Source organism: Betta splendens, chromosome 8 (assembly GCF_900634795.4).
Source record: "Betta splendens chromosome 8, fBetSpl5.4, whole genome shotgun sequence".
Taxonomy (NCBI): domain Eukaryota; kingdom Metazoa; phylum Chordata; class Actinopteri; order Anabantiformes; family Osphronemidae; genus Betta; species Betta splendens.
The window spans coordinates 14,393,097-14,465,185 of NC_040888.2; the positions used below are offsets into that span (position 1 = coordinate 14,393,097).

Sequence of the window (72,089 nt, forward strand, 5' to 3'; positions counted from 1 at the left end):
AATGTACACACTGTAGTCCACACCAGACACAGACATGTACACTTCATAAAGACACCAACCTGGCAATGCCTTGCCAGCCAACAACTCTTTCAGGAGTTGACTACCAAACTCTAACCACAAAAAGGGGGTATGTTTGGGGACCTCATCTGTATAATCTGTTATTAACAGAATTATTATTAAGGCCCCATATGCTCACACAAAGGAGGCACTGCGGCCTGCATGTAACGTCTTCAGCCTGACAGTAGTGAGTGAGAACAAAGAGATTTCAAATCTCAGCGCCAAAACCAGGCGCCAGGCTGGGGAACCATACCTGGCTCCCTCGCTGACATCAAACTCCCGCTGACACAAGCGACAAACGGATGAGAAACTTGGACGTCAGCCATCCTAATTGGATCACACAATAGGAGGGGCGTGACCAAAAACACGGTTATAAAAGCCGCCGTGACCGAAGACTCGCCCCTTGTTCTCTTCGACCCTCGTCCTCCCTTGTTCTCTTCGACCCTGTCCCTTCTCCTCTAATCTTCAAGACCACTGCAGACCTTTCTTCTCTCCGTCCACCTGGAGCTTCCCTCTGCACGCCTGGAGCCTCCGCCGCAGCCAGCAGCTGAACGGAGACGTCGTCACAGAGAACGGGCCTAATCACCCATCTACTTCCAGCCACCCGGCAGGAAACCGCCAGCTTCACCGCCTCACTCAGTGTTTCATATACCAAACTATAGACTTTGTCATATAGTTATATATATTTAAGCAATAACCAGAATTTGTGAATCTAAATTATAAACATAATTGGTATCTCCACTCAAGAGCTATAAATCCAATTATTATTGTTGGAAAAATACTGCATTTAATCATCCATCCATTTTCTAAACCGCTTATTCCCTAATGCGGGGTCACGGGGGTGCTGGAGCCTAACCCAGCTGACTATGGGCGAGAGGCAGGGTACACCCTGGATGGGTCGCCATTCCATCGCAGGGCAACACATAGACAGACAACCATTCACACACACACTCACACCTACGGGCAATGGAGAGAGTCCAATCAACCTAATGCACGTCTTCATGCATTGGAGGAAGCCGGAGAACCCACGCAAACATGGGGAGAACGTGCAAACTCCACACAGAAAGGCACCAGGGCCGCCTCCGGGAATCTAACCCAGAACCTTCTTGCTGTGAGGCGACAGTGCTACCCACCGCACCACCGTGCCGCCCTTCATTTAATCATTGAAACAGGAAATAGGGAGTACAGGTGTGTAGCATCCTTATCTGATTGCTTTGTGCAGAAAATATTTCCCATGTACTGGGTGTTTATGCACATACATACTATACATATTATGAGCTGAATCCTTGTCTTCTCTTCAGTGAGAGGAAGTTGCCTTTGCTGTAAACCGCTCACTCCTTGCAAGTAAAATCCTGAAGAAGGTCTCAACTGATTGTGGCTGCTTTATTTAAGATTTACAAAGGGAACTAACAATTTCCCTAACATAATTGGGGGCTCGTCCGGGATCCCAAGACCCTCTCTTTGCCGGGACATCGAGTCGGCGACTGAAGTCTGTGCACAGCCAGGTTTGGAACCTGCAGAAAATCCTGGGAGGTGAATTCCTGCCCAGGTCAGACGTCGGTTGGTGGTCCGACGAGGCCAGGTGACGGGATCCTGAACCAGGGCCAGGACACAGATCAGGCAAGTATGAAAAGAGTAAATCCTAAGGTATCTTAAATTCCGTGAGTGGCTCACGAGGTAAAAGAAGACTGGGTCTTCAGCATAGTTTCCGTGACGAAGTCACGAGGTGAGAGGACCGGGTCCTCATAAGAATTCCGTGAGTGGCTCACGAGGTAAAAGAAGACTGGGTCTTCAGAAAAGTTCCGTGACGAGGTCATGAGGTAAAAGAGGACGGGGTCCTCGTAAAATAGATTAATGATAGTTTGTCTGATTGAAGCAGCGGCAGAGTGGAAACCTGACGGTGTTAATGTAAACTCTGTGATCAGTTGAAGTAAAGAAGACTATATAAATAAATGTTATTGTTTGTTGGTCTCTAAGTGAATTTTAACTTCTTAGAGGAAGTCTCAGAGACCTTTTGTGTTGTGTATCTGATTGAGATCAAAATTGAGAGGTTGGTTTGCTCAGACAGCTGTGTCCGCAGGAAACTAGTTCCTGTTGAAGCTTGGCACAGTCGATGCTCTCTGAAACTGTTGATAACTGAAACTGTTTAAAGAAAGAGATGGGGAATATAATAAAGGGACCAGTTAAAAATTCATGCTATATGCATAACAAGATTTTGAATTCAAAATAAACACTAAAGTGGTGTAAAACTATGGAACAAATTAAGTGAAGACATAAAAAATATCAATGGAATGGTAGAAATATAATAGAAAATATATAAAAGATATAATTTAATAATTGTTTTATATTAATATAAAAAATAACAATAATAATATATATTACTATATGTGCTTAAATATAAATATAAGAGCATGCCTCAATTGAAATATAGGAAAGAACAAGCTCATTGATTAATTAGATGGAACGTTGTGGAAGTGGTGCACGAATATTAACATTCTGTTATATATCCTTATTGTTAAAATACTTTATGTGATGTATGAAACTAACAGTCCATGTCTTTGAAAAATGTAAATCAAGCGGGTTTGGTAAAAATTCCCATCTACATGGTCTTAAAAGACTTTACAAAATCAAACGTCCCTGGGTGGGCTTGAACAACCAGTCTTCCGGTTAACAGCTGATCGCGCTGACCTATTGCGCCAAAGAGACATTTCACCCTTTGAATTGGACTTCATTCAGAACACTATTTCTCAACAATATGTATTAGGAGCAGTGAAGTGCTTGTCAGTTGTAGAACTATCTTTACAAGTCCAAATGCTGGTGGTTCAGAAGTATTGAAGACGATGTGGGATGAGGAAATTTCCATTAACTTTTCTTTGAAAAGTGTAAATCAAGCGGGTTTGGTGAAAATTCCCATCTACATGGTCTTAAAAGACTTTACGGATATCAAATGTCCCTGGGTGGGCTTGAACCACCAGCCTTCCGGTTAACAACCGAGCACGCTGACCAAATGCTTCACAGAGACATTTTACCCTTTGATTTGGACTTTATTTAGAACACTATTTCTCAACAATATGTATTAGAAGGAGTCAAGTGCTTGTCAGTTGTAGAACTAATTTTTACAAGTCCGAATGCTGGTGGTTCAGAAGTATTGAAGACGATGTGGGATGAGGAAATTTCCATTAACTTTTCTTTGAAAAATGAAATCAAGCGGGTTTGGTGAAAATTCCCATCTACGTGGTCTTAAAAGACTTTACGGATATCAAACGTCCCTGGGGGGCTTGAACCACCAGCCTTCCGGTTAACAGCGAAATGCGCTGACCTATTGCACCAAAAGACATTTATGCGTCACATTGGCACTTCATTTAGAACACTACTTCCATTAGTAGTAATTTCCATTAACTTTTCTTTGAAAAATGTTAATCAAGCGGGTTTGGTGAAAATTCCCATCTACATGGTCTTAAAAGACTTTAGAGATATCAATTGTCCCTGGGTGTGCTTTAACCACCAGCCTTCCAGTTAACAGGCAAATGCGCTCTACGCGGTCTTAAAAGACTTTACAGATATCAAACGTCCCTGGGTGGGCCTGAACAAGCAGCCTTCCGGTTAACAGCCGAAAACGCTGACCTTTTGCGCCACAGAGACATTAATAACTTTCTTTGGCACTTCATTTAGAACACTGTTTCTCAACAATATATATTAGGTGTGGTCCAGTGCTTGTCAGTTATAGAGCTATTCTTTACAAATCAGAATGCTGGTGGTTCAGAAGTATTGAAGACGATGTGGGATGAGGAAATTTCCAATAACTTTTCTTTGAAAAATGAAAATCAAGCAGGTTTGGTAAAAATTCCCTACATGGTCTTATAAAACTTTACAGATATCAAACGTCCCTGGGTGGGCTTGAACCACCAGCCTTCCAGTTAACAGCCGAATGCGCTGACCTACTGCTTCACAGAGACATTTCACCCTTTGATTTGGACTTCATTTAGAACACTATTTCTCAACAATATGTATTAGGAGTAGTCAAGTGCTTGTCAGTTGTAGAACTATTCTATACAAGTACGAATGCTGGTGTTTCAGAAGCATTGAAGAAGATGTGGGATGAGGAAATTTCCATTAACTTTTCTTTGAAAAATGTAAATCAAGCGGGTTTGGTGAAAATTCCCATCTACACGGTCCTAAAAAACATTAGAGATATCAAATGTCCCTGGGTGGGCTTGAACCACCAGCCTTCCGGATACCAGCCAAACGCGCTGACCTATGGCGTCACTGTGGTGGAAATTTCCCATAAAGAGGCAGATGAGAGAATTGTCTTGTGTGTGATTTATTATAAAAATAAAGGAAAATAAAAATAATGGGGAAAGCAAATCAAAAGCATGGATGTTGATCGTGCACATCAACAAACCAAAAACCAGCTGGGGAGATCAGTGCACACACCACGAAGGTGTGATGCAAAGAGCCCACGATCCTCAAGTTGCTTCTGCCTTTTAGCTTCCCTGTCCGACTAGGGTGGAATGTCTTTCTAACCCAATCAAATTACATACACCATCTCCTCCCTGTCTCAATGTGTGTGAAGATATTCACATTCTCACACCTGCATTGCTGACGTCCAACTATCTGTGAGAAAGGAGCACAGAGTCTCAACAGACAGAGACACAACTCCCTGACATTGGGTTTGGGAGCTAGAGTTGAGAGTCTATCAGGCAGAGACAACCATTGAACAATCTAGGTTAAATGTCAAATGCATACAGTAAGACAAACAATAAGATATTAATTGCAGAACATAAGGCATAAATCGTATAATAACTGCATAGAAGTAAAGAAGACACAATTTTTCCCATAACAGCCACAGAGACATTTATACGTCACATTGGCACTTCATTTAGAACACTACTTGTCAACAACAGGTATATGGTGCAGTCAAGTGCTTATCAGTTGTAGAGCTATTCTTTACAAATCAGAATGCTGGTGGTTCAGAAGTATTGAAGACGATGTGGGATGAGGAAATTTCCATTACCTTTTCTTTGAAAAATAGCAGGTTTGGTGAAAATTCCCATCTACAGGGTCTTAAAAACATTAGAGATATCAAACGTCCCTGGGTGGGCTTGAACCACCAGCCTTCCGGTTAACAGCCAAATGCGCTGACCTATTGTGCCACTAAGAGAGTTATAATTTGCATTGGCACTTCCTTTAGAACATTACTTCTCAACAACAGGTATATGGTGCAGTCAAGTGCTTGTCAGTTGTAGAGCTATTCTTTACAAATCAGAATACTGGTGGTTCAGAAGTATTGAAGACGATGTGGGATGAGGAAATTTCCATTAACTTTTCTTTGAAAAATAGCAGGTTTGGTGAAAATTCCCATCTACAGGGTCTTAAAAACATTAGAAATATCAAACGTCCCTGGGTGGGCTTGAGCCACCAGCCTTCCGGTTAGAAGCCAAATGCGCTGACCTATTGTGCCACAGAGAGATTTATAATTTGCATTGGCACTTCCTTTAGAACATTACTTCTCAACAACAGGTATAAGGTGCAGTCAAGTGCTTGTCAGTTGTAGAGCTATTCTTTACAAATCAGAATGCTGGTGGTTCAGAAGTATTGAAGACGATGTGGAATGAGGAAATTTCCATTAACTTTTCTTTGAAAAATTTAAATCAAGCGGGTTTGGTAAAAATTCCCATCTACATGGTCTTAAAAGACTTAGATATCAAATGTCTGTTTGCATTTGCAGCACGGTATTTTTAGCGCGTCGGAGCTGTGTTACGTCTTTTTGGTCTATAGGTGGCGATCAGCCCTTACACTGGCCTTTATGACGCTATCCTATACTCATGTTATATAGGCCTATATAGTGTTATCTATCAACTCCTCTGGGTATAATGGTTTGTTTATTGTTTAACAGCCTTGAGGTGTCAATTTTTTACCCCGGGTTTGAATCCTGGTGGAAGCAGAAGTTGTAATTACTGAACATTTTTATATTTTGGCATACAAGATAATAACAAATGATTAATAGGGCTGGCTGCCTGTATTATTTAGCAGAGCTACAGCCATGTTCCCAAGAGGTTCACCAGCCGCTTTCGGCAGTGAGTCATAGACGGACGTGGTTCTGCCTGCTTTCATGTAGACACGGAACTCTTCACAGTTTTTTCAAACATAGATTTTGTTAATTTCGTTATTCATATACAACAACATTGCAAATGCTAAAAATTACAGAAAAGATGACAGTACACCCATCAAGTTTGGGTGAACAGAAAGCACTTGAAAGAAAGGTTAACTTTGTAGGAACACGGCTGTAGCTCTGCAATGACTTTATGTAGTACAGGTGAAAGGAGTAATAACGAAATAAACGGAATATAAAACGGAAACGCTCTCAAGCGTTTTCTGTTTACATTCTTTATTGCACATTTGTTAAATGATGGGTGTCTCTCTTTTGAGTTTTGTCTTTGGCTAAATAAGTGTAAAACAGTCATTATTACTCATGCAGGAACAATATATGCAGAACAAACAACTTGCTGCATTAATGAGTTGGAGATCTGCTGAGTCCTGGCATTCTGGCATACCACAGAGAGAGTTTATTAAAATTTATTTATTTTTGTTATATGATATTATCTACAAGTTAGCAGTGGTAGTCTGCCAGACTTGTGTTAAATACCATAAGAAGAGCGTGTAAACAAAGTGAAGTGAAAGGTTTTGGCGTCCCACAGCCTATGTAGGTGCAGCTGATCACGCTAGCCGATCTCCCATGGAGCTTTTTCTTTGTCTCGGAGCTAAAGTATTTTACACCTATTGACCGAGTGGAGACAATATGTTAATGTCTCTGTGCCAATATGTAGTAGGGGATGGGATGTGAAGTTTGCTTTTGCATCTGAATCAATATCATACGCAGTAACTCGCGCAAAGCGAGTTCCAAATCTACTGTATTGCCTGTATAATAAAACGTTTTTCTGCAGATATTGTGGTAAATGTCATTACGGTAAATTATAATAATGCAGCTTCCGTTTGAAGGATACATTGACTATGTCTTACTGTTTTAACTGTTTAACTTGACCACCTTAAAAGTGGTCAAAGTGGTTTATGCTGCAGAGCAAGAGTTATTTTCGTGCTCATTCAGTAAAAAACGTTTACATTTATCGTGCATAATAAGCACACGTAAAACAAACATGCTGTTGCATTAATGCGTTGTTGATCTGCTGAGTCCTGACGTTCTGACGCGCCATGGAGAAAGATTTAAAACATCCATCCATCCATCCATCCATTTTCTAAACCGCTTATTCCCTAATGCGGGGTCACGGGGGTGCTGGAGCCTAACCCAGCTGACTATGGGCGAGAGGCAGGGTACACCCTGGACGGGTCGCCAGTCTATCGCAGAGATTTAAAACAATGTATTTATTTATATTACATACATAACTATACATTGTCCTGGAAAAAAACGATGCCGTGTTTCAATATACTTTCTAATATATGGCCCCACTGTGCGTTTGATTATGGACTCCTCGAAAAACTGTCTATCCATTATCCCCTCGAAAATAATCATCGGTCCCTGTCCCCACCTAGAAATCATTCCCCAAACGTGGAGTTTAAGGGGATGTTTAGGTCGCGGTTTGGAAACCAAGTGTCCTTTCTTTGCGAAGCTCATTCTGGCAAAATGCTCCAATGCCACAGTCGATTTGTTTTTCCCCGAAACGAGAAAACGGGAAACGGCTTTAAATCCATTAATGTGACTGGTTTTGAAAACACCGTTTTCAGCTTGTTTATTCTTTTTTAACACGCTGCTTTGAATAGATGCCGTTTGTCCTTTTTAAACGAGATGGTGGGGATTTCTCGTTACAATACGAAGTTACTGGACTTACTGGGAGCGTGTCCAAACACATTAACAGGTCCACCGGGTTTAAAACATTCTAAAACGCTGTGTTTTCTCGTCTTCCCAGCTTTTATTCTGGAGGGGGAAATCAAACTGTTAAAACGTACACGGACCCGACACTTAAACACGAGGACATACTGTATAAAGACAGCAGCGACTCCAGCAACTGACAACAAACACCAAGTGATCTGCCTATGAATAAGTGGCTCCTCAGCACCATCGTTGGAACGTCACATCACTGTCTGCTTCAGACGGTGACGCCACTTCCCCGATTCTCTTGTTGCCTGCATTTAACAAGCATACATTTCCGGTTAAGCTCTACCTGGACACATCATCTGTGATTCGGGCTCTTACGTTTCATTCAGAATCAGAGCAAACTATAGGTCATTGCGGCCAGAGTAAGTTTTAGGAGTTTGGTTAAACCTAAAAGCTGCTATAACAAGACAACAACTTAGTTTCTCGTTCTCTGCTTTTTTCTCAAAACGAAAAATCAGCTTTAAATCCAACTCCGTGGGTTGTGTCGAAAAAACAACAACACTTGAATTCCGTTAATTAAAATTACGAGTTGAAACGAAAACCAAGTTTGTTTTGTATTTTTTCCTCATGATCAACAAACCAGAAGACGAGTACAGATATACACATAAATTACATTTATAACACAGATGCATAATAATCTATAATATTTAAAATGAACTACTCTACATTTAATGATACAATACCATGACATCGTTTTTTGTGCTTAATGTGCAGACACAGATAGAAATGAACAGCCGGACCTCACATCTTTGCGTCACCTGGTGGTTAACACGAGACTAGCACCCTGATTTTTTTCAGCTTTCTGCAGGATTAAAAATCCTTAGTCGGGGATGCACCCGTGGACACACTATAATTAAGTCGCTTTCAGATGCGTCCCAGACTGATGCAGAAGAAACAAAACCTTTACGGACAAAGAAGCCAGTTCACCCTGTAGCTGATCTAGAAGGGATAGACAGGGCAGTAAAAAGGGATGAGTTGTTAGAACTGCCCGACATTTATTTAAAAACAGAAAATTTCAATTGGAAATTCCTGCAGTGAAAGTGATATGCGTGACAGAGCAGTTAGATCACTGTGGGCTGAGTCAGATGAGGAATCAGTGTGTGTGGGTGACGGACGGGTAAATGAGGTTTCTAATTCTTTTACATTATACATTAAACAAATCTCCAGAACCGCCTACTTCCATCTTAGAAATATAGCTAAAATCAGAAGCATCCTCTCTCAGAGTGATGCAGAGAAACTGATCATTTGTTACCTCTAGGCTGGACTACTGTAACTCCTTACTCATAGGATGTCCTAACAGCTCCTTAAAAAGCCTAGAGCTTATTCAATGGACAGTTATCTGTCTTATTCTGCAGCCAGAGTCCTGACAGGACTTAGAAAGAGAGATCACATTTCTCCTACATTAGCTTCTCTGCACTGGCTGCCTGTAAAATGTAAGATAGAATTTAAAATTCTCCTACTCACCTACAAAGTCCTCAATGATATAGCTCCTTCTTATCTTAAAGACCTCATAGTTCCTTATGATCACAGCAGAACACTTCGTTCTCAGAGCGCTGGGGTACTTGTGGTTCCTAGAGTGTCTAAATGTAGAATGGGGGGCAGAGCTTTTAGGTACCAAGCTCCTCTCCTCTGGAACCAGCTCCCTCTTCAGGTTCGAGAAGCTGACACACTCTCCACCTTTAAGATTAGGCTTAAAACCTTCCTTTTTGATAAAGCTTATAGTTAGAGATGGTTCAGGTCACTGGCAATGATTGTTAGTCACAGGAACCATCTCTTAGTTAAGCTGCAATAGACATAGACTGCTGGGGGACTTAATTTATACACTGAGCTCCTCTGTTTCCTTCTACCTCTTCTGTCCAATAACCTCCCATCATTGTCCCATGTTTAACTAACAAGTTTGGCGTCTGTGATGGGCAGCTGCGGATCCAACCATGCTGCCTGTATCCAGTCCCTGGTCCTGGTCCTCTCTCTCTCTCTCTCTCCTCTACTCTATCCTCACCTACAGGTATCATTGGACTCTAGGTTTGGTGTCTGTGATGGTCAGCTGCGGATTCAACCATCCTGCCTATATCCAGTCCCTGGTCCTACCATCCTGCCTGTGCTCTGTTGTTGCTTGTTGTTGTTGCTGTGCTTTTCTCTCTCTCTATCCTCTCACCCCAACCGGTCGAGGCAGATGGCCGCCCACATCCGGCCTGGTTCAGCTGGAGGTTTCTTCCTCGTTAGAGAGGGAGTTTTTCCTCTCCACTTTTGCTGTCAAATTAAATGCTTGCTGTATGTGGGATTTGTTGGGTTTAGTTGTGAGGTTTTAAACCTTACTTTGTAAAGTGCCTTGAGATAACTTTGTTGTAATTTGGAGCTATATAAATAAAATTGAATTAAAAATTGAATTGAATTAATGGACTTCCTCTGCTGGTCAAATGAGAAAAGTGTCCAAATCTGCCCTGGCCTTCAAGACCGGAACAGAATGATGTGACTGACACTGTGGAACTGTGCATTTTGTCACTAGAACAAATAAATGACCATGTGATTCATGCTGTTGAGCTGCGTCAGAAGCAGGCAAAGGAGGCGGTGAAAGAAGCAACACGCCAGCAGCATCGAAAAGAGGGGGAGAAAAGAGAGCCGAGGATGGTGTCTGCTCAACCAGCCAGTGTGCCTCAGACCCCACCTACACCACCAGGCATGGCCACACCTCAGGTGATGTACATTCTACCAGGAGGGTGGACAAGACCACCTTCTATGAGGAGAGGAGGGTTCCCTGCAGGCAAAGGCAGAGGATCAGGAGGCAGACACAGAGGAAGCATGAGATGCTATGCTGTGGGAAGACTGGTCACGTAAGAAGCCATTGCTTTGATTGGCTCCGAGGCAGGTTCAGCCTGAACTCACGAGGAGTGCCTAGGCCGAAGGGGTCTGCTGATCAATGTGGAGGCCCCTCAGCTGGTTACTAGAGAGGACCAGACACCTGCAGGATTCATGAACTTTGTTGATGGGCTCCATCAAAAGCCAAAAAGCCTGAGGCCTCTGAATCTGTGACTTCCCCTTGCTGCACACTTTAGTACTTTGAGACTCAGACAAATATCTAAAATTTGGAAATAAAATAAACAAGTCGGGTTGGGGAGAATGACTTAGTCCTTAAACCTGCCAAAAGATTCAAAAATTAAAAATATGCCAATTTTACCAGGCAAGGGAAAGACAAAGGTATAGAGAATATTTCAAGATAAAGTTCCCAATTCAATCACTCTGCTGACAAATGCTCCACCTGATGCTGAGTGGTTGACTGTGTTAAAAACAAGGTGAATGTGAAGTATGTGGATGAAGAGACTGTGTGCACCAGACTTCGAGACATGCCTCATTTCATCTCTCTAACTAACACTAAGTTGTCTCATGATATTGGTAATGACTCATTCACAATTTTGAGGTAAGAAAGTTTCACTAGACAAGCCTCAACACTGTAGGAAGTGCCTCCCACATACCATAAAGTGAGTGAAGTATCTGAGGAGGTCAACCAGCTAAAAAGGGAATTTGAGGAGAATGTAAATGTTTCCCTCATACAGTAAACAGCAGTTTGATCCCTACAATATTTAAGCTAGTATAACGCATCATGCTCTCATGTGTTACAGAAAACATCAAACTTTAAGGTGACTAAAACCAGGTGTGCCTTTCACTGTTACTGTGCCAGTTCTCCAATAAATAGAAAAAACAAACCATTCAGAACCTGCAAGGTGTAACTGTTGCAGCAATGCTTAGCCTTCTATAGTACTGTATTGTAATGCTACGGATTGTGGTGCTGCAAGCAGCTACAGTTCACTACACTACATTTAGGATTTGCACACTACGTCTACTGTTTAAGTGGGGCTGCAGTTTTAATGATCACTGTTAGGGAAATTGTTAGTTCCCTTCGTAAATCTTGAATAAAGCAGACACAATCAGTTGAGACCTTCTTCAGGATTTTACTTGCAAGGAGTGAGCAGTTTACAGCAAAGGCAACTTCCTCTCACTGAAGAGAAGACAGGGATTCAGCTCATAATATGTATTGCATTCTGGGAGGTGCATAGTCACACAGTACGTAGGAAATATTCTCTGCACAAAGCAAGCATTGGGCAAATCAGATAAGGATGCTACACACTGGTACTCCCTATTTCTTGCAGAGCAGAAGGGAGAAAACTTCAAGGCTATAGCACAGCTAACAAGGCTTGAGCAGATCAGCAAAATAAATTCCAACAATGTTTCAATGATTAAATGCAGTATTTCTCCAACATTTCCCTCCTGTTTAACATTGAAACATATATTAGACAATCATGCATACATCAGAACAGCACAACTTTTTTCGATTTTCAGTGCAGTCATCATAAAACATGAAATAAATGTTGCAACGTCGTAGGCAGGGTCAAAAGCACAGAAGCACAATATGTACAGCTTAGCGTCCATTTCTGTCGACATCGTGGAGATCCTCTTCACAGTTATCGAGCTTTCAAAGGTGTATAGAGTATTTGCCGAGAGTGCATGACTGCGCACACACCTCTGAGAAGGCCTTGATTTCACCATCCTGATGATCAATGGCCCTCAAACAGGGAATTACGCACAACACAATCAGCAATCAGAACCAAAAGAATCAGTAGTAATCGGTCCAAAAATCTTCATCAGAATGTCAGTCCATGTGCCAGACCTAAACCAATCAAACCAGGATTTGTCTTTCACTACATCAGCCGCCTGCACATTGGATATGTGCTGTAGGTCACAGAGTGCCTGTTGGGTGACCTTTGCGTCTTGGTCGTCTCCTGGAATGTAAAGAGACATAAGAGACACACTGAACCAGTAAAGTTAAGAGTGCTCTGTCTTCATTTAACAATACCACGTGTTAGTGTGATACTGGTCAGAGGAGGTTTCTCCTCATCCTCATTGAGGTTTTGGGAGTGGCCTAGCATCAATCAACAGTACAGGGCAGTTAGTACAACTCCCGTGGCTGGACAGTGTCCCCTCATAGTATCTCCTTATGAGAATGTCCACCATAAGTGAGAGAAGGTACCGCTGGTTTCTTCACTGCCGTTGAGACGACCAGTGCTCTAAATGCTGGCTGACCCCCCCTTGGTAGGCAGACTTTTCCTCTCCCTCGGTTGGGTTTTTTCTCACGGACAATACTACTTCGGTTGCCTGTACCTGTTGTCTTTTACAGTGTGTGTTGTGTAATCCACCGGGAGATGCCTCGACTTTGCAGGCTGTAGGTGTTGTTCAGCGTCACTCTATACGGGCCTTCCCACCGGGGTGAGGTCCAGTTCTTGCGCTTTATGACTCTGGTGAACACCCAGTCACCAACCTGCAGTGGTCCCTCCTGTGGGAAAGGCACATCTTGAAAAGCATTTTCAGAAAAACATTTCTTGTGATGTTTTAACACCTTTGACATATGGAAGGCATTGGAAGGGTTGGGTTGTTAAATTTAAATATTGTTCTGATTTGCATAAATGGTGCATAGAGGACATTATTACATAAATCACTGATGCAGTAGGTGAGTTAATGTAGCAATAGTAAGTTAACGGTTCTGGTTATATAGTCTGATAGCAGCAGGTAGGAAAAATCTGTGTTGTCCGTGATCTGGTAACCCAAATCGTATTATATCTTTTACTAGAGTTTTTGCTACAGCTGGTGAATCATTAGTAGTTGTGAGGAACACCTTTACCCATTTGGAAAAACGGTTAATAATTGTCAAACGATACTTTTTACATTGACACCTAGTTAATTCACAAAAATCCAATATGCAAATAATGAAATGGATATTCTGCTATAGGGAATGTTCTTCTTCTTCTTCTTGTCGAATAATTCCTTTAGGGGTTATATTTAGAGCAAGTGATGCATCGGGAACAACATTTTTTTAGAATAATTTGTAAATGCATAAGCAGTATAGTAGTTTGTTTTTTATCCATACCACCCCCCCCCCCCCCCCCCCCCCCCCCGTTGAGACATGGCAAGGCCCACGTCTCAATATTGCTGCTCCTTTATAGAGGGATGTTGGTAGGACAGGTTCCCCTTGTCAAACATAGTAATAACTTTTCAGCAGTTTGTCCTTTGAGTCCATTTATTTATTTATTTTTATTTTTTTCACTTTTGAGAGTGCAGTGCATCAAATGGCTATTTTTGCTGGTAGTTGTACCGCTTTTAACAAATTTTTCATTAAATCACCTTCATTATAGTCTTTCCCGTTGATGTCATCATGCCTCTATTTTCCCACTGACTGGTAAATATATGAATAGTTCATTGTGCGTATCTGCTATCAGTATAGATGGTAACTATCTGACCTGAGTTTGCATGTCTCCGTCAGTGCGATTATTTCCTGCTGCTTGTGCTCTGTAGTGTGGGGGTAGCGGTTCTGCTTTCAAGGTCTCACTATCAGTCAGAACCACACAGCCACTTTGTGTTTTTCTAGTTTCAGACTTTGTGCTTGGTCCATTCACAAAGACAAATACAGAACCAGGTATTGGGTTGTCCTGTAAATCTGGTCTAGGTTCTCTACTTTTAAAAACTCTATTTTGGTCAATTTTTTGTCCACTTTGTTCTAAATATTTAAGTTCTTTCTTCAACAGTTGCAGTTTGTTTTTACTGACCTTGTGACTGTTCTCTGGCCGAAATGAAAGAAGTGCTACAGTATCTTTACTGCATAATTCTTTAGTCTGTGACGCCACCAGAACATCATCTACGTACAGTAATATCTGACTACTGTGTGGGGGTGTATATTTAGCAAGATTTGCTGGCATACACTGAGAAACTAGTCGGGCTTTTACAATAACCTTATTGTAGCCTGGTGTACGTGCATTGCTGACCTTTGTAAGTAAGCGCAAACAAAATTGTGAACTGGGATGCTACAAAAGGCATTACTAATATCTATAACTGAGAAGATCTGCTTATCTGGGTGTAAATTATTCAACAGAATGTAGGGATCTGGTACCACGACTGCTCTTGGTTGTACAGCCTTATTTGTAGCTTGAAGGTCTTGTACCATCCTCCAGCCAGCGGAAGTAGGAGCTTTCTTTACTGGGAATATGGGAGTATCGCAAGGAGAGTCATCACACTTTTATTTTGGATTCCAATCATAAACTCTGTTAACAACCTCATGTGCAGGTTTTCCTTTTTGACAAATATGGTTAGGCTAATTTGTGGGTAATCATGCAGTCTTTCACATAAGTACACTTTTACTTGAGGTTCTTCCTCATCAACGCCACTCTCACTTTTCTCACCCTAAATGGTCGTCCACCATGTCCTCTAAACCTTTTTCTGTCACGTCCTCTCTGTCCACTGTTATCTTGCCAATAGCATTCTTCACTGTCTACAACAAACATTGTTGCTTTTGCTTCATTTAATTGATTTGTATTCAATATCTGAACATAGACTGTTAGTTTCATACACCACATAAAGTATTTTAACAATAAGGAATTATAACAGAATGTTAATATTCGTGCACCACTTCCAAATCCATCTAATTAATCAATAAGCTTGTTCTTTCCTTTATTTTAATTGACGCATGCCCTTATATTTATATTTAACCACATCAATTATAGTATTTTTGTTCTATTATAGGTTATTTTTTATATTAATATAAAACATTTATTAAATTATGTCTATTATATAGTTTCTATTATATTTCTATCATTTCATTAATATATTTTATGTCTTCACTTAATTTATTCCATAGTTTTACACCACTTTAGTGTTTATTTTTAATTCAAATCTTGTTGTGCATATTGCATGGGTTTTTAACTGGCCCCTTTATTATATTCCCCATCTCGTTCTTTTAACTGTTTCAGTTATCACAGTTATTTTATCCATCAAATTTTTTACACAATTCTACTTTTTTAAATTTCCATCAAATCCAAATTTCTTTTTCCACTATGATAAGTTATGTATATATTATTATAGTCGACTGAGAATGTCTTTTAGACATGTATTTGGAATCACCTTCAAGGTTTTCACCCTTAGTGTTCTTTAATTTGCTTCACTACGAGGATTGAGATCAACGATCAGTCACAGTGTTCACAGAGATCATCGACTGTGCCAAGCTTCTACAGGAACTAGTTTCCTGCGGACACAGCTGTCTCAGTAAACCAACCTCTCAATTTTGATCTCAATCAGACACACAACACAAAAGGTCTCTGAGACTTCCTCTAAGAAGTTAAAATTCACTTAGAGACTGACAAACAATAACACTTATTTATAGTCTGATGTACTCCAGCTGATCAGAGTTTACGTTGACACCGTCAGGTTTCCACTCTGCCGCTGCTTCAATCAGACAAACTATCATTAATCTATTTTATGAGGACCCCGTCCTCTTTTACCTCGTGACCTTGTCATGGAACTTTTCTGAAGACCCAGTCTTCTTTTACCTCGTGAGCCACTCACGGAATTTAAGATACCTTAGGATTTACTCTTTTCATACTCGCCTGATCTGTGTCCTGGCCCTGGTTCAGGATCCCGTCACCTCGCCTCGTCGGACCACCAGCCGACGTCTGACCTGGGCAGGAATTCACCTCCCAGGATTTTCTGCAGGTTCCAAACCTGGCTGTGCACAGACTTCAGTCGCCGACTCGATGTCCCGGCAAAGAGAGGATCTTGGGATCCCGGACGAGCCCCCAATTATGTTAGGGAAATTGTTAGTTCCCTTCGTAAATCTTAAATAAAGCAGACACAATCAGTTGAGACCTTCTTTAGGGTTTTACTTGCAAGGAGTGAGCAGTTTACAGCAAAGGCAACTTCCTCTCACTGAAGAGAAGACAGGGATTCAGCTCATAATATGTATTGCATTCTGGGAGGTGCATAGTCACACAGTACGTAGGAAATATTCTCTGCACAAAGCAAGCATTGGGCAAATCAGATAAGGATGCTACACACTGGTACTCCCTATTTCTTGCAGAGCAGAAGGGAGAAAACTTCAAGGCTATAGCACAGCTAACAAGGCTTGAGCAGATCAGCAAAATAAATTCCAACAATGTTTCAATGATTAAATGCAGTATTTCTCCAACAATCACCTTGACATGTTTTGATGAGGTTCCACTTAGTTCTTAACATCAATATCATTAAAATATTCCATATATAACAGAGCAGAAGACACATTTAGCAAATGGGTAAACCAGGTCTCAGTTCATTTTTTCTTTCCATCCTTTTCCTAAACAGTTAACATAGATGTCATCAGTCTGCAGGCCTTAAACAAATGTGACAGGGTTGTGGTATTCTTTACGTCATGGAAGAAGGAGGTCTGGGGAAAAGACTGAGTAGCAACAGTGACGGTGCTTTATCCTCCAAGAGGTTTGACCGTATGTGGGTTTATATGGACTTTCTTTAATAGCTTACAATACTTCAGGTATATCGTCCACAGCTGTTTTGTTATCACTACAAACTCTGACAGTCACAGGGGAATTATAATTAGATGTAGCAATAATTGTGGGGTTGTTTGTGTTTCTGGGGTATAGCTTTGCGCTTCCAACAGTGTGTGATTGTCCATGTGTCACTTCTGATAGGTTGTGAGGATGCAGCTTATTTAGTCTACGTTCATTTTTTTATGAAGGAACGTAATGCATGCATCCCCAATGCTTCTTGAATTCAATAAAGTTTTCTACATCGCAGTGACTCTGTGTTTGTAATCGGGTTAGTTTGTGTCGTTGTAGTAGTTACTGAAGCTTAATCCTTCAACTTTCAACGGACATCCTCAAATTCACTCAGTTTTATTCAGGGATTGATGATGATCCCTGGTAAGGATAAATACGTAGGATAAATAAGTGTAGGAAATTACTTTTAAGGGTTTTGCTAATGTTCTTTTATCCATCCATCTTAATTTAGTGATTTAATCAGCTTTAAATTCAATGGACAGTTATCTGTCTATTGAGGGGGGAAAAATGTATGTAAAAAAAATAAAAATAAAAAAGTTTTGATTATTGCTTTATGTCGGTCCTTAGTAACTGGGGAACTTGTGTGTGTGTGTGTGGCATCTGCTGTGAGAATGGACTATTCTGTTTCTGTTGTGTTTTATCCCAAGTTGGTGAACTTAATCCATGGGGAAAAGGTTGTGGTTGAGTTGGCACAAAATTTAATTTGGTATGTACTGTAAATAGCTTGCGCTACAGAGGAATATGATCTCATAGCGGGACTCATTGTGGAGGGATAGGAAAAGTGACAGTAGCATGGTATGTGAGGGAGGAAAGGAGTTAAGGGAAGTCAAGGAGTGAATGAAAAGGAAAGTGTAAATGTGACAATGACAATAGAGGGATGAAAAGTACTATGAACATTGCATTTCAGTGTGTATGTTGTAAAAATATGCCGAGCGCATAGACTAACATTGCATGAAGCTTTGCTTGACGAAATAGTGTTTAATGCATCAACCAAGTTTCTATGTGAAACAGATGATTAATATACGCAGGAAAGCTGTGTTGTTCCATTGCAGGAAAGAAGAGGACAAAGAAGATCAAACTCCGGATCACTGATGGGCCCTGAGTGACACTGCTAACTCATTTAGCAGAACAAGGTCACAGGCTAGCCTTTCTAAATTATAGTTCTCATAGAGCAAAAGCTTCTCTTTTAGCTCACGTGCATGACAAAATGACAAAAACCCTGAGCTCATGACATGACTGACTGATACTGTATATGCCCTACGGACTGACCATGACACGTGTCGATGATGTTTTATTGTTGTTGATTTTATATAATAAGGGTTTAACCATTTTCATTCTGCATCTCAGTGTGTTGTTGTACACAGGAATCTCACATTAACAACTTCAACCCTTCTCTCTACACAGAGCAGCAGTGGAGAAACTGTGTCAGCATAAACATCTCGCTTAAACTAATTTTCTTTCCTAACCAACTTCTCTCCTACTCTTAACCTTCATCCACAGGTTACTTCAGTATCAGAGGAGGGTGTGTCTTATGACCTGCTACGACTGTGGGACAAAGAGGAGCCGATGGAGCCGAAGGAGCTGATGGAGAGTCCAATCATTCCAATTCCAGCTACACCAAGAATCCTCACCCACCTAATATTGTGGGGCTGCGCTGACCAACACAGCTATAGGGTGTGGGCGGAGCGCCGCCCTTACCTGCATCGTTGATATACACTGTTTGAATTTGCACGTGCATGAGCTGAATTGCACATGCTGGACAACGTGAGAGCATAGACCTTCATGATTGATTGTGGTTAGTGTGGAGTCTGTGAAGAATCTGTTGTGATAAAGAGTACACTTATGTAGAATGAAAACTGTGAGGTTTGTTACTGAATGTACTTATTTACAGGCAGCGTGGGAGGATCACCTGTTGGAGCTAAAGGAAGAGCTTAGGTGTTCTATTTTTTAAAGATTTTGTGAATCTCTAACTTTGCTTTGTCATCTTAATGTTGAAGGTCTATTTAATATAATGCAGTATGATGAGTCAAAGAGGACCTTTCTTGGCCGCTCAACCTTTCAAGATTGATGGGCATTAGGAGGGGATTTGTAGTATATTTATGTATCATATCATATATTATTATATAGGTAGTGAACAATCTGTTCTGGTCATGTTAAGATGCAGTGACTGTTCCGCAACCCTTGTAGTTTGGCAGGGTCGTTGTCTGGGGAGCATCTGGGATAGACTCCAGGAAACAGACATTTACATTTACTTTTAGCAGTATTGTGATCATTGCTTATGGGAGAAATACAGAGAATAGATGGGTTCTTGTGTGTCCTCAGTTACTGGGGTTAAAGAGTTTGCTTAAACTGGGTTCACAGAATCTGTTGCCTAACAAGGTTTATCCGAGCTGTTCCTAAGGAAATATTCAAAATGTCACGTCGACCTGGGAAAGGAACTGGGAGGTTGAGGGTGGGTCAGATGGATCCGGGAGCTGGACAGATAACACGGCCCAGCGCCAGGACTTTCCGAGTAGCCGAGAAAAACATCTACACTTCCTTATTTGGACATGTGGAAAGATTTTAGGTGGTGGTTAAAAGGAGGCCTTCACAGGCTGGGGTTTTCAGAGCGGTTCGCAGAGGGTCCGCTGGTAGCACACAGCTGACCTTTTCCGACCTCTCGGTTCTCTCTGCAGAGGAACAAGCAGGTGAATTGTCTGCCTCTCTTGCTATTACTCTTTTACAATCATTATCTGATTGTTTTAATTAGTCATGTATAATAAATTTGTATGCTATTGATTTAAACTTCAAAGTTGAGTTCTTGTGAAATTTCTATCCTGGTTGAAGAAAAGAAAATACACGACACCAAGAAGGGATGAGCTAACCTCTTTGCTGCCAGAGCCAGCCTCCTCTGGTGCTGCTCACTTGTCAGGGTGCTGTGCGTTGATCTGGACAGACAATGGTGTCTGCTTAGCCCCACCCACGCCTCTACTCTCTGTGCATACCAGCGGGCCTTCTGCAAGGTAGCCATGCTGTGCTTCAATGAGAAACAGACCAAAGGAGGTTGAGGCATTGACATTTCCAAGAGTGCATAGTGACAACTTCCCAACAGAGACGTACTCAAAAGTAGCTGTGTTATATGTTTATTGACACGGTGGAAAGTCAATATACTCCCTCCAGTGAAATAGTAAGAACTTGACCCGTTTTGAATTTGCCCTGTGTTTGAAAGGACACAGCTTTACATAGAGATGCCTTTAAGCCTCCAATTGACCCTTAGCTAACTCACTAGCATGTTTTGTAAATCTGGGAGGCAGGAGCAGCGCTGGCCAGACAGCGTTAGCTCGACACTGTCTTGTAATTTGCAACAGAATCATTCAGGCCTCATTCAAACAGCTCACGTCATCCAAATGTCTACACGCTTAGTTAGTCTCACAGACCTCGCTACTGTAGTCGGCTCAAAGGTGCGGCACCACTACATTGGCTTATTTGCTGCATTTGCTGAAATTGTTATATGTGTTTGCTCTGGAAGTGGAAGGTTTGTGGGTAGGACAAAGCCCAAAGTGGGGAGAAAGTGCTTGTGATCAGAGGAGATCTGGGGGGGGGGGGGTGATATTACAACTCCGAAACAGAGTCATACTCAAACGTAGCTTACACAGCTGAAAGTGCAGTCGTTCCACCCAGTGACGTAGTGCTGACTTGACCCATTAGTACTTTGCCCTGCCTACTGGAGCAAACGATGTCACAGGAGGCTTCCTGTAGCGTGCGCATAAATGTGTGTTTTTCACAAACGGCCCACAGGCAGAGCCTGCCAAAAATCATATCAAGTCGCCAGCGTTCCTCTCCACGGAAGTCTTTAGTAAAAGGCGAGAGACTTGTGCGTTTTGAAGAGAAGCCAGAGCCAAGCTGGCCTGGTGTCACGGCCGAAGCCAAAGTCCCTTGTCGTACAAGCCACAGTCGTCACGGGACGCGTGCCTCTGACTTGCAGTGTTTCACAGGCCCCTCCCACTTCCTGGAGCTATGCCAACCAAACAGGCAGGAACCGAGGTGTGCCAACCCAACCACACAGGCTCAAAGGAGCCTCTTGCCGTGTATTCATATTGTCTTTGAACTGGAAATAAGGGGAGAGTGCAAACCCAGTTCCCCACTGGCACAATTTATGCAGTTGAGATTTCCGCCATTGGGGAATTCGCAGGGGTCAGACAGCCAGAGTGAAACGGCCGAGCCTTGCCCTGGGTGAACCACCTTCTTGATCATGGTATCTCCCCTGCCAGGTATGTATGCCTTGCTCCGCCAACACTCAGGGAGATTCTTCCCGGGCTGATCATGTTGACTGACGGTGCTGAAATTAAATGAGCCTATAGAACTGCACCAAGCCGCCACTCAGGCAGAATGTTTGTGTAGGGGTTGACAAGCATCATTTCCCCTTGTGTTTCTGTTCCACATGCAGAAACACGCCTCTGCCATCACACATTGATACATTTCCAGCACAAACGCAAGCGCCACATCTACTACAAATCCAGGGCAATCGCCGAAAGTCCAGAGGACACGTTACGGTGACCAACCATGCTGGGGACAAACTTTAGCTATAAGAAACCCAGATACAGCTAGGGAACACTAACGGAGTTCTAACATTGTACAGCTTGAGTGGGGTGCACCGTTCCCAGAAGCAATGCAATACTAGCTCAATACATGGAGTAGACGAAGCAAGCCCTTACTCCTTCTCTCTGTTTCGAAAAGCAATTTAATATATGGTGTCCAGCTAGGAGACGTATCAGATAGTAAACTGATAAGAACAGATACTACACTTGATCTTAGCCAAAAGGTCGAGAAGCGATGAGCCAACCTCTTTGCTGCCAGAGGCAGCCTCCTCTGGTGCTACTCACTGGTCAGGGTGCTGTGTGTTGAGCTGGACAGACAACACCCCTACTCTCTGTGCATACCCGCGGACCTTCTGCAAGTTAGCTATGCTGTGCTTCAATGAAAAACAGGCCAAAGGAGGTTGAGGCCTTGACATTTCCAAGAGTGCATAGTGACAACTTCCCAACAGAGACGTACTCAAATGTAGCAGTGTCACATGTTTACTGACACGGTGGAAAGTCAATATATTCCCTCCAGTGAAATAGTAAGAACTTGACCCGTTTCGAATTTGTTATTTACGTGAAAGGACACAGCTTTACATAGAGATGCCTTGAAGCCTCCAATTGACCCTTTTGCTAACTCACTAGCATGTTTTGTAAGACTGGGAGGCATGAGCAGCACTGGCCAGACAGCGTTGGCTCGCCACTGTCTTGTAATTTGCAACAGAATAATTCAGGCCTCATTCAACCAGCTCACATCATCCAAATGTCCACACCCTTAGTTAGTCTTAAAGGCCTTGCTACTGTAGTCGGCTCAAAGGTGCGGCACCACTACATCGGCTTATTTGCTGCCAGGCTAGTGGCAGCCCGTTAGGCCACACCGCGGCCTGAGGAAGGTTTTTTTCAACAGCTGGCCTATAAGGCACTCATCGCCTCACATTTGCCGTGCTTGCTCAGGCAGCACATATGATGAATGGGAATCGATACAGAGAAGTTTAGCATGGCCCCTGAGAAAGTATGACACGCAAATTTGTGAAGCGTTTCTACATTTTGATGTGCCTTCATTCCTCCTAACAGAAGCACAACTTGTTTCAGACATAGATGTACACGGCTTGTTCACATATTTAAAAAGATGAACTCAGTGAGGTCAAATTTGGTGCAGAAATTGTTATATGTGTTTGCTCTGGAAGTGGTAGGTTTGTGGGTAGGACAAAGCCCAAAGTGGGAAAAAAGTGCTTTTGATCAGAGAGATCTGAGGGGGTGTGATATTACAACTCCGAAACCGAGTCATACTTGGAGATGTCCAACTCGAGACCTCCCACTCGACTCAGCATTGATCTCTTGAAGCGGAAGTGTCGTCAAGCAGAAACTCGAGAGCGTTCCAAATCACGTGACCAATGAGAGCGAGAGGCGTCGATACGTCACGTGACTGCCGAGCGGCTTATCTGCAGTTTGAACGGACGGTTTGTTTCAATATGTCAGAGCTTTATAAACGTGGCAAGCGGACCGGAGATGATCTATAATATGATGAATGATTCAAAAGATAGACAAGTTTCACGTTGAAGATATCTGTAATGTATTTATGACAAGTTCAAAATGTAATTAAAGACTAAAACTACATTTTCACAAGTCGCAAATCCAATACAAATGACTTTATTAGTCAGACGTCAGTGCCGCGCAAACGGCTCTTCTCCAAAGCTGGAGAGGTGGTGAGAAGGTGATTAAAGTCATGTTCTGTGAAAAAATAAAATAAAAGTCTTTGATTTAACTAAAAGACAAACATGTCTCCTCAATGTAATAATAAACAGAGTTGCAGAAGCACCAAATACAGCTCTAATAACATCGGACTATCAAAAATATTCACCACATCAAGGCTACTGATATATTATTATCCACAGGGAAAGACAATTACACATCTTTGATTAAATAACTTTTATTTGACAATAAAACATGAACTGTGATCCTGAACAACCACGTATCAGCGAGGGTTTGACGGTCAGTCTGCTCGGGTGCAGTTCTCACACACAACCAGCAGATGTCGCTGTTCTGGAGAAGACTAGGTTAAACCACGGCATGACCATTACAAACTGTATAGTTAAAAACCAATGCAGAAACACTAAAACATCGTTTTGGAGCTTTTCAGGTCATAAGAACACACTAGTTTAAACCACGGCATATGTAACTGTACATTTGGATGTATGAGTTGTTTGACAGTATTGTGGCATCAGAACATGACCATTGGAGGCTGTTCTGAAGGAAACCAATGCAGAAATACTAAAACATTGTTTTTGAGCTTTTCAGGCCAAAAGAAAACTAGTTTAAACCACAGCAACTGTGCTTTTATGGTGTATTGAGCTGTTTTAAAGTTGCCTGGCATCAGAACATGACCATTAGAGGCTGTTCTGATGGAAACCTATGCACTAAAACATCGTTTTGGAGCTTTGTAGGTCATAAGAACACTAGTTTAAACCAAGGCATTTGCAACTGTGCTTTTATGGTGTATTGAGCTGGTGTATCAGAACATCACCATCTTAAGCTGTAATGTTAGAAACCAATGCAGAAACACTAAATCATCGTTTTTGAGCCTTTGAGGCCAAAAGAAAACTAGTTTAAACCACAGCATCTGCAACTGTGCTTTTAGGGTGAATTGAGCTGTTTTAACGTAGCCTGGCATCAAAGCATGACCAGTAGAGGCTGTAATGTTGGACACCAGTGCAGAATTACTAAAACATAAGAAAACCAGTTTTGCTGACATATGCAACTGTAGATGTTGGATGCATTGAGCTGTTTGACAGTATTCTGGCATCAGAACATGATGTTATGGGAAAAATTGTTTCTTTCTTACTTCTATGCAGTTATTATATGATTTATGACTTATGTCCTGCAATTAATATCTTATGTTTTGTCTTACTGTATGCATTTGACATTTGACCTAGATTGTTCAATGGTTGTCTCTGCCTGATAGACTCTCAACTCTAGCTCCCAAACCCAAGGTCAGGGAGTTGTGTCTCTGTCTGTTGAGACTTGGTGCTCCTTTCTCACAGATAGTTGGACGTCAGCAATGCAGGTGTGAGAATGTAAATATCTTCACACACACTGCGACAGGGAGGAGATGGTGCATGTAATTTGATTGGGTTAGAAAGACATTCCACCCTAGTCGGATAGAGAAGCTAAAAGGCAGAAGCAACTTTAGGATCGTGGGCTCTTTGCATCACACCTTCGTGGGGTGTGCACTGATCTCCCCAGCTGGTTTTTGGTTTCTTGATGTTTGTTGATCAACATCCATGCTTTTTATTTGCTTTCCCCATTATTTTTATTTTCTTTATTATTTCAATAAATCGCACAAAAGGACAACTCTCTCATCTGCTTCTTTATGGAAAATTTCCACCACAGAAATTGGCGTCACAAACAGGATGCCGTGGCAGGTCGTCTGGACGGTGTGACCAGGGACGATAGTCCTGAGGACTAGGGTCGCTCAGCCTCCAAACCTCTACAGACATTTAGAGCTGGGAGGACTGCTCACCCGAGATCCACGAACTCAGATTCAAACTCAAATCTTAACTTGGCTCGGCCCGGTGAGAGAGATTTCTTTGATTTGGGAAAAAACGATTGGAACTCTTTTTTTAATTTAGCTGAAACATTTCAATTGCTTGAAAAAAAAAGAAAATGAAAAGAAATCTTCTATTTGGTTGAAACACTAAATTTGATTAGGAAAATTAATTAGATCGGGAAAAAAAAAAGAAAAAAAAATCCCAATAATACATGTTCTTAATTAGGTCAAAGTCTGCTCTGGGTGGTGAGACGTCGGTTGCTAAGGGTTGGCTCGTGGAACCGAGCTTTCGTCTGTACTGAGGATACAGACATGTTTTTTTTTGATCAGTGCGTGGTCCACACGTGGGGGACTGAGTATAAAAGACGGCTTCTGAAAGATGGAGCACGTTTGCAGAGTGAAGTATTTTCAAGATACGAGGGACCCGGGCCTAGAGGGGCCTAACGTTGAGGAAATACTTCGGGAAAGGCTCTGTCGCCAGATCAGGTTGGTTCTCTTTTTACGGAGACGTCCGATAAAAAGGCATTTTGGGAAGGTTCCGGCCGGAACACACAAAAAATCAAAGGCAGGAAACCGCTGGACTAAAAGAAACAAAAGAGTGATGAGAGTAACAGAAAAAGAAAGGAGATAACAACCTGGGGAAGAATTGTTTGCACTCTGCCACACACATACCACACACACACACACACACACACACACACACACACACACACACACACACACACACACACACACACACACACACACACACACACACACACACACACCATGTCAAGAGCAAATGCTCCCATTCTTTCTGCTCTCTATTCTAATGCAGAACTGAGCGCGATGAGGGTAAATCCGGATCTGGACTCCTTTCCCACCATCAGCAGAAGAACCGAAGGAGAAGAAGCGCCCGACCAACAACCAGAACAGGGTGGAAGCTCTTATACCACAGCAGCTGGAGGACACAGACCACAGCATGGAGGCCTCACCAATTCCCAAGTCTGCAGCCATCACGTTCTGGGCTCATCAGATGAACCAGCTACTACAAGCATGTGTGTCTGACACAGACACCTGCTTATGACAATCAGCAAAGGAAAACAAGGACAGAGCAACAGCAGAGTGACAAGACGTGCTCTGACACAGACACTGGTTGAAATAACAGGAGAGTCTTCAGACGTGATTGGCCCAATAGAGCTGCATTTGAGGATCCAGGAAAGGTCTGTCATCGAGGAACAACTGTCCCATTGAAAGGCTTCACCCGCTGGCGCTCACATCAGACTGATGGTTGGGGAAGGAGGAAGGTGACGGTTCCTTTTCACGTGACGTACAAGACGGTACTGCAAACACACACACACACATTCATACACACAATGAAGAAACACGCTTACAGCTGATACACGCTCAAATTCATGTTCATGCTTATCTGCTCGCAATGAAGAATCGCTTTTTGCTCAAAAAATCCCACAGAGTGATTTTAAAATGATGACAAACAGCTAAATGACAACTGCTGCATGACTTTGCAGTCTGATGGGTTTAAATTATTTTAACTTGCAACAAATTCAGTAATAAAATCCTCCATGTTTCTAAAAAGATTTGTGCACACTATAGGTTTGTCTGGCCAGACTAGAAGAAAACAAAATAAAACCACACTATGGAAAAACAAAAGAGACTATAGGAAGACTGAAACCGACTGAAACAGACAAAAAATGACTATTAAAGGGAAGATGACTATTAGAGAGAAGTAATAATAATTACTGTACGTACCAGACTATTAAGGAAAAACTTACTGTTTCATTGTCTTGTGCAACATCTGACAGCAAGACACCTTAACATTCACTTTTGCTTTCAAACTTATGAACAGTTAAATTTTTAGGAAGAGATCTCATGTGTAAATGAGGTATTTGATTGATTTCCACTCCAGATGGAGTGCAGGTTACATCTACAGATATTCTAAATAATCCCTCTTTTGTTGATGTTAACTTCAGCTCAGCTGTGCTCTTATCATTGGCTGCTGAGGGGGGGCTGTAACTGAGGCCCTCATACAGACTGCATCACAGCTTGTTTCCATGTGTTACGATCTCCAGAGATGCATCTGACCTGTCCTGTACAGCACATGTGTCTTCTGGTCCTGATGAGAGGTTTGAAGAGTTATGATTTCACACACACACACACACACACACACACACACACACACACACACACACACACACACACACACACACACACACACACACACACACAAACTGACCTCAACTTCCCTCTTTTACTGACCTCAACTTCCCTCTTTTGGGATGAACACAGGTCTGCGCTTGCGATTTCTTTTACTAACGAACAAAAAAGATTTTTAATTTTATTCTACAGTTCCACACGTCCCTCTGTGAAAACATGATGGAGACAGATGCAGGACGTGGGTCCTTTCGTGAACAAATGTCAATGGGGTGGAGACTGGTGAACGACTTCTGACCCCATGTGATGTATTTACCTACTTTGCATACTTTATAATTTTTTTTTATTCTGCCTGTTATGTGCAGCAAACAGTGAACTTGGTACCTCCACGTTCTAATGACACACTACATGCTTTTGTTTTTATTTTTACTTTTCAGAGGACGCTCTGACCCAACACTCAGTCTTACAGGAAGCTCTGCTTCCCTGTGACTCAGACACAGACATGATGTAGTTTCGAACAGAGGATGTGAACCAGTGGTCATCACACCTAAATCTGACCACAGACCATGTAAACAACAACACCCTCCTAAAGGAAGCCATAGATGGCGTTACTGCAGACACCACTAAGCTACTGAAACATTGGATGCTACAGGCCACAAATCGAGCCTGTCTAAATTACAGTTTGTTCAAACAAAGGTGTTTTTCTGGGTCATTGTAATTACAGCTGATGGCAAATCCATCTCACCCAACAGAGTTAAAGCAATTTGAAACCTGCCTAAATCGTGCACGTAAAAACAGCTGATGTCTTTTCTAGGTCTTTGTTCTTATTGTAGGACTTTCGTTCCTAACTTTACCTTCTCTGAGGCCCCACTCAGGGTTCTGATGCAGATGTCTTCATCGTCCACTTCTTGTCTCACGTGGACGTCTGAGGCTGAACAACGTTCACTGACCTCAAGCTTGCTCTTCAGTCGGCTCCTACTTTGGGTCTCCCTGATCTGACCCTACGCGACCTTTCACTCAAACAGTGGATGAGAAATCAGGTTGTATGACTTCTGTTCTTTTGTCCTCATACTTTGATTCTTTTGGAATAGATTACATCTTTCTACAGCCCGATGGCTTAGATGCAACACCACTTTGCTCAACATGCTGACCATTACTATCAAGAGGTCGTCTTGAAGTCTGGCTCTTTGCTAAGACACTACTCTGCTCAGGCTGCAGAGTTGATCGCGTTGACTGAAGCTAGTAAACTAGCAGAAGGAGAGTCTGTTACCATCTACACAGACTCCACAGGTGCTCTGTGGAAGCATAGGAAGTTTTTGAAGTCTAATTGCAAACCTATCTCACATTATGATTAGGTTCTGCTTTGCTGGACGCTGTCCTGCCACCTACAGCTAATGCTGTTTGTAACTGTCCGACTTACTTAGTTCAGGAAGAAGCACTGGGACTCCAAACGGTGGCGAGGCCCCTTCCAGGTCCTTCTGACGACCCACAGAGATCGCAGAGAGAGCGACTTGGATCCACTCCATCTACTGCAGGAAGGTCCCAGATCCGACAGACGACCCTCCATCTACATCTACACGGAGAAAACCACCACTGACGAAAGGAACTGAGAAGAACGACCCTCGCTGTGCTCACACACGCACTGAGGCGAGGCTGCGTTGACCATTCAGCTAAAGGTGTGAGCCAAGCGCCGCCTGAAGCTGCGCCGGTGAATCACACTATCAGACCAACATCTACACACACGCTCCTGAGAAAACACACACACGAGCAGCCTTGAGTTGCCGACGCTGGACGACGTGTAGACTCTTCACATCACAGGAGTGACGGTGACTCAGACGACATTGGGAGGAAACCTGGCAGTGATAACAAATCCCAAGTGTCTCTGTGATCAGCTGATCACAACCTGAAGAACCCCAACGAACTGTCAATACTTCAACACACTAGTTGGAAACAATCTAACGCTACTGGGGCCCATTTCAAGAAGGAGGTTTAACAAACTCTGAGTTAAAACGAAACTCTGAGTTGATCTAATCTGAGTTTGCAAACCTGGAGTTTTCGGTTCCAGAACAGCTGAAAAGAGTTGGTTTAAGCAACTCTGAGTTGACTGACTCAGAGTTAAGCACGTGCACCGCGACGATACAAAGCCCTGATCAATGGAGTGAAGATATTACGAGTCACCATGGCAACAGGACAACAAAAGACGTCCGGAAATGGATATGATACGTCAAGCATATAACGACTACGAGTCTATATTCCGTAGAAAAGGCAACACGGCTGCAGCGGCGAAAGAGAAAGAATTAGCTTGGAAGAAAATAGCTCCTCGAGTCAATGCGTAAGTTTACTTTTTAATCATACAGTGTTCAGCGTAACTAAATAGTAAATAATTTTAGTATTGTTATTTTTCACTCGTAAAGTAAGGACTTTTTCACTCATCTAAGGCGTTACTTCAGTAATTGCAAATACCGACGTTTGTATGAATTAAAAGTGCAGTGTTATGTCTATGCATTTTTAAAATTCCTGTTGTGGTTGATGTGGGATTTGTAAAGTAATGATAATTCAATAATCCAATGCGTTTTATGGAGAGCGATTATTACATTAATCTAATTAGGTTTTTAAAAGTTACCCAAAACACGTAATAATATAAGAAATTAATTTCAGTTTTTATGTAGGCGCAATCCTGCAGACATAGAAGAACGTGGCTAAAAATGAAATGTAAAAACATAATTCAAACAGGTATAAGGCACCATCATGTCATGGGTGAGGACTATCTGACTTTACAATATTTGACATATTAAATAACTAAATAGCATGCAGAGTATAGCAGTGCAGCAGCATTTTCAACATGGCCGAATGTTTTCACACAGTTAAACATTTGACTTCTACTCAGCCAACAGAAAGAAGGCAGAGGCTAGAACAACTGGTGGAGGACCTGCACCTCCACCTCTGACGCATGCAGAGGAGAAGGCCCTCAGCCTGAACACTGGAGAGAGGCTGAGGCTGAAGGAATTCATCAGAACCCGTCACTCCCCAGGATACATGTGCATGTGTAAAATGTAAGAGGTCTACCTATATATTTGATTTTTTACATAGGCTACTTTTGATATATCCATTTCTTAGTTTCTTTTACTTTTCTTAGAGTCTGGGCTGGGTTCTTTGTTGGTCTTAACAGATTCTGATGGTAATATATGAATCCTCCTGTCACAACAGAGGCCCAGGATGTTGTAAGTATACTACTAAATAAAGCTTAAATTATTATAAGCAGTATTATAAAGTGTAATATTAATACAGTTTATACACATCACATGATTTGTGTGATGTTTGTGTTGCGTAGCTTAAAGGATGTAACTTGATCTCCAAGTATAGTGACTTTATTATCTCCCCTCTGCCCCAGAGTGTGGAAGAACAGCAGGAGGAGGTCAGTCACATTCTGCTGCACAGATGCACACAGTTCAGTGATGTTCAGTAAATGCCAGAGTTCAATTCTGTAAGAGTAAAGAGGAACATGTCATTTCAAGATGTCATGTAACTCTAAATCTTCTGTATTTTAAGTTACCGGTTATTGAGTTGTATAAACTAAATCTCAAGGAAATGTTATACTTGTACCACAAGATTGAAAAGCCAGATCTAGAAATTGAAATTCCCAAACACAAGCTGGAGATGAGTGTATAGTTAAAGGTGAATTGTATGAATTATTGGAAGAATCATAAAATCTAACAATTGCCTTTGTATTTGTAGGAAATGAAAAAAAAAAACAAATAAATTATGATTTACATCTATTCAGTTTCTTTTATTGGTGGTGGTGGTGATGGTTGATTAAGACATTAAAGCAAATATGTCCATCCACTCTGCAGATCACTGTGATGGAAGGAGTCTTCCTCAGGGTCTTGTAATTTTAGGGCAGGGTGTTGCTCCTCTCTAATAATTGCAATATTGTGGAGAACAACACATGCCACATTAATGTCACAGGCCTCTCAGCTGTTACCCTGAGGTGACGTAGTCACTGAAGACGTGCTTTCAACAGGCCTATGGTCATTTCCACCCGGGCTCTTGTTCTGCAGTGACAAAGCGCTGCTGGGGGCCTGCTTCAGGTTCTGGGTGAGGGGTCAGTAGTGTGGGCTGCCATTAACCCCTATCTCCAGCAGAAAGCCGTCAATCTCTCCTAGAAGAAAGTTCACATTACTTTAGTGCTGCATAGAAGTGTTCCTGTGAGTGCATGCATTGAAATAAGTGTATAGGACATACATGTACTTAACACAGTGCAGCCTGTTATTTAGGGTTGACTCACTATATATTCATGAGTTCACGTTTATGATATGTGCAGCATCACATATGATCTTGGTGATGTAAACAATGTAATGTCAGTTACAGTGACCATTAGAAAGAGTAGTCAGTGAACCTGCACATTTATCAGTTAATTTCAGATCACAGCAAGATATTATTAACTGATCATCATTTTTCAGATTAGCCTCAATGAAACAAATTGATTACCACATACCTGCAATCCTGTGAAACTCCTCTTTAATGGCTTTAAGGAGTTTGTGTCAAGGAAAGCGCTTGAGGTCGAACTTTTCTACATACAGTGGCTTCACTAATGTGCTCAGCATCTCCAAAGTTATAAAGAAAACTACCGTTTGCAAAAAAAAAAACGTAACGCAACACGAATCTGTTCAGATGTAAAAGCACGGCCACGATGGGTGATGTGTTTGACATATGGGTGAATAAGATTATTAATATATGTATGGAGTCTCGAGAAAAACGTTACCGCTCAAATAAATATGCACGGCGATATGACAGAAAATTAACTCGTGGCGTTAAAATCCTCTCGCGGCGTAAATTCAATGCCGTGTGAATTAATACAGCGTCCTCATCTACAGGATCCTTTAGAAACGGACATTTTGGTCTCTGCGCGAAGGAAACAGGTGAAATCTATGAATGAACTGAACGATTAAACTAAGTATTTAAACACTGTTCACTTTAAAAAGGGGCGGAGACCGAAGGAAACTCTGGGTTTCCCGAATAAAACCTGCTCGCGACCAGGTTAGGTTCACAGAGTAAGTTTCCATAGTAACTGACTCTGAGTTTCGATTACCTCGCTTCTGAAATGGGCTTAAACTTACCCCGCTTTACGGGTTTAAGTAACCCCGCTTTCTGAAACCGAAAACTCTGAGTTTTCCTCATTTCGGGGTTAACAAACTCAGAGTTTACACAAAACCACCTTCTTGAAACGGGCCCGCGTTCAACAGGAAGAAGCAGATTGTTACGAGACATCAATTGTAACCATGCTTTGTTAGACTTCATTTTATGTTACTTGGATTGTTGCCTTTAGCATATGATGTTTCTATGTAACTTTACACACTACTTTTGAATGAGAAAATTTCACATAATTCACAACACTGAGTTTAAATATCCTTAAGTTCATTTGGTGTTTAATTTGCTCACAATCACTTTATTCACTGCTACAATTAGTTTTATCCTTTATCTATAGATGAAAGACAACAGAAGCGGAAAAACGCATCATCATTCTGGTTAAATCCCTGAATCTCCTATTCGCTCTAGACGCAAATGTACAATTAAAGATCCGAAAGCATGAAATCTATCTTAAGAATATATGAAATAGAACCCCACCGGAAACCTATGGCTATCATACATTAATTGTCTTTATTACATTACAGTCGAATGGCCGTAGACATGTTGTTAGCAGAGAAAAGAGGCGTTTGTGTTATGTTTGGAGACGCATGTTGTACTTACATCCTGAATAACACTGATTCTAATGGTATTGTGGCGAAGGTGCTCCACAGCCTTCAGAATCTCAGCTAACTCTGGTATAGATTCTTCCTCTTGGAATTGGCTAGATGAAATGTCTGGAAAATGGAAATCTGTTCTCATGTCCGCAGCTGTTTCCTTTATCATTGAGATGGCTGTGATTCTCTTGTTTGGTTGTTGCGTTATCCCACTGGTTAGAGGTCTCATCATGCGTGCGACCTTAGCAACACTCTCGTATCAAATGACACAATGCACTATGTTCAAAAACGCCAACTCTAATTCACGTAATGACTTTGACAATGGTCTTAGGCTATCTGACCACAAAATATAATCTGATACAAATATGATTATGGGCTTATTTTCTTCACATGCTAATACAGAGGTTATTCTTGTATAACTACCCACCAAAAACAGCTCCCAACCTTTTGTCCCTAAGTTACTTGCATTTTATGTGAAGGTGTATTTTGGATCTTGATGAGTTAATACCCTTATTGTTTCATTTGCAAGGATCTTTTATTATTACAGAATGTGATGTTGACAATTTTTCTTCTTAGTGGTTGATTAATGTGTAATCAAAAGGGGGGAATTTTATGGGAAACATTGTGTCTTCCTTACTTCTATGCAGTTATTATATGATTTATGACTTATGTCCTGCAATTAATATCTTATGTTTTGTCTTACTGTATGCATTTGACATTTGACCTAGATTGTTCAATGGTTGTCTCTGCCTGATAGACTCTCAACTCTAGCTCCCAAACCCAAGGTCAGGGAGTTGTGTCTCTGTCTGTTGAGATTTGGTGCTCCTTTCTCACAGATAGTTGGACGTCAGCAATGCAGGTGTGAAAATGTAAATATCTTCTCACACACTGTGACAGCGAGGAGATGGTGCATGTAATTTGATTGGGTTAGAAAGACATTCCACCCTAGTCAGACAGAGAAGCTAAAAGGCAGAAGCAACTTTAGGATCGTGGGCTCTTTGCATCACACCTTCGTGGTGTGTGCACTGATCTCCCCAGCTGGTTTTTGGTTTGTTTATGTGCACGATCAACATCCATGCTTTTATTTGCTTTCCCCATTATTTTTATTTTCTTTATTATTTCAATAAATCGCACAAAAGGACAACTCTCTCATCTGCTTCTTTATGGAACAGTTCCACCACACATGACCATTAGAGGCTGTTCTGGTGGAAACCAATGCAGAAACACTAAAACATCATTTTTGAGCTTTTCAGGCCATAAGAAAACTAGTTTAAACCTCGACCTTTACAACTGTGCTTTTATGGTGTACTGAGCTGTTTTAAAGTAGCCTGGCATCAACACATGACCAGTAGAGGCTGTTCTGAATAAATCCAATGCATAAACAGTAAAACATCGTTTTTGAGCTTTTCAGATCATAAGAACACTAGTTTAAACCAAGACATATGCAGCTGTACATTTAGGAAGCATTGAGCTGTTTGACAGTATTCTGGCATCAGAACATGACCATTAGAGGCTGTACTGTTGGAAAGCAATGCAGAAACACTAAAACATTGTTTTTGAGCTTTTCAGGCCATAAGAAAACTAGTTTAAACCACGGCATACGCAACTATGCTTTTAGGGTGTATTGAACTGTTTGACAGTATCCTGGCATCAGAACATGACCATTAGAGGCTGTTCTGATGGAAACCTATGCACAAAAACATCGTTTTGGAGCTTTTTAGTTTATAAGAACACTAGTTTAAACCAAGGCATTTGCAACTGTGCTTTTATGGTGTATTGAGCTGTTTTAAAGTTGCCTGGTATCAGAACATGACCATCTTAAGCTGCAATGTTAGAAACCAATGCAGAAACACTTAAACATCGTTTTTGAGCCTTTCAGGCCAAAAGAAAACTAGTTTAGACCACAGCATCTGCAACTGTGCTTTTAGGGTGTATTGAGCTGTTTTAACATAGCCTGGCATCAAAACATGACCAGTAGAGGCTGTAATAATGGACACCAGTGCAGAAACACTAAAACATCGTTTTTGAACTTTTTTAAGTCATAAGAACACTGGTTTAAACCACGGCATTTGCATTGTGCTTTTAGGGTGTAATGAGCTGTATTAGAGGCTGCTCTGATGGAAACCAATGCAGAAACACTAAAACATCGTTTTTGAGCTTTTCAGGTCATAAGAACACTAGTTTAAACCATGGCATATGCAACTGTACATTTAGGATGCTTTGAGCTGTTTTAAAGTAGCCTGGCATGAGAACATGACCTTTACAAACTGTATAGTAAAAACCATTGCAGAAACCATAAAAAATCGTTTTGGAGCTTTTCAGGTCATGAAAACACACTAGTTTAAACCACGGCATATTCGACAGTACATTTAGGATGCATTGAGCTGTTTGATAGTATCCTGGCATCAGAACATGACCATTAGAGGCTGTTCAGATGGAAACCAATGCAGAAACACTAAAACATAGTTTTTGAGCTTTTCAGGCCAAGAGAAAACTAGTTTAAATCACGGCATATGCAACTATGCTTTTAGGGTGTGTTGACCTGTTTGACAGTATCCTGGCATCAGAACATGACCAGTAGAGGCTGTAATGTTGGACACCAGTGCAGAAACACTAAAACATCGTTTTTGAACTTTTTTAATTCATAAGGACACTGGTTTAAACCACGGCATATGCAACTGTACATTTAGGATGCATTGAGCTGTTTGATAGTATTCTGGCATCAGAACGTGACCAGTAGAGGCAGTTCTGAATGAAACCAATGCATAAACACTAAAACATCGTTTTCAGGTGATGAGAACACTAGTTTAAACCAAGGCATATGCAACTGTACATTTACAATGCATTGAGCTGTTTGACAGTATTCTGACATGAGAACATGACCATTGGAGGCTGCTCTGATGGAAACCAATGCAGAAACACTAAAACATCGTTTTTGAGCTTTTAAGGCAGCAGAAACACTAGTTTAAACCACGGCAATTGCAACTATGCTTTTAGGGTGTATTGACCCGTTTGACAGTATCCTGGCATCAGAACATGACCATAATAGGCTGTAATGTTAGAAACCAATGCAGAAACACTAAAACATCGTTTTGGAGATTTTTAGGTCATAATAACACTAGTTTAAACCAAGGCATTTGCAACTGTGCTTTTATGGTGTATTGAGCTGTTTTAAAGTTGTCTGGCATCAGAACATGACCATCTTAAGCTGTAATGTTAGAAACCAATGCAGAAACAATAAAACATCTTTTTGGAGCTCTTTAGGTCATAAGAACACTAGTTTAAATCAAGGCATTTGCAACTGTGCTTTTATGGTGTATTGAGCTGTTTTAAAGTTGCCTGGTATCAGAACATGACCATCTTAAGCAGTAATGTTGGGAACCAATGCAGAAACACTAACACATCGTTTTTGAGCTTTTCAGGTCGTAAGAACACTAGTTTAAACCAAGACATATGCAACTGAACATTTAGGATGCATTGAGCTGTTTGACAGTATTCTGGCATCAGAACATGACCATTGAAGGCTGCTCTGATGGAAACCAATGCAGAAACACTAAAACATCGTTTTTGAGCTTTTCGGGTCATAAGAACACTAGATTAAACCAAGGCATTTGCAACTGTGCTTTTATGGTGTATTGAGCTGTTTTAAAGTAGCCTGGCATCAAAACATGACCAATTATAAACTGTAACGTTAGAAACCATTGCAGAAACACTAAAACATTGCTTTTGAGCTTTTCAGGTCATAAGAACACTAGTTTAAACCAAGAAATTTGCAACTGTGCTTTTATGGTGTATTCAGCTGTTTGAAAGTATTCCGGCATCAGAACATGACCTTTAGAGGCTGCTCTGATGGAAACCAATGCAGAAACACTAAAACATTGTTTTTGAGCTTTTCAGGCTGTAGAAACACTAGTTTAAACAACGGCAAATGCAACTCTGCTTTTAGGATGTATTGAGCTGTTTTAAAGTAGCCTGGCATGAGAACATAAACCATTATAAACTGCAATGTAAAAAAAACAATGCAGAAACACTAGAACATCGTTTTTGAGCTTTTCAGGCTGTAGAAACACTACTTTAAATCAAGACATATGCAACTATACATTTAGGATGCATTGTGCTGTTTGACAGTATTCTGGCATCAGCACATGACCATTAGAGGCTGCTCTGATGAAAACCAATGCAGAAAAACCAAAACATTGTTTTTGATCTTTTCAGGCTGTAGAAACACTACTTTAAACCAGGGCAATCGCAACTCTGCTTTTAGGATGTATTGAGCTGTTTTAAAGTAGCCTTGTATGAGAACATGACCATCTTAAGCTGTAATGTTAGAAACCAATGCAGAAACACTAAAACATCGTTTTTGAGCTTTTCAGGTCATGAGAACACTAGTTTAAACCCAGAAATTTGCAACTGTGCTTTTATGGTGTATTGAGCTGTTTTAAAGTAGCCTGGCATGAGAACATGACCATTAAAGGCTTCTCTGATGGAAACCAATGCAGAAACACTGAAACAGTTTTTGAGCTTTTCAGGTGATGAGAACAGTAGTTTAAACCAAGGCATTGGTAACTGTACATTTAGGATGCATTGAGCTGTTTGACAGTATTCTGGCATCAGAACATGACCATTGGAGGCTGTTCTGATGGAAGTCAATGCAGAAAAACTAAAACATCGTTTTGGAGCTTTTTAGGTCATAATAACACTAGTTTAAACCAAGGCATTTGCAACTGTGCTTTTATGGTGTATTGAGCTGTTTTAAAGTTGTCTGGCATCAGAACATGACCATCTTAAGCTGTAATGTTAGAAACCAATGCAGAAACAATAAAACATCTTTTTGGAGCTCTTTAGGTCATAAGAACACTAGTTTAAATCAAGGCATTTGCAACTGTGCTTTTATGGTGTATTGTGCTGTTTTAAAGTTGCCTGGTATCAGAACATGACCACCTTAAGCAGTAATGTTGGGAACCAATGCAGAAACACTAACACATCGTTTTTGAGCTTTTCAGGTCGTAAGAACACTAGTTTAAACCAAGACATATGCAACTGAACATTTAGGATGCATTGAGCTGTTTGACAGTATTCTGGCATCAGAACATGACCATTGAAGGCTGCTCTGATGGAAACCAATGCAGAAACACTAAAACATCGTTTTTGAGCTTTTCGGGTCATAAGAACACTAGATTAAACCAAGGCATTTGCAACTGTGCTTTTATGGTGTATTGAGCTGTTTTAAAGTAGCCTGGCATCAAAACATGACCAATTATAAACTGTAACGTTAGAAACCATTGCAGAAACACTAAAACATTGCTTTTGAGCTTTTCAGGTCATAAGAACACTAGTTTAAACCAAGAAATTTGCAACTGTGCTTTTATGGTGTATTCAGCTGTTTGAAAGTATTCCGGCATCAGAACATGACCTTTAGAGGCTGCTCTGATGGAAACCAATGCAGAAACACTAAAACATTGTTTTTGAGCTTTTCAGGCTGTAGAAACACTAGTTTAAACAACGGCAAATGCAACTCTGCTTTTAGGATGTATTGAGCTGTTTTAAAGTAGCCTGGCATGAGAACATAAACCATTATAAACTGCAATGTAAAAAAAAACAATGCAGAAACACTAGAACATCGTTTTTGAGCTTTTCAGGCTGTAGAAACACTAGTTTAAATCAAGACATATGCAACTATACATTTAGGATGCATTGTGCTGTTTGACAGTATTCTGGCATCAGCACATGACCATTAGAGGCTGCTCTGATGAAAACCAATGCAGAAAAACCAAAACATTGTTTTTGATCTTTTCAGGCTGTAGAAACACTACTTTAAACCAGGGCAATCGCAACTCTGCTTTTAGGATGTATTGAGCTGTTTTAAAGTAGCCTTGTATGAGAACATGACCATCTTAAGCTGTAATGTTAGAAACCAATGCAGAAACACTAAAACATCGTTTTTGAGCTTTTCAGGTCATGAGAACACTAGTTTAAACCCAGAAATTTGCAACTGTGCTTTTATGGTGTATTGAGCTGTTTTAAAGTAGCCTGGCATGAGAACATGACCATTAAAGGCTTCTCTGATGGAAACCAATGCAGAAACACTGAAACAGTTTTTGAGCTTTTCAGGTGATGAGAACAGTAGTTTAAACCAAGGCATTGGTAACTGTACATTTAGGATGCATTGAGCTGTTTGACAGTATTCTGGCATCAGAACATGACCATTGGAGGCTGTTCTGATGGAAGTCAATGCAGAAAAACTAAAACATCGTTTTTGATCTTTTCAGGCCATAAGAAAACTAGTTTAAACCACGGAATATGCAACTATGCTTTTAGGGTGTATTGACCTGTTTGACAGTATCCTGGCATCAGAACATGACCATAATAAGCTGTAATGTTAGAAACCAATGCAGAAACACTAAAACATCGTTTTGGAGCTTTTTAGGTCATAATAACACTAGTTTAAACCAAGGCATTTGCAACTGTGCTTTTATGGTGTATTGAGCTGTTTTAAAGTTGTCTGGCATCAGAACATGACCATCTTAACACTAGAACTACTAAGGGACGTACACCTTTACATATACCCCTAACTACGGCTGGGTGTTCACTTGTCCACCACGCTTCAGCTGGCACCCTGCCAAGAGCCGCTTTTGTTACGTAAAGAGGGCCATCACCGACGCACTCTGTGGGGTGGGACGCATGGGCTCGCTGACCCTGCTGCTGCCTGCAAGGCAGAGCAGGGTTCCTACTCATGTTCCTATGAGTCTATGAGTGACATCCACTGTTACAATGTTCCACCGCTATGTGCTTGGATTTACAACGTGAAAGGACGAGTGCCATTGTTGCGGTCTCACCGAAGGAAGCAATGAAAAACATCAACAATACAATAAGACAGCTTTGCTGCTTTGCTTATTTACAAAAAAACTAAATAAAGTCCACACATTATTTCACTGTAACGTTACTAAAAATTGCAGAAAAGACGACAGTACACCGCTCACCCATCTAGTTTTAACAAATGTGCAATTAAAAATATATTATAAACCAAAAAACGCTTGAAAGCGTTTCGATTTTATATTCCATTTATTTCGTTATTTCCCCTTTCACCTGTACCACATAATAAGTCATTGCAGAGCTACAGCCATGTTTCACCAGCCGCTTTCGGCAGTGAGTCATAGACGGACGTTGTTCTGCCCGCTTTCATGTAGACACGGAACTCTTCACAGTTTTTTTAAATGTAGATTTTGTTAATTTCGTTATTCATATACAACAACATGCAAATGCTAAAAATTACTGAAAAGATGACAGTATACCCATTAAGTTTGGGTGAACAGAAAACGCTTGAAAGCGTTTCCGTTTTATATTTCGTTTATTTCGTTATTACTCCTTTCACCTGTACCACATAAAGTCATTGCAGAGCTACAGCCATGTTCCTACAAAGTTAACCAGCTGTTTATTTCGTTATTACTCCTTTCATGTCCGTCTGGTGAATGAAAGTGGGCGGGGCCATCCACGTCCAAGAGCAGGGACACTGGGGTAAGGGGAAACACGCATCAACACGCAGGACAAAGATCTGCGTTTCTCTGCTGCTACAGCCTCGCTGCGTTGGGTTGTTAGTGTCCCTTTCACCTGTACCATATGAAATGTGTTCCTACAAAGCTGATCAGCCGCTTTCAGAATCAGAATAGTTTTTATTCCCCAGGTTTGAACAGGGCAAACATAATTTTTAAAGTTGTCTGGCATCAGAACATGACCATCTTAAGCTGTAATGTTAGAAACCAATGCAGAAACACTAAAACATCGTTTTGGAGCTTTTTAGGTCATAAGAACACTAGTTTAAACCAAGGCATTTGCAACTGTGCTTTTATGGTGTATTGAGCTGTTTTAAAGTTGCCTGGTATCAGAACATGACCATCTTAAGCAGTAATGTTGGGAACCAATGCAGAAACACTAACACATCGTTTTTGAGCTTTTCAGGTCATAAGAACACTAGTTTAAACCAAGACATATGCAGCTGTACATTTAGGAAGCATTGAGCTGTTTGACAGTATTCTGGCATCAGAACATGACCAATGGGGGCTGTTCTGATATAAACCAATGCAGAAACACTAACACATCGTTTTTGAGCTTTTCAGGTCATAAGAACACTAGTTTAAACCAAGACATATGCAACTGTACATGTAGGATGCATTAAGCTGTTTGACAGTATTCTGGCATCAGAATATGACCATTAGAGGCTGTAATCTTAGAAACCAATGCAGAAACACTAAAACATTGTTTTGGAGCTTTTTAGGTCATAAGAACACTAGAATAAACCACGGCAACTGCAACTGTGCTTTTATGGTGTCACAACACATGACCAGTAGAGGCTGTTCTGAATGAAACCAATGCAAAAACACTAAAACATCGTTCTTGAGCTTTTCAGTTGATGAGAACACTAGTTTAAACCAAGGCATATGCAACTGTACATTTACGATGCATTGAGCTGTTTGACAGTATTCTGGCATGAGAACATGACCATTGGAGGCTGCTCTGATGGAAACCAATGCAGAAACACTAAAACATCGTTTTTGAGCTTTTCAGGCAGCAGAAACACTAGTTTAAACCACGGGAATTGCAACTATGCTTTTAGGGTGTATTGACCTGTTTGACAGTATCCTGGCATCAGAACATGACCATAATAGGCTGTAATGTTAGAAACCAATGCAGAAACACTAAAACATCGTTTTGGAGATTTTTAGGTCATAATAACACTAGTTTAAACCAAGGCATTTGCAACTGTGCTTTTATGGTGTATTGAGCTGTTTTAAAGTTGTCTGGCATCAGAACATGAACCATTTTAAGCTGTGATGTTAGAAACCACTGCAAAAACACTAAAACATCGTTTTGGAGCTTTTTAGGTCATAATAACACTAGTTTAAACCAAGGCATTTGCAACTGTGCTTTTATGGTGTATTGAGCTGTTTTAAAGTTGTCTGGCATCAGAACATGACCATCTTAAGCTGTAATGTTAGAAACCAATGCAGAAACATTAAAACATCTTTTTGGAGCTTTTTAGGTCATAAGAACACTAGTTTAAATCAAGGCATTTGCAACTGTGCTTTTATGGTGTATTGAGCTGTTTTAAAGTTGCCTGGTATCAGAACATGACCATCTTAAGCAGTAATGTTGGGAACCAATGCAGAAACACTAACACATCGTTTTTGAGCTTTTCAGGTCGTAAGAAAACTAGTTTAAACCAAGACAAATGCAGCTGTACATTTAGGATGCATTGAGCTGTTTTACAGTATTCTGGCATCAGAACATAACCATTAAAGGCTTCTCTGATGGAAACCAATGCAGAAACACTAAAACATCGTTTTTTAGCTTTTCAGGACATAGGAACACTAGTTTAAACCAAGGCATTGCAACTGTGCTTTTATGGTGTATTGAGCTGTTTGACAGTATTCTGGCATCAGAACATGACCATTAAAGGCTGTTCTGATGGAAACAAATGCAGAAACACTAAAACATCGTTTTTGAGCTTTTCAGGTCATAAGAACACTAGTTTAAACCAAGAAATTCGCAACTGTGCTTTTATGGTGTATTGAGCTGTTTGACAGTATTCTGGCATCAGAACATGACCATTAGAGGCTGTTCTGATGGAAACCATACAGAAACACTAAAACATAATTTTTGAGCTTTTCAGGTCATAAGAAAACTAGTTTAAACCAAGGCATTTGCAACTGTGCTTTTATGGTGTATTGAGCTGTTTTAAAGTAGCCTGGCATTAAAACATGACCATTATAAACTGTAATGTTAGAAACCAATGCAGAAACACTAAAATATCGTTTTTGAGCTTTTCGGGCCATAGGAACACTAGTTCAAACAAAGACAAATGCAGCTGTACATTTAGGATGCATTGAGCTGTTTGACAGTATTCTGGCATTAGAACATGACCATTTTAAGCTGTAATGGTAAAAAGCAATGCAAAAACACTAAAACATCTTTTTTGAGCTTTTCAGGTCATAAGAAAACTAGTTTAAACCAAGGCATTTGCAACTCTGCTTTTATGGTGTATTGAGCTGTTTTAAAGTAGCCTGGCATCAACACATGACCATTTTAAGCTGTAATGTTAGAAACCAATGCAGAAACACTAAAACATCGTTTTTGAGCTTTTCAGGTCATAAGAACACTAGTTTAAACCAAGAAATTTGCAACTGTGCTTTTATGGTGTATTGAGCTGTTTGACAGTATTCTGGCATCAGAACATGACCTTTAGAGGCTGCTCTGATGGAAACCAATGCAGAAACACTAAAACATTGTTTTTGAGCTTTTCAGGCTGTAGAAACACTAGTTTAAACAACGGCAAATGCAACTCTGCTTTTAGGATGTATTGAGCTGTTTTAAAGTAGCCTTGCATGAGAACATAAAACATTTTAAGCTGTGATGTTAGAAACCAATGCAGAAACACTAAAACATCGTTTTTGAGCTTTTCAGGTCTTAAGAAAACTAGTTTAAACCAAGATAAATGCAGCTGTACATTTAGGATGCATTGAGCTGTTTTACAGTGTTCTGGCATCAGAACATGACAATTAGAGGCTGTTCTGACAGTATTCTGGCATCAGAACATGACCATTAGAGGCTTTTTTGATGGAAACCAATGCAGAAACACTAAAACATCGTTTTTGAGCTTTTCAGGTCATAGGAACACTAGTTTAAACCAAGCCATTGCAACTGTGCTTTTTTGGTATATTGAGCTGTTTGACAGTATTCTGGCATCAGAACAGGACCATTAGATGCTGTTCTGATGGAAACCAATGCAGAAACACTATAACATCGTTGTTGAGCTTTTCAGGCCATATGAAAACTAGTTTAATTAACGACATTTGCAACTCTGCTTTTATGGTGTATTGAGCTGTTTTAAAGTAGCCTGGCATCAACACATGACCATTTTAAGCTGTAATGTTAGAAACCAATGCAAAAACACTAAAACATTGCTTTTGAGCTTTTCAGGTCATAAGAACACTAGTTTAAACCAAGAAATTTGCAACTGTGCTTTTGTGGTGTATTGAGCTGTTTGAAAGTATTCCGGCATCAGAACATGACCTTTAGAGGCTGCTCTGATGGAAACCAATGCAGAAACACTAAAACATTTTTTTTGAGCTTTTCAGGCTGTAGAAACACTAGTTTAAACAACGGCAAATGCAACTCTGCTTTTAGGATGTATTGAGCTGTTTTAAAGTAGCCTGGCATGAGAACATAAACCATTATAAACTGCAATGTAAAAAAAACAATGCAGAAACACTAGAACATCGTTTTTGCTGAACGAGTACAGTAAACTAAACCATCTTGGCTACTGGGTAGGTGAGGCTGGGGAGTTAAATACAGGTGCTCTGATTAGTCTGAGGGGTCACAGGTTGTGGATACTGGGAACCGGAGAGTGACAGGAAGGTTTAACAAAATAGAAACAGGAGTGCCAGATGACATGAATCCTGACACATCCGCAGACCTAAGCAAAGGACTGAGACAACTATAAAGACAGGTGCGTTCTAAACAGAATAAATGTAAACTGCATTCGCATGGAAGGACCAGTCCTATGAATATAAAATCGCAACTTTGTGTGCTGCAAGACCAACATATTAGTCTCCCTAATTTAGGAAAACAAAAACAACCCCCAGGTTTCTTTTCAGCACTGTAGCCAGTCTGACAAGAGTCATACTGTATTGAGTCTACTAATCCCCTTAACTCAGCACAATGACTATGAACTAAACTTTACTAATAAAATTATCATCAATTAGAAAAAACATTCAGCAGCGACTTCTTCCAAATGACAGAAAGCAACTGTCAAGATCTCAGAACTTTTAAATTTATTAAATCCTCTGTCTTCACCTACAGCTTCACCCACCTAACTCATATGGAGTTAACCTCAATAATTAACCTTTCCAAGTCGTTCACTGGATGTCTTTTAAGATCGCAATCCCAACCAGAATTACTCAAGAAGAGTTCTATCCTCTTGATCAGCTCATCCAGATTAAAGTCAAATCAACCAATCTTTACAACTAGATTTGACCACATGGCCTGGACGAGACAGGGCCAACTATAGGCCCATTGCAAATTTACCCTTATATTTCCAAGATTCTGGAAAAAATCGTGGCTAAACATTATCTGACCACCTTAGGGATATACCTGTAATGAAGTTTTTCAGTCATTCCAGATTAAAAACATCATAGCACACGAACAGCTCTGAGTGTTAGAGTCATTAATGGATCTTCTATTAGCTTCGGACATATGGTATAGAGTTTTCTGTCCTGTTCCGTCCCTGGTAGATCTTGTGGCGGTTCATTTGAGTACAGTTGGATCATAACATTCTATTACAACACTAGTGAACATTATCCGGGAGTAAATAACAGCAGATGGAATTGTTTAAATGCCTATTTGTTGAACAGATGTTCACAGTGTTTGTGCATGTTTATGAGGTTAAATTCTCGTCACACACACAGAATTACTATGGATTTTCCACCAGGGTTTCTTGCTGGGTCCAATTCTGTTTAGGGGAGAGGTAACCTATAGCATTTCGCCTCCTCTGGTGAGATTATTAGGAATCGAGTAGGATCTGATAATTTTTCATTTTTAGCCTAATGATACTCAGCTACATGTGCCTTGAACCAATAAACAGATCAACTAGTCAAAATTCAGGGTTGTTGTAAGCAGAACATACAATCCTGGATGTCCCCAAAAGACTTCCTTCAACGTAAACTCGATAAAACCCCGAGATTCTTATTGTTTGGGTGCCAAAAATCGTATGAGAGGACACTATTGATAAATCAGAGTAGTGGTCCATAGCCCTGGATGGCTAACATGAGCTTCAGATGCTATACTGTGAGGCCCTTGGTGTCATGGTTGGAACCAGGATTCTCTTTTACTACCTCATGACGTTAAACAAAATCTCGCAGAAACCCGCCGGTAGCTCCTCCACGTTCATTAGAATATATGAGTTTAGGAAATCAGAAGCATCCTCTCTCAGAGCGATGTCAGATGAGAACTGGATCCATGCATGTTGATTACCGACCTCTAGTGCTGGACTACTGTATACCCTCTACTCATAGGAATGTCCTAGACGCTCCTTAGAAAAGCCTAGCAGCTCTTCAAGAGATGCTGCAGTGGCCAGAGATTCTGACGAGACTTAGAAAGAGAGATCAACGATGTGTCTTCTCCTACATTAGCTTCTCTCTGCAAACTGGGCTGCCTGATAAATGTAGGATGAAAGTTAAGTCTCCTACTCACCTACAACTACTCGAGTGATAAAAGTCCTTCTTATCGTTAAAGAACCTTATAGTTTCCTTGTCGTTGCCCAGCAAACACCAACTTCGTTTTCAGAGCGCTGGGCTACTTGTGGTTCCTATGGAGTTTTAATGTGAGACGGGGGCAGAGCTTTTAGCTACCAAGCTCCTCTCCTCTGGAGTGGCCACTCCCCTCTCAGGTTCGAGAAGCTGCACCAAACCAACACCTCTCCACCCCACAAAACTCTTCCTTTTTGATAAAGCTATACGTTAGAGATGGTTCAGGCCTTCACTGGCAATTACTTGTTAGTCACAGAACCATCTGGGGGGGTCTGGTCTTGGGTGGGTGGGGGGGGTAGTTAAGCTGCAATAGACAGTAGACTGCTGGGGGACTTAATTTATCACTGAGCGTCCTCTTTTTTTCCCTCTACCGGTGGGGACCCATCCTCGTTCCCATAACCTCCCATCATTTGTCCCATTGTTAACTAACCTTGGCTACTTTCTGTCCAGTAGTTGTGTCTCTCCTCTCTCCCCCACCCAGCCACCAGGGCCTCGGCCCCCCACTCTTTCTCCCTCTCTGTCCTCACCTACATGTATCGATTGGACTCAAAGTTTGGGTTGTCTGTGAGGGCAGCTGGCGGATCCAACTCATTCCTGCCCTGCTCCGCTGCCCTGGTCCATGCCATCCTGCCTGTGCTCTGTTGTTGCTTGTTGTTGCTTGTTTGCTGTTGCTTCTTTTCTATCCTCTCTATCCTCTTCACCGCCCCAACCGGTACTAGGCAGATGTCCGCCCACATCCAGGCTGGTTCTGCTGGAGGTTTCTTCTCTCGTTTAGAGAGGGAGTTTTTTCCTCTCCACTGTTGCTGTCCAAATAAATGCTTGCTGTATTGGGATTTGTTGAGTTAGTTTGTGTGAAGGTTTAAACGCTTACTGTTTTGTAAGCTGCCTTGAACATAACTCTGTGTTGTGATTTGGCGCTAGGGGGTCTGGGGCAGTATGTAATTGTGATTGGGAATTGAATGTGAATAGAATACGTTGTATTATACTACTTCATACAGCTCTACATCCTAAAGACGAGTTGGCAATTGCCGTGGTTTAAAAGTTTTCTGCCACCTGAAAAGCTCAAAAACGATGTTTTAGTGTTTCTGCATTGGTTTCCATCAGAGCAGCCTCTAATGGTCATGTTCTGATGCCAGATACTGTCAAAACAGCTCCAATACATAAAAGTACAGTTGCATATGTGGTGGTTTAACTAGGTTCTTTACCTGAAAAGCTCAAAAACGATGTTTTAGTGTTTCTGCATTGGTTTCCTCAGAGCAGCCTCTAATGGTCATGTTCTGATGCCAGAAATTCAACAGCTCAATACACCTAAATGTACAGGTTGCATGCGGGGTTTAAACTAGTGTTCTTAAGCCTGAAAGCTCAAAACGAGTTGTAGTGTTTTCGCATTGGTTTTAACATACAGTTTATAATGGTCATGTTCTCATGCCAGCTACTTTCAAACACTAATACATCCTAAAAGCAAGTTGCATTGCCTTTGTTAAACTAGTGTTTTCTAAGCCTGAAAAGCCAAAACGATGTTTTAGTGTTTCTGCTTGGTTTCCATAAGCAGCTCAATGTCATGTTCTGATGCCAGAGTATCTTAACATCTCAATCATCCTAAAGTACAGTTTGCAATTGCCGTGGTTTAAACTAGTGTTTCTACAGCCTGAAAAGCTCAAAACGATGTTTTAGTGTTTCTGCATTGGTTTACATACAGCTTATAATGTCATGTCTCGATGCCAGGTACTGTCAAACAGCTCAATACATCCTAAAGTCAGAGTTGCATTGCGTGTTTAAACTAGTGTTTCTACAACCTGAAAAGCTCAAAAACGATGTTTTAGTGTTTCTGCATTGGTTTCCATCAGACAGCCTCTAATGGTCATGTTCTGATGCCAGAAACTGTAAAACAGCTCATACATCCTAAATGTACAGTTGCATATGCGGCGTTTAACTAGTGTTCTTATACGCTGAAAAGCTCAAAAACGATGTTTTAGTGTTCTCTGCATTGGTTTCCATCAGAGCAGCCTCTATGGTCATGTTCTGATGCCAAATACTGTAAACAGCTCAATACATCCTAAAAGCGAGTTGCAATTGCGTGGTTTAAACTAGTTTTCTATGCTGAAAAGCTCAAAAACGATGTTTTAGTGTTTCGCATTGGTTTCCATCAGAGCAGCCTCTAATGGTCATGTTCTGATGCCGAATACTGTAACAGCTCAATACATCCTAAATGTACAGTTGCAATATGCGGTGTTAAACTATGTTCTTTATACCTGAAAAGCTCAAAACGATGTTTTAGTGTTTCTGCATTGTTTTTACATCACAGTATAATGGTCATGTTTCTATGCCAGTACTTCAAACAGCTCAATACATCCTAAAGTACAGTTGCAATTGCCGTGGTTTAAACTAGTGTTTCTCAGCCTGAAAAGCTCAAACGATGTTTTAGTGTTTCTGCATTGGTTTTAACATTACAGTTTATAATGGTCATTTTCTCATAGGCTACATTAAACAGCTCAATACATCCTAAACGCAGAGTTGCAATTGCCGTGGTTAAACTAGTGTTTCTACAGCCTGAAAAAGCTCAAAAAAGATTTTAGTTGTTTCTGCATTGGTTTCCATCAGAGCAGCCTCTAATGGTCATGTTCTGATGCCAGAATACTGTCAAACGCTCATACATCCTAAATGTACAGTTGCAATTGCCGTGGTTTAAACTATGTTCTACAAGCCTGAAAAGCTCAAAAACGATGTTTTATGTTTCTGCATTGGTTTCCATCAAAGCAGCCTCTAATGGTCATTCTGATGCAGAAATGCATACAGAAATCAAAATTGGGCCGTGTTGGTTTACAGTGTTCTTATGACCGAAAAGCTCAAAAAGATGTTGTTAGTGTTTCTGCATTGGTTTTTAACAGACAGTTCTAATGGTCATGTTCTAGTCCAGGTACTTTAAACAGCTCAATACATCCTAAAAGCAGTTGCAATTGCGTGTTTAAACTAGTTTTCTACAGCCTGAAAAGCTCAAAAACGATGTTTTATGTTTTTCTGCATTGGTTTCCATCAGGCAGCCTCTAATGGTCATGTTCTGATCCAGAATACTGTCAACAGCTCAAACATCCTAAATGTCAGTTGCAATTGCGTGGTTAAACTAAGTGTTTCTACGCCTGAAAGCTCAAAAACGATGTTTATGTGTTCTGTATTGGTTACATCAAGCAGCTTAATGTTCATGTTCTATGCCAGAATACTGTAAACAGCTCAATCACATCCTAAAGCAGAGTTGCATTGCTGGTTTAAACTAGTGTTTCTCAGCCTGAAAGCTCAAAACGATTTGTTAGTGTTTCTGCATGGTTTCCTCAGAGCAGCCTCTAATGGTCATGTTCTGATGCCAGAATATTGTAACAGCTCATACATCCTAATTACAGTTGCAATTGCCGTGGTTTTAACCCTCGCCGCAGCTCTTCATTTTTAGACCACCACGAGGCAACGAGGAGTGTTTTACATCTGACTTCACAAGTGGGGGAGGATGTGCATGGGGGGTGGTTGTTCGGGGGGGTCACTCCGGGACCACACAGGACCACCGAAAGTGCAGGTTGGGATGATGGGGGAGGGGTCACGTCGGACCCCACAGGACACAGTGAAAGTGCGGTTAGGAGGAAAGGTAGGAGGGGGTCACGCCGTACCCCAGGAGGAAAGCGAACGTGCAGGGTTTGGGAGGGAGGGAGGAGGTGGCGCACGTGGAGGGCCGGACCCCATGATGGAGGAGCGAACGTGCCAGGTTGGGGGAGAGGGAGGAGGGGGTCACGCCGGACCCCAGGAGGAAAAGCGAACGTGCAGGTTGGGGTAGGAGGGGAGGAGGGGGTCACGGAGGCCCGGTCCGCCAAATGACACAGAAAGTGCAGGTTAGGAGGATCCACAGGTTGGAGGTGGAGAACACACAGGCGGCGTCACGGCCCCGTGATGGGTTGTGTGTTTTCCAATTGGAAACTTCCACAGGTTTGGTAGAACAAAAAAACAAAATACCCAAATTCAAATCTTTTTTGCTTTAGGGTTTTATTAAGTATTGTTCTTTTGACATATTACACTTTGTTTGTAAAATTGTTACTACACTGTACAACAAAACAAAAACATCACAATAGTAGTAAACACACGGAAGTATTTTAGTATATGATTATTCTTATTATTATTATTATTATGGTGGGGGGGGTGTAGGGGGGTCATTTTCTAATGAGACAAACAAATTATCTTCAGAGAGCGATGGTCGCAGTCCTGAAACAGAAGAGCAAGGTCTTGGCCGATTTATGCTCTCGCACCGCTGGGGGCTGCAAGGAGTGGCTGGTTGTTGTTTCTGGGCTGCGAGTCGCCTCGCGCAGCGGGGGGGGGGGACAAATTTGACACCTTTTCCTCTTCCGGCTTTTTCGCGCGCGGGGGGGGGGGGGGCTAGGTGGGCGGGGGGGTCCGTCTAGGCGGCGGAACCAGGCCGTCGTGTTCTCCTGCGGCGTTTGGCACCCTCATCGTGCCCGTCGTCACCCACCCCCAGACAGGTCGCGGGAGGGCCTGCTGCCTGCTGGTTTCCGTGAGGTAAGGGGGGAGGGGGGGGGGGGGGGGAGGGGGTGGGGGAGGGGGGGTGGGGGGAGGAGGGGGGGTGAGGGGGGGGGGGGGGGGTGGAAGAAGGGGTGGAGGGGGTGGTAAGTGGAGAATGGGGGGGGGGGGGAGGGGGGGGGTGGGGGGGAGGGGGTGGAGGGGTGGAGGGGGTCTTGAGTGGGGGGGGTGGGGGGGGTGGGGGGGGGGGGGGGGGGGTGGGGGGGGGTGGACGGTGGGGGTGGGGTTGGTGGGGGGGGGGGTGTGGGGAGATGGGGGAGGGGGGGGGGTGGGGGTGGGGGGGTTGGGTGGGGGGGGGCGTGGGTGTAGGGGGGGGAGGGGGTTTGGGGGGGGTTGAGGAGGGGGGAAGGAGGGTGGAGGTTAGGGAGTGGGGCGGATGGTGGGGTGTGTTTCGGGGGGTATGGTTGAGGGGAGGGGGGGGGGGGGGGTGGAGGGGGAAAGGGGGGGGGGGGTGGGGGGGGGGTGGGGTGGGGGGGGGTGGGGGGTGGGGGGGGGGGGGGGGAGGGTTCGGCGGGGGGGGGGGTTGGAGGGGGGGGGGAGGGGTGGGTGGGGGGAGTGGGTGTGGGGGGGGTGGGGGGGGGGGGTTGGGGGGGGGGGGGGGGAGGCCGGGGGGGGGGGTGGGTGTGGGGAAGGTGGGGGGGGGGGGAGGGGGGGTTGGGGGGGGGGGTGGTAAAGAGGGAGGTTGAGGTGGAGGGGTGGTGGTGGGAGGGGGTGTGGGGGATAGGGGGGGTGAGGATGGGGGGGAGGGGGGGGGGGTTGGGGAGGAGGGTAGGGGATGGAGGGAGGGGTGAGGGAGCGAAAGAGGGAGAGTGGGGGGGGGGGGTGTTGGGGGGAGGGGTGGGGGGGGAGTGAGGGGGGGGTGGGGGTGGAGTGGGGGGGTGGGGGTAGGTCGAGGGGGGGAGGATGGGGGTGGGTGGGGGGGCCGAGGGGTTAGGGAGGGGTGGTATCGGGTATGAAGGAGGGAGGATTGGGATGGGGAAGTTTTAAGGGGGGTGGAGAGGGATTGGGGAGGGCGGTGTGAGGGGGGTGGGGGGGGGGGGGGGGGGGGGGGTGGTGGGGGTAGTGGGGGTAGGTTGTGGGGGGGAGAGGGAGTGGGGTGGGAGGGGGGGGGGGGGGGGGGAGGGGAGTGGAGGTTGGGGGGGGGGGGGTAGAGGGGAAGGGGAGGGGTGGGTGGGGTGTGCGGGGGGGGGGGATAATGGGTGGCGGGAAGGGGGGGAGATCGTGGTGGGGGTGGGGTGATCGGGGGGTGGGGGGGGGTGGGAGGATGGGAGTGGGGAGGTAGGTTTATGGGGGGGTGGAGGGCGGTGGGAGGGGGGGGGTTGGGGGGTGGGACGGGGGGTGGGGGGTGGTGTGGGGGGGGGGGTGGGGGGGGGGTGGGGGATTGTGGGGGGGAGTGGGGGGGTGTGAGGTGGGGGGAGGGAGGGGAGGAGTAGGGTGGAGGAAGGGTGGGGGGGGGGAAGGCAGGATGGGTGGCCCGGGGTGTTGAGTAAGAGAGGGAAGATGGGGTAGGAGGTGTGAGTTGAAGTGGAGGGCGGGGTGGGGTGGTGGGGGTGGGGAGGGGGAAGGTGGGGGGTAGAAGGGTTAATTGAAGGTGGGTGGGGAGTTGCTGGGGGGCTTGTGGGGGGGTTGTTGAGGGGGGAGTAGGGTGGAGAGGGGGAGGGATCGGGGTAGAGGGGGGTGTGGTGGGGGAGGGTGCGTGGGGTTTATGACATACGTTGGGCAAGGGGGGGGGCAGGGAGGTGGTGGGGGGTGGAGGTGAGGGGTGTGGGTAGAGTGGGTGGGAGTGGGTCTGGGGGTGCATGTAGTGTGAAGAGGGAAGTGGGTTCGGAGAACTGTGAGAATGCGTGGGGGCGGGGAGAAGGAACTTTGGGTGTGGAGCTGAAGGGGGGGGAGAGGGGGGTAGTAGGTTGTTTCGAAGTGATTGTTAGGGTGTTGGGCAGGGGTTAAATGGGTGAGGAGGTAAAATAACCGGGGGACGGGGGGTATGAGGACTTGGTTGGGTTTGGGGGGCCTTTAGTAGGGGTGGGTGGGGGGGGTGTTGCAGAGATGGGGTTGCTCAGGTTAGGGGGAGGGGAGTCTGTATTTCTGTGGTCGTGGTGGGGAATTCTTCTTGTGGTCTTCCTGTTATGTCGTGGGATGCAGTTCTGGTCCTATCTGGTTATGCTAGGTTCTTCTCTCTAGGGGGGTGTCTGGTTTGCTTTCGGTTCTTGTCTTGTGTTCTGGGCCTGCTCCTGCTCACTGCTGCTCCTGGCTCCTGCTGCTCCTCTGCTGCTGCTTGCGCCCGAGTCCGGAAGAGCAGGACAGGGAGCGGAGGAGGACCCGCACCCGAACCCCCTCTGAAGCGTCCGCACGAGCGAGGCGGACGCTTCGCCGCGAGGCGGATGGCGCCTTCTGCGGATGAGAGGGGTCACGAGCGCCTTGCCCAGCTGCTCTAGAAACACCCTCCTCTTGCGCGGTTGCCGGGCATCCAGTCGGGTGGGCCTCCCGCCACACGACGAAGCGTTTGTAGCAAGACACGTCTAGGACGTTGTGAAACACCGCACGGGCCAGCGCGCCGTCTTTCTCCTGGCACTGTAGGTTCCTATCACCTTGTCCAGGTTGTCTACTCTCCCTTGGTGGCGTGTGTCTAGGACGGCAAAGGGCTTTTGTCCCGCCGTCCTGCGTCGACGAGGAGGACATCTTCGGCGCCGTGGCGGCGAGTTAGCGTGCTCATCGGATCACGTTTTTGTTTTTTTGGGCACGTAGGACACCAGGACGGTGTGCTGGGAGTGAAGGCAAACGCGGAGGAGAAGGCGCTCCTGCCTTGACCGAGAGGAGCGCCGGCGGCAATTCCGGCTTGTTCTTGCGAAACCGTACCGAGCATGGTGAGCTCCCTGCGCAGGAGCCGCTGGCCCAGTTCGTAGGAAGTGAAAAAGTTGTCGCACGTCACGTTGCGAGGCCCCGGCGAGCCATTCTGTGCGTCAGCACGACCCGCTGGCCCTGCTTTTTTCAGAAGCTCTCTTTTCTCCTCCTCCTCCTCCTCCTGGCTTGCCTGGTTAAAGCTGCATCTTCCAAAGCGTAGCTGGACTTGGCGTCGCACGCCACCCAAAACGTGAGGCCGTATTTTTGCTGGCTTGCTAGGCATGTACTGTCTGAAAGAGCAACGACCTACAAAAAATAAAGGTGAGATTTTTAAAAATATATTTTTTTTACAGAGGTTAAAAAAAGAAAGCCTGCTTGCTACGTGTTTTCTGCATGTCTGGTGTGTGTGTGTGTGTGTGTGTGTGTTGTGTGTGTGTGTGTGTGTGTCTATGTGCCTGTGTGTGTCTATGTGCCTGGTGTGTATGTGTGTGTGTCTGTGCCTGTGTCTGCATGTCTGCGTGTGTGTGTCTGCATGTTTTTTTTTTTTTTTTTTTTTGCTTACCTCTGAAAGGTACCAGGTTGCTCGTCCACCGTCACGTTAGGACCCGGGTAGTAGAGCTGGGCAGCCGCTCCACCCACGCGTCCCAGACCTCTCTCACGGCTGCCAGTTTGTCCGTCGCTCGCCTGGGGTCTAGTTTGGCGATCTTCGAAACGCAAACAGCTTCGAGATGCAAGCGTGAAACCCTTGAGCGACATCGTGGCGCGAAAAAATGGCCCTGCCGCTCTCGGCGTCCCACAGGCTGGCCACGGCCTCCCCTCGGGACCTGTAGACGCCGACAAAATCAGGAGCCCAGTAGGCTCGCAGGTCGACCTCGTCCATGGCCCTTCCAGGCGCTCCCGAGCTATCGAGAGGCCCTCCAGGTTGGTGTTCTCCAGGACGATCCTTTCCACCGCCGGGGTCACAAACATGCGGAAGGTCGATTCAAAGTCGACCGCCTGAGCCGCCGCGTACTCTGTGGTCCTGGGCAGAAAAGGACTAAGAGGGACGTCCGCGCTTCCTCGCCATGCGAAACACAGCGGAGGACCATTTTATTTTCCCGTCTTTAGAGATAAAAAGTTTTATCTTCTTCTTCTTCTTCTTCATCCTCATCCTCGAGTTCTATTTGCTCCAGTCTTTGCACATTTTCTATTATTCATCATCATCTTCATCATCATCATCATCATCATCATCAATCATCATCATCATCATCATCATCATCATCATCATCATTTATATTCTTCATCATCAACTTTTCATCTGAAGTGTCCAGCCTTAGTATCACATCCCTCGTGTCTTTTTGTCCTCATCTGTTTCGGTCCTGCTGTATCTGCTTCTTCTGCTTCTCCTTTTTCTTTCTCTTCTTCACTTGACATGTCTTCCTCAGATTCCTCTTCTGGTTCAAGAGTCGTCATTAGATTGGCTTAAAAAAAAATCTGCTCTAGAACCTGTGCGGTCGGTGAAACGACGCAGCGGCCATGAAGAGAGAGCGCAAAGCTGCAGACAAGCTGGCAGGCTGGCAGGCAGGCAGGCCAATGAGCAGGGGGTCAGGCACGCAAGCATGCAGGAAACGCGGGCACGCAAGCGTCTCCCTAACACCCAACTCATAGGTAAGAACCAGTTTTCTCTTTTTTTGTTTGTTTTTAGTCCAAGCTACGTGAGGGTGGTGAAATAATTTGCAGGTGAAAGCACACACAAACACAAGTTTCCAAGTTGGAGGAATCTCCACCACGTTGGAGGAATCCTTCTGGTGGGATAAACGCCACGTTGGAGGATTTTTCACGTGGACAAAACCCAGTGTTAGATGATTTTTTCCACCACGCTGGAGGAATCCTTCTGGTGGGATAAACTGCCGTGTTGGAGGATTTTTCACGTTGGATAAGTGGAGAAAGTGTGTGTGGTGTGTGTGTGTGTGTGTGTGTGTTGGGGGGGGGGGGGGGGGGGGTCGGGTGGTTCCAAGTTGGAGGAATCTCCACCCCGTTGGAGGAATCCTCTGGTGGGATTACACTGCCGTTTGGAGGATTTTTGACGTTGGACAAACCCAGGTTAGATGATTTTTTCCCACCACGCTGGAGGAATCTTTGCAGGTTGGAGGATTTTTCATGTTGGATAAAGTGGAGAAGGTGTGTGTGTGTGTGCGTGTGTGTGTGTGGGGTCTTGTTGAGGGACGTGAGAGTGGTGGTGAAATAAGTCCCCCCCCCCCAGGTTAGATGTTTTTTTTTTGTTGGAGAAATCCTTCTGGTGGGATAAACTTGGAGGAGCTTGGAGGATTTTTCACGTTGGATAAGGTGAGAACGGCTCCGAGTTCTTTGGCGTGTGAGATGATTTTGGTTTGATGCCTCTGGCAGCGATGGAGATTGGTGCCAGAGAATACGAAAAAACAAAACAAAAACAAGGTTAGGGTCGGGGATCGGACCCCGGTCAGACCTGCCACCTTCCCACGGTCGGCGTCATATAAACCCCACAAAGACAGAAGAGGATGGCTACTCTTCCCGTCCCTCTAAACTGAACAGAGCTCACGACATGGACGCAGAGACCTCTAACTTCTCTAACGGACCGGAGCTCGTCGCCGTCGCTCAGATCTAGAGACCTTCTCTAAAGGCACTGGAAAAGCCGAGACAATGAAGTTCGCTGTCTGGCGAGATGCGCATCCTCACGTCTCGCAACGCAGACCCGTGGGAAATTGGGCGCTCTCTGAACGCCAACCTGGGAGGAAATGGAGTGTCCTAACGGGGAAGATCTGGGCCTCGCCGGCAAGGGGCTGGTGCATCTGTGTCGCGCGCGCGTCGGGAAGTTTACACCGTGCGAGGAATAGTTTGCTGGCCGACTGCATCCCAAGTCCCCGGAAAGAGTCGGGGGACGGCGTTGTTCTTGGGGTGCAATCAAGACCGTGAGGGGTCTGAAATTTTTCTCTCTGGTGGTTTACAATGGAGTCTACGGATCCTCTTCGAGCCGGTGGGCTCGCGACGACACGTCCATGGACACCACCGCCCCAATTTGGTCCGACCTTACAGGACGGCGTCGGACCCCGTGAGGCTGATCGGCAAAGTTATCGCCAAGGACCGCGCCAGGCTTCTGAGTCCCCCCCAGGAAGACGGGAGTGCGCTTTGAGGATCTGTCTGCCACGAGGTTGCTGAGTGAGGTGCGCGGCGCGATAACGGCACTGGGCGACACCTGGTGGGGGCTGTACGCCTATCCGGAAAAGCTGCCCGAGGTGAAAGCCGAACGGGGATAGTCTTTTGTTAATGGGGTGGCTACGAACGGGGATACCTGTTTGACATCGTACCGACGAGTGTACCGGAGCGTTTTGTTTGTTCGACCACCGGCGCGTTTCCAATACGTGCTCGTGGATGCACTGTGAGAGACCCGTTCAAGTCTGTCTGAACTCTTGGCTCACATCGCCGGCGGTATCGAGCTTCTCCCCGCCACGCCAGCCTCTGTCGTTACGCGTGCCGATTAAGATTCCGGACACCTTTGGATTATTTGGAATACGTGTGATGTGAATTCTAATATGAAATATAATATGAGTGCATATGAATGCATTGTGTACCCTCTTCTTTGATTACTGTTTTTAATTCAATAAATATTTAGCATTAATCAACAAGTTTTGCTTATTTGGTCTTATTTTCTCCCTCAATATATAATATAATATATTATATATAATAATCAATCGTGTTGTTGTGTGTGTGTTGTGTGTGTGTGTGTGGTGTGTGTGTGTGTGTGTGTGTGTGTGTGTGTGTGTGTGTGTGTGTGTGGTGTGTGTGTGTGCGCGCGCGGGGCATGGGGTCGTGTTGGACCTAGGAGATCGGAATGTGGAGGGTCGTGGGGATAATTTGCAGGTGAAAGCACACACACACACACACAACAAACACCAAGTTTCCAGTTGGAGGAATCTTCACCGCGTTGGAGGAATCCTTCCGGTGGGTAAACTGCCACGTTGGAGGATTTTTCACGTTGGATAAAGTGGGAGAACGGTTCCCAGAGTTCTCTGGTGGTGAGATGATTTCGGTCTCTCTGAGGTTTTAATATGAATTTGAATATGAGTGCCATATGAATGCATTGTGTACCACCTTTCTTGATTACTGTTTTATATTTAATAAATATTTAGTATTTAATCAAAAGTTTTGCTTATTTGGTCTTTATTTCTCCCCTCATAAAAATTTTTAATTATATAAATAATATTATATATTATATAATAATATAATATAACTAATCATTGTTTGTGTGTTGTGTTTGTTTGTGTGTGTTTGTGTGTGTGTGGTGTGTTGTGTGTCGCGTGCGCGCCATGGGGTCGTGTGTTGGACCTAGGGAGGATGCGGAATGTGAGGTCGTGGTGAAATAATTTGCAGGTGAAAGCACACACACACACACAAACACAGAGTTTCCAAGTTGGAGGAATCTTCACCACGTTGGAGGAATCCTTCGGTGGGATAAACTGCCACGTTGGAGGATTTTTCACGTTGGATAAAGGGAGAACGGTCTCCCGAGTTCTCTGGTGGTGAGATGATTTCGGTCTCTCTGAGGTTTTTATGAATTGAATTATAATATGATAATATTCAAATAATGTGTGTGTGTGTTGTGTGGTGTGTGTGTGTGTGTGTGTGTGTGGGTGTGTGTGTGTGTGTGTGGTGTGTGTTGTGTGCGAGGTGGGTCGTAGACCACGGGAGGACGCGGGACGGGTGGGTGGTGAAATCATTTTTTTTTTTTTATATTTACATGTATGGGGAGCGTGGCTGCTGTGGGCACGGAGGTCTGCGCTATTGTTCAACGGCTATTCCACCAGTCTCAATGTGAGGAGCGCTGCGGCGGAACCTATTGACCAGTCACCGCCTCATTTCCATTTTATCCAAGTTTACACAAGTTTTCCCTCGATTTCCCAGGTTTCCCAGGATTTTTCCGGGTTGGAGGATCCTCCTGGTGGAATAAATTGCCACCGGTGCGGAGGACTTTTTCCACGTTGGACAAAGTGGAGGACGGTTCAGGAGGAGTTGTCTGGCGGTGAGATGACGATGAGCCGATTGAGGATCCCTCGCTGGTTCAGATTTTGGGTTGGGTGACTGTGTGCGGGGGGGGGGGGGGGGGGGGGGGGAGGTGCGGCGAACCTAAAAGTCGCAGAGAGAATACGTCGCAGTACCACTTCACCTGACAAGTCTGGAACGAGCGTTTATCCACAGTCTCGTCGAAAGGTTCCAACGCTATGGCCTCTCAAGAAGAAGGTGACCTGCAAAACGACGGCTGCGCGGTGTCGAGCGCGGCTCGAGCGGACACAGACTGTCGCCTTCCGGGTAGAAGAAGAGGGAACCCCGTGTCGTTGGATCATAGCGGATTCCCAGACCAGGAGGCCTCATGGCGGAGGTCTGGAGTGCGACTGTTCGCATGGGAACGCTCTGGCGCTGGGGTGCCTGAGGGACTTGTTGGACAAACACATCCTGGCCAGCGACGGAACGGTGTGCTCGCGTCAAGGCTCATTACAGACACCGCCACCTGCCACCGGACAATTGGCCTTGGACCTGGGCGAACTCAGGTTCGCCCACGGCATGGTGGCGTTTCCGGACGCCCTCTTATTTGCCAGCGGTGGCAAATGTTACCTGCTAAACGTAAAGCCGATGCGTCATCTGTGCCGGCGCGGGGAGACGACACCGCGAACAGATGCAAAGAAGTTTGGGCGAGAGATTCACGGCGTACCTGACGACACCCAGCTGGACGACGACTACGGGCGCAAGCTTGCTGTACACGAAAAGGTCGAGCGAGAGGAGCGTGGTCGGCCCATCGCACTCGGACAACCTGTTCAGGGAGCTGGGCAGCCGTGAGGGCATGTCGTAGAGCTGGACCGTAGACACTCAGTGTGTGATGCGTGCGGCGTCAGGCTTCCCGTTTCGTAGCGGGTGACAAATGCTGAGAGAGCATGTGTATCACGTGCACGTTGCCGGAGTGGAGGAGTGCGCGACTTCCTGGCGAAAAAGTTCTCTGGCAGAGAAAGCGTCCGGAAAGCAATGATAGGCAAGGAGCGTTACAGAAGGGGCTACGTGGCGTTTCCCCGAGTTGATGCTGAAGGAGGCCGTGGAAGGCACATGTCGGCTTTGGCTACGATATGCCCTGCGTCGTGTGCGGCTCGCGGCGGAGCGAGAGCCACAACCAACGCTGCGGGATTACTGATGCTGGCGCTGCTGCGAAAGTTGCTTCGCGTCAAGTTTTGATGAGCCGAGAATCCCGTTGATGAAGATTAAAAAAAAAAAAACAAAAAAAAGGGCCGTATTCAATTTCTTTCTACGCCTGCCTCTGTTGCTTTACGCATACCGATTAAATTATACTGTACGGAATGCCGCCTGTACTCCTTTATTTCATAACTGTTTTATATTATTAAATAAACTTTGGCATTTATCAAATGTTTTTGCCTGTTTGGTCTGTTTTATTTTTCGTTTAAATGGTCAGCCCTTGCACGCGCTGTCTGCTTGCATCATCATCATCATCATCATCATCATCATGTTCGTCATCATCATCATGTTCATCATCAGTGGGCCTGTGGCAGGTGGAGGTACAGGGGGCTGGGGTAGCGCCTGACCCCGGGAGGATGCGGGACGGGGAGGTACAGGGGGCTGGGGTCGCGCCGGACCCGGCAGGACGAGGGACGGGGAGGTACAGGGGGCTGGGGTCGCGCAGTTCATCTGAACTCGATGATCGTGCAGCCTCCTGCTGAGGGATGTTGGCCAGGAAGCAACACTGAACATAACCTGCAGGAGATAAAAAAAAAAAAAAAAACTTAAAAATTTAAAGGGCTTTGTGTTTAAAAATAGTAAAGCCCCACTGAATCGTTAATACGTTACTGCTCAACGTATGCCCTCAGACTGATGCAGGAATTAATGTAGAAAACATCAAAGGGAGGTAAACAATGATTCATAGTCATGATCGTAGATTTCGTACTCGTACATGGCGGTTAAAAGAAGGCAGATTGCAACTAGTCGCTGTCGCTTCGTTCGCTTTTTGCAAGACGCGCTTTCCACTGGACGGCAGCAGTTCCTTAGAAGCCCTGGTTTTGTTTTTACTGTGGAGAGGGAAACAAACAGTGACCATGCAGAACAGAGATGGGACACGTCTGGTTTAAGGGAAAAAGTTATTTAACACTACAGCTATGCAATGCTGAAAGTCTCATGCAGCTGTTCCGTAGCAGCTAATGTTTATCAAAGTGACATCCGATCACAGTTTCTGTGTGTGTGTGTGTGTGTGTGTGTGTTGTGTGTTGTGTGTGTCTTGTAGTTTAAAGATACTTACGCCTCTTTTTCAGCCAGTTTCTAATGCATCATTTATCTTCTTAACATGTTAAGCGCTCACGGCCTTTAACCTGCAGAAAAAATAAAGGATTTAAATTGAGAGCAGCATTCTGTGACAACACTAGTTTTTTTTAATATTTTGTGTGTGTACTAAACTGGCAACATAAGTATTCCTCCTCGTCTGTGCTTGAGCCAGACTTCCTTTTGCACATATCAGGATCTATTGCTGGGGCACTTTCTAGAAAAGCAAAACGTGATCCGTAGATAGAAGACAGCCAAGGTGCAAAAAAACCCAGCATTAATAAACAAACACATACTCTTTTCTTCACTTGTTTGGCCCCCGTCTGAAGTTGGCACTATTTGCCTCCTCTGTTTTACGATCCCTGCCGGGACAGGCGCGCAACACGCACCTCGAAGCATCTTCGGCCCAAAAGTTGTCCTCTAAAAGACAGTAGAAAAACATTTACTAAGGCTGCCAAAAGCTATCTTTGAGGTGGGATAACAGTGATGCACCCTACATCTTCACTTTAGCTTTAAATAAACATAAAACAGGCAAATACATAAAGCAGAGATCAAGTTACACAACGTCGACCCTCGGTTTCCATGTAACACTACTCTTTATCCAGCAAATACATTTCAGCTCACACCAATCCTGGTAGATGAAACCATACGTACTCTGAAGTCTCAAGGGTCAGGATGTGGTGAGGATGGGTCTGGCGGTTCATGCCTCCCATGCAGGAGCTGTTGCACATGAAGTTGAACAGGATTGTGTGTGATCTCTGAGCCCTCTGAAACACATGCAGGATAGTGTCGTTTAGTGCACGGGTATTTCAGGGATGACAAACCGTGAAAGCGGAACGAGAGGCACAACAGAATGATAACATTTAATTGCTACGTTAGGGGAAAGGTCAGAAGTGAGAGGCAGTGATACCTGGGGCGGCTCATAGGGAAACAGTCACACTGTGCCTTTTTGTGTTGTGATCCTCAAGATACTGAGGCCTTTGGCTGCCCTCCGCTCTGATCAAATGACTGCGATGGTCTGCAGCTGAAAAGGAAAAAACCAAAAAGCCAAAGCATCTCTCTCTCTCTCGTTTTCTTTTAACAAACTTTTAAAACAGAAGGTATTATTTCGCTGAAACGCTTTTCTTACCGTCTTCTTGTAGACAGACATTACTCTGAGAACCGCACCGTGTGGAGGTTTCAACCAGGCTCACTCCCCCGCAGACCGGTGGACAAGTCGCAGGGGGCGGGAGCTCCTCGACAGACCACCCTAACTAAACCTGCCAAAGCAACGCGTCTGATCAGTGACTCGCTGTGGAAACATCGATGCCACTGGCTCTTCACACGCAGCGACTCGCTCTGGGCACGAAAATTTAGCAAATGGCCACAATGAACAAGGCTCCAACGAACGCCACAATGAGAGCTACGAAAGAATGGTTTTAACGGGCGGCGCCAAGACCCCGGCAGGACGCTTGACGGGGAGGTTCCATGGGCCGGGGTCGCGCCTGACCCCGGGAGACGCCTGACAGGGAGGTACAGGGGAGCTGGGGTCGCGCCGGACCCCGCAGGACGCCTGACGGGGAGGTACAGGGGGCTGGGGTCGCGCAGTTCATCTGAACTCGATGATCGTGCAGCCTCCTGCTGAGGGATGTTGGCCAGGAAGCAACACTGAACATACCTGCAGGAGATAAAAAAAAAAAAAAAAAACTTAAAAATTTAAAGGGCTTTGTAGTTAAAAATAGTAAAGCCCCACTGAATCGTTAATACGTTACTGCCCCAACGTACCCTCAGACTGATGGCAGGATTAATGTAGAAACATCAAAGGGAGGTAAACAATGATTCATAGTCATGATCGTAGATGTTCGTACTCGTACATGGCGGTTAAAAGAAGGCAGATGTGCAACTAGTCGCTGTCGCTTCGTTCTTCTTTTTGCAAGACGCGCTTTCCACTGGACGGCAGCAGTTCCTTAGAAGCCCTGGTTTTGTTTTTACTGTGGAGAGAGGAAACAAACAGTGACCATGCAGAACAGAGATGGGACACGTCTGGTTTAAGGGCAAAGTATTTAACACTACAGCTATGCAATGCTGAAAGTCTCATGCAGTCTGTTCCGTAGCAGCAATGTTTATCAAAGTGACATCCGATCACAGTTTCTGTGGTGTGTGTGTTGTGTGTGTGTGTGTGTGTGTGTGTGTGTGTGTGTGTGTCTTGTAGTTTAAAGATACTTACGCCTCTTTTTCAGCCATTGTCTAATGCATCATTTATCTTCTTTAACATGTTATACGCGCTCACGGCCTTTAACCTGCAGAAAAAATAAAGGATTTAAATTGAGAGCAGCAATTCTGTGACAACACTAGTTTTTTTTAAATACTTTGTGTGTGTACTAACTGGCAACATAAGTCTTATCCTCCTCCTCGTCTGTGCTTGACCAGACTTCCTTTGCACATATCAGGATCTATTGCTGGGGCACTTTCTAGAAAAGCAAAACGTGATCCGTAAGATAGAAGACAGCCAAGGTGCAAAGAACAAACCCACATAATAAACAAACACATACTTCTTTTCTTCACTTGTTTGGCCCCCGTCTGAAGTTTGGCACTATTTGCCTCCTCTGTTTTACGATCCCTGCCGGACACCGCAGACACGCACCTCGAAGCATCTTCGGCCCAAAAGTTGTCCCTAAAAGACAGTAGAAAAACATTTACTAAGGCTGCAAAAGCTATCTTTGTAGGTGGGATAACAGTGATGCACAACTTCAACTCAAGTTACATTTAGAAACAAAATAAACATAAAACAGGCAAATACATAAAGCAGATTCAAGTTAACAACGTCGACCCTCGGTTTCCATGTAACACTACTCTTTATCCAGCAAATACATTTCAGCTCACACCAATCCTGGTAGATGAAACCATACGTACTCTGAAGTCTCAAGGGTCAGGATGTGGTGAGGATGGGTCTGCGTTCATGCCTCCCATGCAGGATCTGTTGCACATGAAGTTGAACAGGATTGTGGTGATCTCTGGAGCCCGGCTGAAACACATGCAGGATAGTAGTCGTTTAGTGCACGGGTAATTTCAGGGATGACAACCGTGAAAGCGGACGAGAGGCACAACAGAATGATAACATTTAATTGCTACGTTGGGGAAGGTCAGAAGTGAGAGGCAGTGATACCTGGGGCGGCTCATATGAACAGTCACACTGTGCCTTTTTGTGTGTGATCCTCAAGATACTGAGGCCTTTGGCTGCCCTCCGCTCGATCAAATGACTGCGATGGTCTGCAGCTGAAAAGGAAAAACCAAAAAGCCAAAGCATCTCTCTCTCTCGTCTTTCTTTTAACAAACATTTTAAAAAGAAGGTATTTTTCGCTGAAACGCTTTTCTACCGTCTTCTTGTAGACAGACATTACCTGAGAACCGCACCGTGTGGAGTTTACCCCAGGCTCAATCCCCCCGCAGACCGGTGGACAAGTCGCAGGGGCGGGAGCTCCTCGACAGACCACCCTAACTAAACCTGCCAACAGCAACGCGCTGATCAGTGACTCGCTGTGGAAAACATCGATGCCACTGGCTCTTCACACACGCAGCGACTCGCTCTGGGCACGAAAATTTAGCAAATGGCCACAATAACAAGGCTGCACACGAACCCACAATGAGAGCTACGAAAGAATGGGTTTCTAACGCGGCGCCAAGACCCCGCAGGACGCTTGACGGGGAGGTTCCATGGGCCGGGGTCGCGCCTGACCCGAGGACGCCTGACAGGAGGATACAGGGAGCTGGGGTCGCGCCGACCCGGGAGGATTGCGGGACGGGGAGGTAAACATGGGGCTGGGGTCGCGCCTGACCCCGGGAGGACGCCTGACGGGGAGGTACGGAGGGGGGTCGCGCCTGACCACGGGAGGATGCGGGACGGGAGGTACATGGGCTGGGGTGCGCCGGACCCCGGGAGGACGCCTGAACGGGGAGGTACAGGGACTGAGGTCGCGCCGGACCCGGCAGGACGCCACGGGAGTACAGGGAGCTGGGGTCGCGCCTGACCCGGGAGGATGCGGACGGGGAGGTTCATGGGGCTGGGTGGCGCCGGACCCCGGGAGGACGCCTGACGGGGAGGTACAGGGAGCTGGGGTCGCGCCGGACCCCGGCAGGACGCCTGACGGGGGGTACAGGGAGCTGGTCGCGCCGACCCCGGCAGGACGCTGACGGGGAGGTTCCGTGGGCCGGGGTCGCGCCGGACCCCGGGAGGACGCCTGACGGGGAGGTACAGGAGCTGGGTCGCGCCTGACCCCGGGAGGATGCGGGACGGGGAGGTACATGGGGCTGGGGTCGCGCCTGACCCCGGAGGATGTGGGACGGGGAGGTACATGGGGCTGGGGTCGCGCCTGACCCCGGGAGGACGCCTACAGGGAGGTACAGGGAGCTGGGGTCGCGCCCGGACCCCAGCAGGACGCCTGACGGGAGGTTCCGTGGGCCGGGGTCGCGCCGGACCCCGGGAGGATGCGGGACGGCCTGTGACGAGAAGAAGAGAGCGGTGACCGAGCCGCAGCGGATCCTGCGACCGTAGGTGCCTTGTGGCCAAAAACGTAAAAAGAATCAAAAGTTTCATAGTTTGTCTCGTGGGGTCAGACTGACCCCCTCGAAGGCTGCGCGAGGGTTGTAACCTGGCATCACAACATGACTAGTACAGGCTGTTCTGATGGAAAGCAACGCAGAAACACTACAACATCGTTTTTGAGCTTGTCACGACATAAGAACACTAGTTTAAACCTTGGCATCTGCAACTGTGCTTTAGGGTGTATTGAGCTGTTTTAAGTAACCTGGCATCACAACATGACCAGTACAGTCTGTTCTGATGGAAAGCAATGCAAAACACTACAACATCGTTTTGAGCTTGTCGGACTAAGAACCTAGTTTAAACCACGGCAAGTGTACTGTGCTTTTATGGTGTATTAGCTGTTTTAAAGTTGCCTGGCATCAGAACATGACCATCTTAAGCTGTATTGTTAGAAACTGTTGTGGAAATCTTCTTATAAAGAAATTAACCGAGATCATCAGTGTGATAAAACCATCTCAAAGTTTACTCTCATGTCGACACGGAGTGGATCACAATTACATCTAGACGTAAGGCACATCTCACTATGTACAAAGTATCCACTGAAGGACTAAGGACACAAGACATGTATTTATACCCTGTTACAACACCCCCACATGAGCTGTTGACTGGTCTTTGATATACATGAGTGCAGTAACCCCCTTTACTTCCTTAACAATGTTCCTTTGGTCACTACAGTGAAACCCCCACAAATTTGACAACCAAATGCTTGATGACCCCCCAGGAACAACCCTCAGCCAGAGGCACAGCATCTCTGACAAACACAAAATTTCCCACATTCCTCCCTTTTTGACACCGTGTCAAACAACAAACAAGGGAAATTATTGTCAACATTTGAAGGTATTGTCCATTGCTGTCTGTCTCCCTTTTAAGTCCTTGATATTCTTTTGATGCTCGTCCACATTCATAGAAGGAAACATGGTTTCCCTACTCACAGAAGATTCCTTAAACCTGTCTGTTGAAGGAGTTTCTGATGTTGCTCTTCTGTTGATTCCATCTCTGCTGTCCTTTGTTTTTTCTTTTTCCTAATGTTGATTTGTTTCGCAATCTGAAGACATTCAACAGTTGAAGTTGATGTTCCACTGAATCTTCCACAATCAGCAATTCCCTAGCAGAAGCATCGTTGATGACGCTTTCATCAAATTTTCAGTCATCGGTGGTCCAAAACAGTAGGTCAGGTCAGCTCCTTCTTCAGGGGGAGAATCATTAGGGAAGCTTAAAGTATAAAACTATAAGCAGTTACACCCTGCACATAAATGACATCATCAATGACACAAAGCAGTAGCAGCTAATGCTGATAAAAGTTAGTTAGATGTTAGTGTTAGTGTTAGTAAGTGTTAGTATTAGAAAAATAGAAATAGAAGAACGGTTTCTTACAGTGGTGAAAACAGGAAACATTTTTATAAATTGAAACATGTCAAAGTAAAAGCAAAAACTGTTCGAAAAGCTATTTGGAATAGTCTCAGTAACCATGTTGTTACTGTAATCAAACTTATAAAAATGTAAGCAGAAAGTATCATAGGCTTCACTGTGAGGTCTTACTATGCTCCTATGACAATTATGTAAGACAGATCATTTTAGATGTTTGGGTTGTGAAAATAATAAAACAGTAGCTGATGCATTTTTAAGGAATGTAAATAAAATGAACATCAATAACAATAGACTTATGTTTAGTTCAAAACCAATCATTTTGAAGGATCTAATCATTCACCTTTTCAAAACCTTGCTTTGGAGGTTACAGCTGTTAAATAGTTCCTGGTAAAAAGGACCTTAAACATTTATGTATTTTATTTTATGTTTTTACTGATTGATAATTTGGCTTCTTACACTTGCATTTGGTGTCATTGGTCACAAATTTTAAGATTTAATTTAATTGAATGTATTGTAATCCAGTTTTGATTGTCATATAGAAACCACACATTATCTCTCAGAAGAAATTGTCTAGGTTAACGTCAATAATATTCAGACTCTTTCAACTCTTAATATTGGATGAGAAATCAGAACCACTTTCAAAACCACAAAAAATGTAAAAATCACAAACAAATATTTAGACCTCCTCCTTTTGATACATGGATTTACACCCATGAGTCAATTGTCTTAAAGAAAAGAGATGTTAGCATGTACCTTGATTAACCCAGGTTCACCCTTCATCAAAACCTGATTTCACAAAGATGATATGGATTGAAAATGACAAGAACAGAAATGATTGTATGTGGGTCCTTCAAACATCTGTTTAAAGCATCTTATTAGAAAAACTCATTTTACTGAGATAATCAGATTAAAAACAAAAACACAAGCATATAAAACAATCAAAAATCCCCAAAACGCAAAAACAAAACTATATAGTGTATGTACACTGATTCAGTAACACCTTCTCTAACTCTTAAAATAAAAATCAAGTCTGTGTTGCAGTCAGAAGTCCAAGTCAAAAAGTCATGTATAGTCACAAAAAATAATCCCATGTAATTGTTATATGGGAAGATCACAAATCCATGGACACTAATACACTTCTAAAAACTTCAATTAAGATATCGCTTATTGATTCTATTAAATTTTTGTTTGTAAATTTTGCACTCTCCAATAATCCAATATTTCTAGGAAAATACGAATAGAATCAACTTTTTTAGTAAACCTTCCGGAGGAAATAATCTGGCCACATAACACAAATACCCTGTTAAAGTTATAGCAAATCCCAATAACGTGAGTCAGAGATAACATGAGATACTCTAGATTCACATTCAGTTAGTAATCACTGATAAACCACAGGACTGTCTGGTGTAAAACAGCTCCATTGGTTCAAAGTTAATTAACCCTTTGGTGTGAGGACAGACAAGGTGTGGGTGAGGTGTCAAACAATGGAACCTTGGCTCAGAGACTCAAGTAAAATCTATTCGTGATGTTATCAGTTTCAGTAAACATCCACATCAACCAGTATCTGGTCATAATTACTATCCCGTTTTATCATTATCATTATTACATTATCATCACTCAGGGATGAAATGACTATAGAAAAAAATTGGTTATTCATCTATTTTTCTATCAATCTGACATATGTGGCTTTCCCTATAAAATCTTTTAAAAATTTAATTCAATCCTACTGATTTCTTTTCAAAAACTGTGTGGAGTCATAATAGTCTGATATAAAAACTACTCATTCTAAATTTACTGTTGAAATTTATATTGATTTGAGAAACAGCCTAATAATTTACCCTTTTCTATATGTTTCTATGTCATTGCTGTGTTTCTCTATGCTCTGACCTGTTCTCCTCTGCTGTCTCTGGTTAGCTGATTTTGTATGAAATCCTTGGGTCTGGATCGAACTGGATCTGGTTCTTCTTGATTAGAACAGTCACATTATGATTCTGATCGCTCTGTCGTGTGTTCTCTTCTCTTCATTCATTTTCTTGGACCTTTCTCACACCGGCTGGTGTAAACTTCCATCACCTTCAGTCCCTTGAAGAGACAGCAGCTGTTCTTCCATCTCTCAGTCACCAACACCTTCCCGTCTTCACTCCTGGCCATTTGTTGCATCTTCCCTTTTGTTCAGATTCTGGTGCCTTAATCAACAAACACCTACTGGAAGAAAATCCTTTTTTCCTGGAAGGAGCAGTTAGTGAGAGTCTTGGTTTGTGTCCTGCACAGAGGTCAGAGAGTCAGTTCCTTTCTCCCCCACTGTGGGTATTCTGCTTCTGGTCAACATCAGCTTTTGGTTGGTCCCAGATTCCTGAGTAGATGACGTCTCCTTGATGGATCAAAGCTCCTCACACGAGACAGCAGGGTACAGATCCTGATTCTCCCCTACTTGCTATTTTCCCCATTGTTCACTTTCACAAGACTTTCTTTTCAAAACAAATCTTACAGATTTCCATCTACTCTTAACCTTCCCTACCTTCTTCTCTACCCCTGCCAACTTCCTCTTCTGGTTTCAACCTTTTGCTAATGGGTGACACGGACTACATAATAAAATGTTATTTGTTTCTATAGTTTACCTGGTGCCAAAGTTTGAACATCCTCACCCAGTTTTCCATTGTTTGCAGCCTGTTAATCAGAGCCTGTAAGAATTAAATAGTAATTTTCTGGTTTTGTTCCTAGACTCACTGGGCAGATGCTTAGACTTTAATGGATTTTTTCAACACACAAGTCTCCACTCATTCTGATCTTCCATACCACAGTCATGGTTAACATTAGCATCACACAATTACCTTATGATGACTCTGGTTCAGCCGTAGTTTGAACGACACATTCGTTCAGAGCAGCGTACCCTGTGGTGTGTCTATCAGCTGCACACACACACTGAAGGAGTCATCACAAGCTTATAGCATTATAATAATATTATTAGATCAATCATATTCCCTTTACTCCAGTGGGACATCCATAGATCTACTATCTCCATAATTAAGTATAATTAATAGTTATCTTATAAACAGTTATAATTAATCTAGACTTAAACAACCAACAACAAAAAACAAACAAGCCACATCTGACACAAAGTGACATATAACACACAAGCTGAGCTTAAGTGGTTCACAATCTTGCTTAATTTTTACTCGTACGGTACGGGGTTCCCTTATAACCCTCATGCTTCACAAATTCTTCGTAATCCTACCAGTGATCAATCAGTTACCTTTCCCTGTTTGTTTGTATTTTTTTTTATCCACACTGGTGTCTGCTACCACAAAGTCCTTCACAGACTAATGGCTCTCACTCATCATCCAAGGTATTACAGAATTTAAACACGAACGTGACTTAACCAATACAAGCGCTACAACACCAAAGTGTTTCCGTAAACAGAGATGATTCATAACACTTGTACTCACAAACTGAATGGAGCATCCGCTGTCCGCCACCCGGTACCCAGCATCAGGCGGGATTCCAGCCTCCATTTGTTGGAGCGGAAATTCCCTGAATCTCCTTTGAGATTCCACCGGTGTTTACCTTCAGTCTGGGCCAGGCGTCGATCAACGGAACATCCATCCCACTTCTACACACCAAATTCTTGTGGAAATCTTCTTATAAAGAAATCAACCGGAGATCATCAGTGTGATAAACCATCTCAAAGTTTACTCTCATGTCGACATGGAGTGGATCACAATTACATCTAAGACGTAAGGCACATCTCACTATGTACAAAGTATCCACTGAAGGACGTGGGACACACAAGACCTGTATTTTATACCCTGTTACAAACCCCCACATGAGCTGTTGACTGGTCTTTGAATACATGAGTGCAGTAAACCCCCTTTACTTCCTTAACAATGTTCCTTGGTCACTACAGTGAAACCCCACGAATTTGACAACCAAATGCTTGATGACCCCCAGGAACAACCCTCAGCCAGAGGCACCCGCATCTCATGACAAACACAAAATTTCCCACAACTGCTAAAAGTTGCAAAACAAGCTTGTAACACTCAAGCATCTTTTACTTTCATTAAACGTCCTGCTAATTTACACTGTTATCTAAGTGTTTTCTCCGCTAGCGTAGCTCCTAGCTTACTTTCCTGCTATGGCTTCCCCCTTTTCCTCTCCCTCTCGCTCTGTTCGGTGCTCGGTGTGTCTTATGTTTAGCTTATCCTCCGCCTCCTTTAGTGATGGTAATGGTATCTGTAATAGGTGTACGCTAGTTGCAGGGTTGGAGGCGAGGTTGTTAGACTTAGAGTCTAGGCTTCGCACTTTAGAAAACAGGCCAGCTAGCCAGGTCCCTTTAGCCGGTGCGGAGCCTCCTAGCTTAGCTGCTACCAGTCCCCCGGCAGGTCCCAGGCAGCTGGGCAACGACTGGGTCACGGCTCGTAAGAAACGTAGCTTTAGGCAGGCGCCCACGGTTCACCACCAACCGCTTCACGTTTCAAACAGATTTTCCCCACTCAGCGACACACCCGCTGAAAAACCCACTCTGATCATTGGTGACTCCATAGTCCGAAACGTGAAGTTAGAGAATCCAGCGGTCATAGTTAGGTGTTTGTCTGGGGCCAGAGCGGGCGACATTGAGTCTTATCTTAAGCTCCTGTCTAAGGATAAGCGTAAGTACGCTAAGATCGTAATACACGCAGGAGCTAATGACGCCCGGTTACGCCAATCGGAAGTCACTAAAACTAACATTGAGTCGGTGTGTTCGTTCGCCAAAACAATGTCGGACTCCGTAGTTTTCTCTGGACCCCTCCC

The 72,089-nt window shown here is 43.8% G+C and overlaps 1 protein-coding gene, 2 long non-coding RNA genes, 4 other non-coding genes and 1 pseudogene across 8 annotated transcripts in view; 3 read left to right on the forward strand and 5 right to left on the reverse strand.

The window, feature by feature from the left end:
- Positions 1-21,080: 21,080 nt before the first annotated feature.
- LOC114861217 (U5 spliceosomal RNA) lies at positions 21,081-21,193 on the reverse strand. Its single transcript, XR_003786760.1, has one exon. It is a non-coding gene; the product is annotated as a U5 spliceosomal RNA (small nuclear RNA).
- Positions 21,194-21,408: 215 nt separating this feature from the next.
- LOC114861203 (U1 spliceosomal RNA) lies at positions 21,409-21,571 on the reverse strand. Its single transcript, XR_003786750.1, has one exon. It is a non-coding gene; the product is annotated as a U1 spliceosomal RNA (small nuclear RNA).
- A 365-nt stretch (positions 21,572-21,936) lies between these two features.
- LOC114861214 (U2 spliceosomal RNA) lies at positions 21,937-22,127 on the reverse strand. Its single transcript, XR_003786757.1, has one exon. It is a non-coding gene; the product is annotated as a U2 spliceosomal RNA (small nuclear RNA).
- A 687-nt stretch (positions 22,128-22,814) lies between these two features.
- LOC114861218 (U6 spliceosomal RNA) lies at positions 22,815-22,921 on the forward strand. The gene has a single exon (XR_003786761.1). It is a non-coding gene; the product is annotated as a U6 spliceosomal RNA (small nuclear RNA).
- A 4,760-nt stretch (positions 22,922-27,681) lies between these two features.
- Positions 27,682-31,102, forward strand: LOC129604517 (uncharacterized). Of its 2 annotated transcripts, XR_008695446.1 has the most exons (4): positions 27,682-29,902; positions 30,458-30,623; positions 30,740-30,791; positions 30,962-31,102. It is a non-coding gene; the product is annotated as an uncharacterized LOC129604517 (long non-coding RNA). The 2 variants fall into 2 exon arrangements; XR_008695445.1 differs by having other exon boundaries at positions 30,458-30,791.
- LOC129604518 (uncharacterized) lies at positions 30,923-32,502 on the reverse strand. Its single transcript, XR_008695447.1, has 2 exons — positions 32,066-32,502; positions 30,923-31,729 (listed from the first exon to the last, which is right to left on the reverse strand). It is a non-coding gene; the product is annotated as an uncharacterized LOC129604518 (long non-coding RNA).
- Positions 32,503-53,127: 20,625 nt separating this feature from the next.
- On the reverse strand, positions 53,128-55,000 carry LOC129604494 (piggyBac transposable element-derived protein 4-like; annotated as a pseudogene).
- Positions 55,001-71,311: 16,311 nt separating this feature from the next.
- The window catches only part of LOC129604515 (uncharacterized), a 1,938-nt gene continuing 1,160 nt past the window's right edge, over positions 71,312-72,089 (forward strand). The window contains exon 1 of the mRNA XM_055511084.1: positions 71,312-72,089. This exon is cut by the window's right edge and continues 1,160 nt beyond it. Coding sequence (XP_055367059.1) covers positions 71,434-72,089 — 656 coding nt within the window. The 5' untranslated portion in view covers positions 71,312-71,433.